This window comes from Jaculus jaculus, chromosome 4 (assembly GCF_020740685.1).
Source record: "Jaculus jaculus isolate mJacJac1 chromosome 4, mJacJac1.mat.Y.cur, whole genome shotgun sequence".
NCBI lineage: Eukaryota > Metazoa > Chordata > Mammalia > Rodentia > Dipodidae > Jaculus > Jaculus jaculus.
Window position 1 is genome coordinate 56,295,164 of NC_059105.1, and position 72,089 is coordinate 56,367,252.

The 72,089-nt window shown below is 41.1% G+C and overlaps 1 protein-coding gene across 1 annotated transcript; it reads left to right on the top strand.

The window, feature by feature from the left end:
- Nucleotides 1-18,064: 18,064 nt before the first annotated feature.
- Nucleotides 18,065-56,363, top strand: Frzb (frizzled related protein). The gene is made up of 6 exons (XM_004660278.2): nucleotides 18,065-18,984; nucleotides 26,612-26,659; nucleotides 44,642-44,707; nucleotides 49,402-49,606; nucleotides 49,984-50,047; nucleotides 54,826-56,363. Exons 1-6 carry the CDS (start codon nucleotides 18,498-18,500, stop codon nucleotides 54,943-54,945), a joined length of 990 nt encoding a protein of 329 aa, XP_004660335.1. The 5' UTR covers nucleotides 18,065-18,497; the 3' UTR covers nucleotides 54,946-56,363.
- Nucleotides 56,364-72,089: the final 15,726 nt, after the last annotated feature.

Here is a 72,089-nt window from a genome sequence, read left to right on the forward strand (position 1 = left end):
TCTCTCCGAAGTTGAGGGAGGTACTTGGAGAGCTCCCAAGTTGCACCTCCACATGCTGAGAGGGTATTATATCCCAACTCCACAGGGACAGAACTTCCCGCACTGGAGACTCTGACACTTGGCCCTGCATATCTCCTCATCTGTTTGTACATCTGAACTCTCCATCATATTTCTTTTACTTCATAAAGCTGTAAATGTGTTTCCCTGAGTTCTGTGGGTCTTCCCAGCAAATGATTGAACCTGAGAGGGTCACAGGAACCCTGATATAAGCAAGCAAGCAGGCACCTTTAGCATATGAGCCGTGTCTCCTGCCCAGCAACCCTGATGTGTAGCCTAGTGAGACAGTAGTTGTGGGTAAACTGGGGCCCCAGCAGTGGGGACTGGCATCTGAAGTCAGGGGAGGAGCAGTCCTGTGGAACTTAACCTCCAGGGTCTGGGCTGACTGCAAGTAGATGGTGCCAGAGTTTAACTGAATTAGAGTATGCCCTATAGCATGGTGTTTGCTGAGAATTAGAGAACTGCTTGGTTTGGGAAAACTTCCATTTATTTGATGGCTGGAATACTGATGTGCATAGTGGAATTAAAGAAAGAAGAAGAAGAAGGACAAGAAGGAGCAGGGGGAGGGGGAGGAGAAGGAAGAGGAGGAGGAGGAGGGGGAGGAGGAAGAAGAAGAAGGAGGAGGAAGAGGAGGAAGAGGAGGAGGAGGAGGAGGAGGAGGAGAATAAGAAGAGCCAGCTGAGCATGGTGGTGCACACCTTTAATCCCAGCATTCAGGAGGCAGAGGTAGGAGGATCCCTGTGAGTTTGAGGCCACCCTGAGACTACATAGTGAATTCCAGGTCAGTCTGGGCTAGAGTGAGACCCTACCTCGAAAAAAAAAATAATAATAAAAGCAGTTTTGGGGGCTGAGAGGGTGGCTCAGTGGCTAAAGGCACTTGATTGTAAAGCCTGCCAATATGGGTTCAATTCCCATGCTACTCACTTAAGTAGGATGTAAAAAGTGGTGCAAGTATCTGGTGTTTGTTTGCAATGGCAAGAGGCCCTGGTGTACCACTCACTCACACACACATACACATACACACACTCAAACACACAGTTGTCCCCCCCCCCCCCGGTGTTTTGAGGTAGGGTCTTGCTCTATCACAGGCTGACCTGGAATTCACTATGTAGGCTCAGACTAACTTCAAACTCACAGAGATCCTCCTACCTCTGCCTCCCAAGTGATGGGATTAAGGACATATAACACCATGCCCAGTCTACATAATTTTTTTTTTTTATTTAGAGTACCATTTTCTTTTCAAATAATCTATGGTAATTAATAACAACATCACAAAGTAAGTGGAGTTATATTTAAGGGGTTATATATAAACTATATGACACTAATGCCACATATTTTAAAAATAGATTTACTGTAAAATGTAATAATCTCCATCACAGAATATTAAAAACATATGGAAATGCAGTGTGGAAAGAAAGTGTTTAGACAACAGGGCAGGCATGGTGTGGGGCAGAAGCTGGCTCCGTAGATTCCTGTCCAGGTGGTACCTGCTGTCTCTGCCTACGTGTCCTCCTTTCTCGTTTAATGTCCCCCTAAGCCTCTTCTCTTGTTTTCTTCTTTTATTTTTGTTTTTCAAGGCAGGGTCTCACTCTAGCCCAGGCTGACTTGGAATTTACTATGTCATCTCAGGGTGGCCTTGAAGCGATCCTCCTACCTCTGCCTCCCGAGTGCTGGGATTCAAGGCGTGCGCCACCACGCCCAGCGCCTTCTCTTGTTTTCTGCTTTCCACTTTCATGTTATCTTTTCTTGGTTTGTGCTCATGGGGATTTTCATAGACTGGACCAGTAAAAGAAAAAAGAGGGACTCTTCTAGTTAGGACTCCTTATATTGGCTGATTTTATCTTCAATGAAACATTCTTGTAAGTACAGACAATGGGAAGGAGCTTTAAGACCACTTGGTCTGTGCCCCCCCCCCCATAATACTGCTCTTAGAATTGATGATACTGAATGATCTGAGGCAGGGGTCTGAAAGTCCAGGATTCAGATCCAGCTCCATTACTGATCAGCATTTGACTATTGGACTGACAACACAGTGTTTTCATGATTATTAAATAGAATTATCGAAAGCACATAATAATGCATCTCAAAAAATATTGTTAGCTCTTCTTAATAAAATGTTGTGATAGAAAATCATCTGGAACTCTATGAAGGATGTTGGCTCCACTAGGTATTACTGGGCATGGTTTTGGCCACTCAAGAGTCAGACATAAGGGCTGGACATGCAGCTCAGTGGTAGAGCACTTGCCCAGCAAACATGAAGCCATGGGTTTGATCACCTGCACTACAAAAACAAAACAAAACAAAAAAGAAACCAGGCAAAACTCTATCACCTCTTCTACAGATTTCCAAGGAACTAAGAGTCACCATCACATAAAGATTGTCTCTTGTCTCTACCAAACCATGTGTTAAGGAATGTCTTTTTTTGTATTCCACAATTTTATCTATGTTTTGTAATACAACCCTCTTATCACTCAGTAATTTTCTTTAATTTTCACATATGCAAAAGTTACTCAAAAGGCATTTGTTTGTATGTGAAAAGTTAACAGAAGCTTCAGGAACACAGAAGGATTTTTTTCAGCATGTGTATGTTTGTGTGGTGTCTGTATAAGCATGTATGCATACTTGTGGGTATGTATGGGGCACATGTGTGTGCAAGTGTGTGTATATGTGTGTGCACATGCATGTGTAGGTCAGAGGGCAACTTTGGATATTATCCTTGGGTTTGCTGTCCACCTGTTCTTTGAGAAAAGGGTCTCGTATTGGCCTAGACTTTGCCAATTAAGTAGGCTGGTATTTTAGGGAACTCTAGGTATTCTTCTGTGTCCACCTACCCAACACTTGGATTACAGAAATGTGCTACCACACTGGCATTTACATGGGTACCAGGGATCAAACTGAGGTCCTCGTGCTTATGAGCAAACACTTGACCTGCTGAGACATATCTCCCCAACCCACATGGAGGCAGATATGTTACAGGTATATCAACATAAAAATTAAATTTTGGCCATGCACAGTGGTGCACAACCTTAATCTCAATATTCAAGAGGCAGAAATAGGAAGATCATTGTCAGTTCAAAGCCAGCCTGAGACTACATAGAATTCCAGGTAAGCCTGGGCTAGAGTGAGACACTACCTCAAAACGACAAAAAAATTAAAATTTTGCATATTTCTGATGTTGAATGAGCCTTGGCAATTTCTGCATGGTGAGCTCTGGTTTCTATGAGATGACACTGATTGATGCCTCAGAGATAGGCCATGAAAACACTTAGAACAATGGCCAGCTAGAAGGGTTAGCCATTACTCTTTCTCTTATTCCTATTATCACTCTTACAATTGTTCTTTGTTCTGTCACCATGTGGTTTCTCCTCTTCTCTTTCCCTTGTCGCTTTTCTTTCTTTTCCATGTAAATTCCTATTTGTTTCTTGCTGTCTACAGACCTTCAGCTCCAGCATCAATTGAAGATGTTTATAAGAGATACAGTTTTGTTTTCTAAGAAAGTGTGTGTCAGCCATTAAGATAAAATGTCTTGTGGTCCTTTCCTCTCTAAACTATTTCAAGCTTCAAGCTTGAGTAGAGAATCTATTGAAGTCAAGTTGCAGATACAGCTTGAATTCACATCTAGATCCATCCCCCATATCCTAGACAATTCATCTTCACTAACTACCTAGTTTACTTACTGACAACATAGTGTGTCTCCTATCTGTGTCCAGGAAGATACACTCCTCGATGGTAAGGCTGCATCTAGGACATTGTGTCCTCACACAGAAACTTGCCTATAGGTTGATGCAATAAGTAACAGATTCTTTTCCTTTCTCCAACATCATATTTGTCTCTGTGAGTCCTTTACTTGTCATATCTTCTTCTAAAATCTACAGGAATATTATTTCTGGCCAACTAATAGAAACAGAATTGCCCTATACTCTAGTGGACTCCAATGAAAATGTAACAAAGTCAGGCATCACTCCAAGAGGAGACAAACTGAGTTGGGTCTATAAGGAACTATACATGTGATGCCATACATCATTACTGTGAACCAAGGCCACTTGCATTTTAGCTTACTCAGCTGAATCAGTTTCTAGTATTGGGGTGATTAAACATACTGTCTTGGGAAAACAATTGCCTTTCTTATGCTTCTGCATAGTTATGTGGGTCTAGTAGTAAATACATGAGACATTTTGTTTGAAAATAATGAATTGAGTGACTGGATCAAGCAAAATTGATCTGGGTATGGTGGTACACACTTCTGGTCCCAGTACTCAGCAAACTGAATGACGGTGGTTGTGAATTTGAGGCCCGGCTAGGCTGCAAAGACCCCGTCTCAAAACAAACACAGTTAGTATATTTAATTCCCAGAAAGAAAAGTAAAAGAGGAAGGAGGAGGAGGAAGAGGAGGAGGGGGAGGAGGCAATCTTTTTAAGGTGGCATGAGAATTTTTTTAATTTTAAATATCTTATTTTTATTTATTTATTTGAGAGAGAGAGAGAAACACAGAGAGAGAATGAGAATGGGTACATCAGGACCTCCAGTGGCTGCAAACTCCAGATGCATGCACCACCTTGTGCATCTGTCTTATGTGGATCCTGGGGAATTGAACCTAGGTCCTTTGGCTTTGCAGGCAAGTGCCTTAATCCATCTCACCAGCCTAAGCATGAGAATTTTTAATTAATTTAATTTTTAATTCACACCCTCACAAGAAGAATGAAGATGTTATAACAGTTACATGGTAACCATTTGAGCCCAATAAAGTAGGGCATTGTGGAAATGCTTCCCCAAGGAGCCAAAACCAGCGATCCAAACACAAAGAAACCAGGAGGACTGTGGGTGCAGGGCCTGTGATGTATATGAGTGTGTGTGTGTGTGTGTGTGTGTGTGTGTGTGTGTGTGTGCCCCTGAGCAGCATCAGGGACTGTATGCACGTTGCTGAGGTATGGTGGAGCAGAGTAGGTGGTGGCTTTCTTTCTTGTGTCTAGATGAGTCTTTATGGCTTTGGATGTATTTATTTTACTCATGTAGGGCATTTTCTATAAAGAACACATTTGTAGAATTCTTAGCACTTGAAGATTTGTCTTCACTATTTGTAAAATCCACAGATTCAACATTCATCTTGTGTTTCCTGATATTGCCTAATAACAGAAATATTCTTGTATTTTTTCTTCCTTGAAGGGAGAAGATGAAAGCTATTTATACACTTCCTAAGTTGTAACTTACTACTACTTGTTTAAGACCAGCGTTACTACAGTATAGTAGTGACAGCCCCGTGTCCTGCCACCTAAACCCTCCCTCAGCAAGCCTTGTCCATTCAGCTATTCATAATGTCTAAGAAGGATGATTTCTCTTAGAACTGGCTGAATAAGAAGTTGTAAGTGCTTATGATGCAGAAATCAAGGAGAGAAGACAGAAGGAAGGAAAGGAGGGGAGAGAGTGGGGGAAAAGAAAATAGGAAAGAAGAGAGTTGTGTTGTTGGATCCCACTAAGGTGTTCACTACAGAAATAGAGCCTGTGAATCCATATCACTGGGAAACCTATTTATGACTTGATTTGAATCTAGATTTGCAGCCCATGAGAACGTGCTCAGGATTAGTTAATTTTCTCAGCAGAATGTTGCAATTACAATAGGCAGGAGTGTCTTGGTGGCAGCAGCTGATAAACCTAAAGGGACATCTGAACTTCAAAGCAGATTCACACAGGGTTTCTTGCCTCAGAATCCTATTGAACTTTATGGCCTTAGTCACAGTGCAGATCAGTTCCTGAATAACATGCTGAATAACACAGAGCACAATGGTGGCCTTATAAAAATATGTAACGTGTCAAAACACATTGGATCCTTGGTTTTTCAGCAGGAGTTCATTCAGCACAACTTCGTTCTATCTTATGTTTATATAGTGTTTAATCATCATAGCATTTTTGTTTATAGATAAATAAAGAGCAGGAAATATGAAGAAAAGTTGATTGGTGTCATGCCATATATGACAAAGACAAAAAATGTAGAGTTGGATGCAAGGCGTGGTGGCGCATGCCATTAATCTCAGCACTAGGGAGGCAGAGGTAGGAGGATTGCTATGAGTTTGAGGCCATCCTGAGACTACATAGTTAATTCCAGGTCAGCCTGAGCTAGAATGAGACTCTACCTCAGAAAACAACAACAACAATAATAACAATAATTTAAAAATTAAAAAAATGGAGAGTTGGAGTCCTTGTAAATAATATGATGTTCTGTTATTATAAGCTCTCTGTTTTTGTTTTTATGACCTGTGTATGACCTGTGTATTTATTAATCTCAATTTTTTCTTTTTATTCAGTTTTCCAAGGTAGGTCTTACTTTAGCTCAGGCTGACCTGGAATTCACTATGTAGTCTCAGGCTGGCTTCAAACTCTGGGCAATCCTCCTACCTCTGCCTTCTGAGTGCTGGGAGTAAAGGTGTGCACCACACATGGACTAATCTCAATTTTTCTATGACTGACTTCTTTCATGAATATTGTAGAGTTCAAACCCATAATTAACATCTTCCAGAATACCACATGTATTTTTATTTGTTTTTGACAGTTTCATATATATATATATATATATATATATATATATATCATGTGTGTGTGTGTTTTGATCATGTATATCACCATTTCCCTCTATTATCCCCTTCTCATTAGGACTAGATCCCTTCTTCTTACCACTTATTAGTGGCTATAGCACTGAAGAGAATGACTCCCTCATCCCCTGTGTCTCTTCAGGGAGGGTGGTGTCTCATGAGCCGTGGAGGAGTGTTGACTGGCTCTATCTTTTAAAATTTTTTTGTTTATTTTTATTTATTTATTTGAAAGTGACAGATATAGAGAGAAAGAGGCAGATGGAGAGAGAGAATGGGCGCACCAGGGACTCCAGCCACTGCAAACACAGTCCGGACTCCTGCGGCCCCTTGTGCATCTGGCTAACATGGGTCTTGGGGAATTGAGCCTTGAACCAGGGTCTTCAGACTTCACAGGCAAGCGCTTAACCACTAAGCCATCTCTCTAGCCCTTGACTGGCTCTATCTTATGCAGGTCTTGTGCAGGTAACCACAGCTGCTGTGAGTTCATGAATGGAAGAGCCATGTCATGTTCAGATGACACAGTTCCACAGAACTCCTCCCCATCTTCCAGCTCTTAGGTTCTTTCTGCACCCTCTTTTCAATGCTCCTCTTTGGAGGGGTGATTTAGATGTCTCATTTAGTGCTGAGCACTCAACAGCCCCTTACTTTCAATGCTATGATTTATTTGGACTCTCCCCCATGGGTCACTGCCAACTGTAAAAAGAAGTTGCCCTGACCAAAGGTGAGAGAGCACTAATTTAGGGCAAAACCATAAATATACAGAGGGCAATTTGATGGACATCAATATGAATTTAGCCAAACAACAGAAGTAGATTCCTTCCTAGGACCTATGACCTTCCTAGCCATAGGCTTTTGACTAGATTTTCAGTATCAGACATGAAATCCCACCTGTGGAGCAGAACTCATACCCAGTCTGAGCGCAGTTGGTTACCCCCACAACAGTCATGCCACTACTGCGCCACAGGGGACATTTTGACTGGCTGATCAGTTGTATAGCTTGCAGGGGCCACACCTGGGCAAGACTATTTGTGGTAGTTAGAATGTATGTCCCTCACAGACTCAGGTGTCTTATTAAAACTGAGTTTGCAGCTTCAGCTTCTGGCAGGCAGACCCCTGCCACAGGCGGGAGTATCACTGGGGTGGATCTGAATTCCAGCCTAAAGATGTGCAGAGAGGTGTTGAGCTCTGTCTGTGCTTGCCTGTGGTACTGGCTGTTTGGTAGTGCCTCTCTTCTTGAATTGATGAAGGGGAGCCAGCTTCTTCCACCACTTGATGGAATTCCCCTGGATCTGTAAATAAATTCCTTCCTCCCATAAACCGTGTCTGGTTTGTATGTTCGTCCCAGCAACATGGAGCTGACCATAATACTGTTGATGACTCTTCTCTCTAAACAGGTTGCTTCTCACTTTCCAGCACTATGAAAGCTAGTCAGAAGAGAGGAAGCTTCCAGGTTCTCTGTTTTTTTTTTTTTCCTTGAGATTTTATTCATAAACAAGCAATATTATCACTACGTTTTATTATCAGGTGTGGTCGCTCATGCCTATAATGCTCTTGATGAGTATTATTAATTTTTTTTTAGCATATGTATTTATTTGTTTATTGGAGAGAAAGAGAGAGAGAGAGAGGGAAGGAGAAAGAGGCAAATAGAGAGAAAGAGAATGGCCACTGCAAACGAACTCCAGGGCTGAAGAGATGGCTTAGCGGTTAAGTGCTTGCCTGTGAAGCCTAAGGGCCCTGGTTCGAGGCTCAATTCCCCAGGACCCATGTTAGCCAGATGCACAAGGGGGCGTCTGGAGTTCCTTTGCAGTGGCTAAAGGCCCTGGCGCGCCCATTCTCTCTCTCTTTTTATCTGCCTTTCTCTCTGTGTCTGTTGCTCTCAAATAAATAAATAAAAAATGAACAAAATTAAAAAAAAAAACACAAAAAACCCCTGAACTCTAGACACATGCACCATCCTGTGCATCTGACTTCACATAGGTCTTGGGGAATCAAAGCTGGATTCTTCAGCTTTTCAGGCAAATGCCTTAGCCACTAACCCCCTCTCCAGCCCTATAAGGCTCTTGAAATTGACACTGGGATCCCGGCTCTTTTTCTCTTTCTTTGCTTCTTGGCCACACTAAGGTAGACAGGTCACCGCTGGTAGGTGCTCTTATAATTGCAAATGACTATGGGCTGAAACCTATGGAATGTCCAGCTTATTTAGTATAATCCTTTCCAGATCCATCCATTTTTCTGCAAATTTCATAACTTCATTTTTCTTTACACTGAGAAGAACTCATTGTATAAATGTGCCACATCTTCATTACCCACTCATCAGTTGAAGGACATCTAGGCTGGTTCCATTTCCCAGCTATTATAAATTGAGCAGCAATAAACATGGTTGAGCACGTACTTCTAAGGAAATGAGATGAGTCCTTAGGATATATGCCTAGGAGTGCTATAGCTGGGTCATACGGTAGATCAATCTTTAGCTGTTTTAGGAACCTCCACACTGATTTTCACAATGGCTGGACCAGATTGCATTCCTACCAGCAGTGTAGAAGGGTTCCTCTTTTTCCACATCCCCGCCAGCATTTATGATCACTTGTTTTCATGATGGTAGCCAATCTGACAGGAGTGACATGGAATCTCAATGTAGTTTTAATCTGCATTTCCCTGATGACTAGTGACGTAGAACATTTTTTTAGATGCTTATATGCCATTCATACTTCTTCCTTTGAGAATGCTCTATTTAGCTCCATAGCCCATTTTTTTGATTGGCTTGTTTGATCCCTTAATATTTAACTTTTGGGGTTCTTTGTATATCCTAGATATTAATCCTCTATCAGATATATAGCTGGCGAAGATTTTTTTCCCATTCTGTAGGTTGCCTCTTTGCTTTTTTCACTGTGTCCTTTGCAGTGCAAAATCTTTGTAATTTCATGAGGTCCCAGTGATTAATCTGTGGCAATTGGGGTTGTATTCAGAAAGTCTTTGCCAAGGCCAATATGTTGAAGGGTTTCCCCTACTTTTTCCTCTAGAAGTTTCAGAGTTTCAGGTCTGATGTTAAGGTCTTTAATGCATTTGGACTTAATTCTTGTGCATGGAGAGAGAGAAGAATCTATTTTCATCCTTCTACAGATATATATCCAGTTTTCCCAACACCATTTGCTGAAGAGGCTGTCTTTTCTCCAATAAGTATTTTTGGCATTTTTATCAAATATCAGGTGGCTATAGCTACCTGGACTTACATCTGGGTCCTCTATTCTGTTCTACTGATCTACATGTCTGTTTTTGTGCCAGTACCACACTGTTTTTGTTACTATGGCTCTGTAGTATAGGTTAAAATCAGGTATGGTGTTACCACCAGCCTTATTTTTGTTGTTCAATATTATTTTAGATATTTGAGGTTTTTTGTGATTCCAAATGAATTTTTGGATTGTTTTTTCTATTTCCATGAAGAATGCCTTAGGAATTTTGATAGGGATTGCATTAAATGTGCTTTTGGTAAGATTGCCATTGTCACAATATTGATTCTTCCAATCCAGAAACAAGGGATGTTTCTCCACTTTCTAGTGTCTTCTGCAATTTCTCACTTGAGTGTTTTAAAGTTCTCATTGTAGATATTCTTTACTTCCTTGGTTAGGTTTATTCCAAGGTACTTTATTTTTTTTTTTGATGCAATTGTGAATGGGAGTGATTCTCTGATTTCATCCTCTGTGTGTTTGTTGTTAGCATATATGAAGGCTACTATTTTCTGTGTATTTATTTTGTATCCTGCTACATGGCTGTAGGTTTTTATCAGCTCTAACAGTTTGCTAGTAGAGTCTTTAGGGTCCTTTATGTATAGAATCATGTCATCTGCAAATAATGATAACTTGATTTCTTCCTTTCTAATTTGTATCCCTTTTATGTGTGCCTCCTGCCTTATTGCTATGGCTAAGACTTCCAAAACTATATTAAATAAAAGTGGGGATAGTGGACACCCTTGTCTTGTTCCTGATTTTAGTGGAAAAGCTTCCAGTTTTTCCCCATTTAGTAATGTTGGCTGTAGGCTTGTCATAAATAGCTTTTATGATATTGAGATATGTTCCTTCGATTTCCAGTCTCTGTAGGACTTTTATCATGAAGGGATGTTGGATTTTGTCAAATGCTTTCTTTGCATCTAATGAGATGATCATGTGATTTTTGTCCTTCAACTCATTTATATAATGTATTACATTTATAGATTTGCATATATTGAACCATGTCTGCATCTCTGGGATAAAGCCTACTTGGTCAGGGTGAATGATCTTTTTGATATATTCTTGTATTCTGTTTGCCAATATTTTGTTGAGAATTTTTGCATCTATGTTCATGAGGGAGATTGGTCTGTAATTTTCTTTTTTTTGTTCTATCTTTGCCTGGTTTTGGTATCAGGGTAATGCTGGCTTCATAGAAGGAGTTTGGTAGAATTCCTTCTATTTCTATTTCCTGGAAAAGCCTAAGAAGCAATGTTGTTAGCTCTTCCTTGAAGGTCTGGTAAAATTCAGCATTGAATCCATCTGGGCCTGGGCTTTTTTAGTTGGGAGATTATTGATAACTGTTCAGATCTCCATGCTTGTTATAGGTCTATTTAAGTGATTAATCTCATCTTGATTTAATTTAGGTAGGTCATATAAATCAAGGAAATCATCCATTTCTTTCAGATTTTCATACTTTGTAGAGTATATGCTTTTATAGTATGTCCCTATGATTGTTTGAATTTCTCTGGAATCTGTTGTGATGTTACCTTTTTCATCTCTGATTTTATTAATTTGTGTCTCTTCTCTCTTTCTTTTGGTCAGATTTGCTAAGGGTTTATCCATCTTGTTTATCCTTTCAAAGAACTAACTCTTTGTTTCATTAATTCTTTGGATTGTTTTTTTGTTTGTTTGTTTCTATTTCATTAATTTATGCCCTAATCTTTATTATTTCTTTCTGTCTACTGATTTTTGGTTTGCCTTGTTCTTCTTTTTCCAAGGCTTTAAGGTGAAGCAATAGGTCGTTTAATTGCGACCTTTCTAATTTCTTAATATAGGCACTTAAGGCTATAAATTTACCTCTTAGAACTGCCTTCAGTGTGTCCCAGAGATTTTGGTATGTTGTGTTCTCATTATCATTTGACTCTATAATTTTTTGATATCCTTCTTGATTTCTTCATTGACCCATTCATCATTTAGTAGTGTAGTTTACTTTCCATTATTTTGCATATGCCCTATAGCCTTTCTTGCTGCTGATTTGTAGTTTAATTCCATTGTGGTCAGATGGAATGCAAGGAATTATTTCAATTTTCCTGAATTTGTTAAGACTTGCTTTGTGTCCTAATATATGGTCTATTTTAGAGAATGTTCCATGTGCTGCTGAAATGAATGTATTTTCTACAGCATTTGGATGAAATGTCCTATATATATCTGTTAGGTCCATTCCTTCTATGACCTCATTTAGTCCAGATGCCTCTCTGTTTATTTTATTATCCTGGGATGACCTGTCAATTGATGAAAGTGGGGTGTTGAAATCCCTCACTACCACTGTGTTTCGTGTTATCTGTGACCTTAGTTCTAATAGTGTTTGTTTGATGAATTTGCGAGCACCCAAGTTAGGTGCATATACGTTTAGGATTGTAATGTCCTCCTGTTGGAGTGTGCCCTTAATCACTATAAAGTGACCTTCCTTATCTTTCTTGACTAATGTTGGACTGAAGTCTACCTTGTCAGATATTAGGATAGCAACCCCTGCTTGTTTTCTAGATCCATTTGCTTGAAACACCATTTTCCAACCTTTCATCCTAAGATAAAATCCATCCTTTGTAGAAAGGTGAGTTTCTTGGAGACAACAAATTGTAGGATCCTGCTTTTTAACCCAGTCTGTAAACCTGTGTCTTTTGTTTGGGGCATTGAGGCCATTGATATTAAGAGATATTATTGAAAGGTGTGTATTTATGTTTGCCATTTTTTTTGTGGTTCTGGTTCTACCTTTGCTCTCTTGTGTTAACTAGTATTTGAGTATTGCTTGTTTTTTCCAGGTTCCTTCTATGTGTGCTTTTCCTTTTCTTCACCATGGAGGATTCTATCAAGTATTTTCTGTAGAGCTGGTTTTGTCTTCAAATACTCCTTTAACATGCTTTTGTCATGGAATGTCCTTATTTCTCCATCTATTTGAGTGGATAGCTTTGCAAGATAACAGTTGTTATCTTTCAGAACTTGGAATACATCACTCCAAGCCCTCTGGCTTTTAAAGTTTGTGTTGAATAATCTGCTGTAATCTTGATGAGATTGCCTTTGTAGGTAACTTGATTTTTCTCTCTAACTGCTTTCAATATTTTTTCTTGTGTTTGTGTGTTTGGTAGTTTGATTATAATATGGTGAGGAGAGGTTCTCTCCAGGTTTTGTCTGGCTGGGGTTCTAAAGGCTTCCTGCATTGGCACCTCTTTCCCAATTTGGGGGAAGTTTTCTTCTATGATTTTATTGAAGATGCCTACTATGCCTTTGGAGTGGAATTCTTCTCCTTCTACTATGCCCTGAATTCTTTTTTTTTTTTCTTTTTTTAAACATACATCATTTATTGTTGGTGTTTTTTTTTTTTAATATTTTTTGGTCATTTTTTATTTACTTATTTGAGAGACACAGAGAGAAAGACAGAGGAAGAGGGAGAGAATGGGCGCGCCAGGGCTTCCAGCCCCTGCAAATGAACTCCAGACGCGTGCACCCCCTTGTGCATCTGGCTAACGTGGGACCTGGGGAACCGAACCTCGAACCGGGCTCCTTAGGCTTCACAGGCAAGCGCTTAACTGCTAAGCCATCTCTCCAGCCCCCTGAATTCTTATATTTGATCTTTTCATAGTGTCCCAAATATCTTGAAATTCCCACTCATACTTTTCTATAAGTTTGTCTTTCTTTTTGTTGGCCTGTATTAGATCTGCCCCCTGGTCTTCTATCTTTGATATTCTGTCCTCTCCTTCATCCATTCTACTGGTGAGATTTTCTACAGAGTTTTTTATTTCATTAACTGTGTGTTCTTCATTGCTAGTAATTCTGACTGGTTTTCCTTTATTATTTCTATTTCCTTATTTATGTCTTGTTTTGCCTTCTTTATTTCATTAAATTGGTGTCCTGCGTCTTCTTTGATTCCTTTGATTTCTTCTTGATTCCTTTGATTTGTTCTTTGACTTCTTTGAACATATTTACAATCATTCTTCTGATACCTTTCTCAGGCATTTCCTCTAACTTGTTCTCACTGGAGGTCATTTCTGATGCATTAATACTTTTAGGTGGATTTATATTGTCTTGATTTTTAGTGTTTCTTGTGTTATAATTATATATTTTTGCATCTTGGATTCAGTTAATGCTTGGATTTTCTAGCTAGCTGGGTATTCTTAGCTGTATCAATTGATTTGATGTTATATATCTTCAGGGTAGGAGCTTAAGGTGTTAGGCATGGCTCTTAAGACTCTCATAGTATCTACAAAGGTGTTCCTAGGGGTTTTGTTTCCCTGCTATGGGAGTATTCAAGTAGGCTGAGTGGAATAAAATGCAGGTAGATTCTAAAATTTAACTAAACACTGTACACATTCAATCAAAAACAGCACCAAGTATTTATGCAAGAGTAGTTATTATAACAACCAGATCCTCTAGCAACAAAGAGGTTAATGTTTCTGGTCTGTTGAGGGATTCAAGTCAGCCTGCGACCAAGTGAGACCCTTCCATGGTGCAATCCCAGTTACCTTTATGGATGATTTTGGTCTCAGTCAAGTTGCTGGCTGGGTCATTGGGCTGCTGTTTTGATTTCTGGAGCTGGGCACTGGTTTTTCCTGTGGGGTAAACCGAGCCTGGCAACTGTGGCCCTGCAGATCTGCACTCCAGCTGCTGGAACCGCTACTGCTGCTGCTGAAGCTGCCACTGCTGGATCTGTCACCACTGCTGGTAAAACTGCTGCTGCTGGGTCTGTCGCTGCTGCTGCTGCTGGATCCATCACTGCTGCTGTAGCTGCTACTGCTGGATCTGCCACTGCTGCCTCTGAAGCTGCTGCTGTTGGAGCCACTGCTGCTGTTGCTTTTGCCGGTGCTGGAGCTGCTGATATTGCTGCTGGACTCTGCTCCTGCTTGGGTCCTGCTGTTTGCTCAAGTTGGCATGGCTGGGTCCCAGGACTGCTGCTCTGTTTGCTGGAGCTGGGCACAGGCGGTGGGGGAGGGGAGGGAGCCAATGCTGCTCTAGTTCTCTCGCTGTTCCATGTGTTCTTCTACCTTGTGATCTGCTCCTCCATTGTTCACTGCTGCTCTCCCTTCACATTTCTTGAGTTGTGGAGAGCTCTGGGGTGAGTGGAAGCTCCCCTCACCTGGCTTGTCCTGTGGCTCGAGCTGAGCCTGGTGGCTCTCTGGTGTGTGGCTGCCACCGCAGTTGCGGTCCTGCCGGGGCCGTTTTTGCCGGCCTGTGTGGGCTCTGGATGCTCCGGATCTCTTCTACTTCTCCACTGCCATTTCAATTTCCTATACACCTCACTTTTTAGTAAAAGTGTGTATTTTGCTGAGTTTCTTTTGGTCTTTTTCCCCCCTAGGCTGCTTTGGCGTGGTACCTACGCCACCATCTTAACTGGAAGTTCTCCAAGGAGAGGGTTTCTTTCACCTGACGGTCATGAGGAAAAGTCTCAGTATAGCAGGGAAAGCATAACTTGCCTGAAGCCAGGTTCACATCTCCACATCACTGGGGAGGAAGTAGTCTGAGGGTGCTAGCTCTGAGCATCCAGTGGGATCGACTGATGCACCCCAAGTTCCACCCCCTAATGACGCTCCTCCTTCAGCAAGCCTCCACCTCCCAAAGGCACCACAATTTTCCCAAATTGCCACCAGCTACTAAGCAAATATTCAAAACTCATGAGGGTATGGGGGACACTTCATGTAAAGAACCACCCAGAATATTGGTATATGAATAATTTACACATGTCACCTTGGGTATTTTCTCAACCAAAACATGCTACTTTAAATGCTATCTTGTTGTTTTAGTTCCACAAAGCGAGAGAATTCTAAAAGACCACTAGTAGTTCTTCTCATCAAACATCACTGCAAAGCTCCAATTCTCCAGCCCCTTGTTCATGGTCTGGGGATAGGCAAAGTGTACTATTTCAGTGGCTATTAAAAAATGTGTACAGCAGGCAGCTTTCTATAGTCCAGGTGCAGCTTTATAGAAAGGTCGATGTCAGTTAAATCTTAGATAAAAGAAACTTAGCTTAGATAAAACCACACAAACACAAGAGAAACAAACTACATACAGCTCATGTTCTCTGGAGTGCTGGGTTTCAGTGTTCTCAAATTTCTCTGAATTTTGGGCTTGTGGAGGCTGCACTCTGTGAAATGCAGCTCACCATTAGTGGATACTACGTGCCACTTCTAATGTGTTTATTTTATGATCATATAGCCTATTTTTCAAAATTAACTATCATTCTCTTCCTGATTTGTGTATATCTTTCAGACATTTACATTTCAATATTTACTACATCACATTGCAATTTTCATCAGACATATTCCCAATGTCTACTTCAAAAGAAATAGAAGCTAGAATTTCTTCTTTCTGGGGATTCAGTGAAGAGGGCATTTGGGAGGGACAAAAGGAAGAGTATTGAGAGGGAACCATGATCATGGCATGCTGTCTATATGTATGGAAGTTGTCAATGAAAAGTTTAAAAGAAAAAACCCTACGCACAAGTTTATACATGCCATTTAGGAAGGCAGAAAGAAAAACAAAATGAAGTAATAAATTGGCATTAAAAGATAATTTGAAAAAGAAATAAAAATGTTCAAGGGAAACAACTAGAAAAATGCACCGAATCTGACAGGGTATTCAAAAAGCCTTCCAAAGGAGTGCAACTTGAGTTTCAAAAAAGTCAAATTTGGATGAGAGAAAAGTTGCACAAGTACAGTTAGACAAAGAGATTGTCGACCACAAAGCCAGAGAACAGACTTTATTTCAGACAGTGCACCTTTTCTTGCTCAGAAAGGCCTGCGTCCAGTAGGAAAACATGCTTAGTGGCGTGCTGTGTTTGTCCTTCAGGTCTTCCTTCTAATTTATCATAAATCCCTGCTCCATTTTCTTTGTGGACTGGGCGCCTGCACCAACATTCTACTAGCAACTATTTTCTAACGTCTTATCCTCTAAATTTTACATGTTTGGTCATTTTTCAGTAAATGCATTTATTTAATTTTTGGGTTGTCTTCTTGAATGACACTAAATAGTAGTAAGCCAGGCAAACTTTATCAACTTGACCGTTGCGTGCCTGCCATCTGTTTGTTTTCTTACTAGAGGGAACCAACTTCCTTCTGAAACATTTACTGAAGTCACAGGCTGCTACTACAATCATGGTAGAGATAAAGATTCCATGAACTCCAAGTTAGCACCCGCATTTCCCCAGGGCTGCTAGTTAAGCCAGGGCTGGGAGTGGACCCCGGAAAGGGAAGCGCAGGGGCCTCACTTTCTCTGCTCATTGCTGACAGCCAGGAAAGGCTGGGTTGCATCCCAGGGGCAGGTCAGCGGGGCAGAGCGAAGGTGACTTCCTGCCCGGGGTGGGTTCTGTTTCCTTCCTCCCGGCGCTCGGCAGCCCTCCAGCCCCGGGCCGAGCGCGCGTCCCCCGCGGGTCGCTGCGCGCGCTGCGCGGAGGTAGCCGGCGCGGGTCCGCGGGCTCCGCTTTCCAGCTCTCTCCTCCCCATTGGACTCTATTTTTTTCTTGTTTCCTTTTCCCAGTTTGTTACTATCACCACCTGCGTCGGGGAGATGGTCTGAACACTCTTTTTCAACTGCTGGTCGAAAATGGCGAAAAGACTTAGATAATAAATGCCACTTTATTTCAATAAAAAAAAAAACTCAGAAAAAAAAGGGCACTGTCCATTCTTAAGCCTTAAAAACCAAAACTCAAAAGTTGTAATTCTACTGAGCAGAGGAGAAAAACAAAAACAAAAAACCATCAACCGTTCCTTGCTTCTGGTGGCCAATTTTGAGTGGAGCACACACTTTTGTTTGTTTATTTATTTATTTAGTTATTTTTAGGAAAGTCAATCCCCTCTCCCCGTTATTCAAAATGTAGATCTCCCCCCCCCCCCACGTGGTCACCATCTCTGGTGACGGTGGAGGGGGCGCCTTCTTTACGCCGACGACTAGGACATTTAAAGTGACTTTCTGAAGCCGGCCTCCCTCGGGTCTGACTTTCGCCGCGCTCCAGTCGGCTGGGGGTGGAGGGAGGACAGGCAGGCAGACAGACAGACAGGGCAGCCGGGGTCGCGGGCCTTGGTGGGCTCTGGGGCGAGCGCTCCGCTCGGCTGGGCGCGCAGCGGGGACCCACCGCCTCCGGGCGGCCGCGCGGGGCGGGGCGGGGCGGCGGCGCTGGGCAGGGGGGGCGGGACTGCGACCTCCTGCACGCTCCTCCCGCCGCCCCGGACCCCGCTCGGGCCCAAGCGACCCCTTCATCCTGCTGGGGCTCCGCTCCCCTCCCGTCTCGCCCCCTCCCCTTGCCTCTGCAGAATCCAGGGCCGCTCCTAACACCTTTCTGTGACCCCCCCCACGCCCCCGCCCCGAGCTCGGAGTCCCTTAGCTGAATCCTCGTTTTGTTTTCCCTGCTCCCTCGCTTCCTCTCCGCTGATTGATGGGCCAAGTCTGCAGCCCGTGCCAGAGCCAGAAGAATAAATAGATGCCGCCTCGCCCGAGCGCTTAGACGCCGCCGTGGAAGAGCAGCCTGAGCGTGGACCCGGCCCGGGGACCTGGATCCAGAGAAGCCGTGAGGTTGCCGGGGAGGAGAATTCCCGGCCACCGCGTCCACCTCCAGTGGGCAGCAGTTCACCGCCTCTCGGCTGCGCCCGGCCCCAGGGTCTGCGGGATCATGGTCTGCGGCCGCCCGAGGGGGTTGCTGCCGCTGCGGCTGCTGCGGGCCGGGCTGCTCGCCCTGGCTGCGCTCTGCCTACTCCAGGTGCCCGGAGCCCGGGCGGCAGCCTGTGAGCCGGTCCGCATCCCCCTATGCAAGTCTTTGCCCTGGAACATGACCAAGATGCCCAACCACCTGCACCACAGCACCCAGGCCAACGCCATCCTGGCCATCGAGCAATTCGAAGGCCTGCTGGGCACCCACTGCAGCCCCGATCTGCTCTTCTTCCTCTGCGCCATGTACGCACCCATCTGCACCATTGACTTCCAGCACGAGCCCATCAAGCCCTGCAAGTCCGTGTGCGAGCGCGCCCGGCAGGGCTGCGAGCCCATCCTCATCAAGTACCGCCACGCGTGGCCCGAGAGCCTGGCCTGCGACGAGCTGCCCGTGTACGACCGGGGCGTGTGCATCTCTCCCGAGGCCATCGTCACGGCGGACGGAACCGGTGAGTCTCGACCCCTGCCCTCCCTCCCCCTTGGAAGTCCTTGTAATTCACCTTTAACCTCTAAATCGATTTTCCTTCTTGGGACTACCCAGTCTTCTTACTAGTTACTCCCCCCTTGACCACCTTTCTTTTTTCGGTTATTAAATCTCACTTCATCGTCCTTCCAGAGTAGCTTCCAATAGGTGATCTTTCTGAAACACCCGGTTCATTGCACTCCCACAGACCTGTACCCAACCCCGACCCTTCACTTTGCACCCTTCACACGTGCACGTAGCCACTTGCTGTACACAAACTCTGTTCCTGCGCCCTTAGCTGGTTTCTTGTCTCATTTCTCCTGCAGTCTCTGCCATCAGGTTTCCAAAGCGGTACCGTTTCCCCTGCTTACTTTACAATTACATGGAGAAATGGGAAAACTGAAGCCCTCGTTTTCTTCTTGTCCTTAAAAGTGCGAAGATAAATTCAGTAACCTTATTCCAACCCACAGCTGCTAGTGGTATGTGTTTGCTCCGAATCCAATTTGAGCAATTACTGTCACCTCCAATTTCCCCCTCCTTCCGTGGGACGGGCTGTAACTTCATTCCACACGGAGCAGCTGTGAAGTTCCGCACCCCTAGTCAGCTTCTGTGTCTGCTTCAGTCCCACGGCCGCCGGCCGGGACCCTTTTCACGTGCTCAGACGCCCTTCTGATCCCAGCCATCCTCTACAAGGGACTTGCCACTGAGCCGTCTCTCCGGCTGACTTCATGCGCTTGGGGCAGGCATCCTGCGCACATCCACCTCACTCATTCCCCAACATAAAACTACTGGATTTCTACATTTAATCACAAATTGTTTTCTCACTGGTGTTTCCTCTAATTATGGCATTCATGCTTTTAAGGGCCCAACTACATCTAGTTCACTATGGTCTATTTAATTTAACACAATATTATCCCTAGCAACTAACCCACATCTCAAATTTTATCCCAGTAATATTTTACAGACAAAGCTTTAAAAAGCAAGCAAGCAAACAAACTGGTGGTATTATTTTGTAATCTCTCTCCATCAACTATCCTTAGATGTGTTGATGTGGTTGCCCCATGTCTGTTCATTTACTGGCCATCAACTTTTCCTTCTTCTGCCTCTCAACTTTCTCAGCCTAGGCTCACATCCTCAGCTTATTTTTTTAATGTTATTTATTTATTTGAGAGAAAGAGTCAAAGAGAGAGAGAGAGAGAGAGAGAGAGAGAGAGAGAGAGGGAAAGAGAGAGAATGGGTTCGCCAGGGCCTCCAGCCACTGCAAATGAACTCCAGGTGTATGCGCTCCCTTGTGCATCTGGCTTACATGCGTCCTGGACAGTCAAACTGGGATCCTTTGGCTTTGCAGGCAAGCGCCTTAAAGGCTAAGCCATCTCTCCAGCCCCCATCCCACCAGCTTATTTTGAATGACTAGTTCTTGGTTATTAGAGAACTGATTCAGAAAAAGTGACTTTCGTTAGCAAAGAGATAGGGAAGGGATAAGTACAATGGCTGAAAAACAAAGCTGAGCAGAGATCTTTGTGATGGTAACCTTGCTTAGTTTATTATTGTTTTTATTTATTATTATATTAATATAACCACTGTTCCTTGATGTGAATCAAGAACTTATAGCCATTTGTATAAAATAATCAGAGAGATTTTTTTTTCTGTTTGGCTCAAAGACAAATTTGCCCTCACTAAAGTCACAGGCTCTGCAAACTCTGGGAGAACTAAATGCTGTTGCTGTCTTGGTTTGCCAAGTGCTTAAAGCCAGTTAAATACTTGCACTCTTCTCTGGCCAAGTGCTAGGAGTGAGGTGGCCATGGTTCCCTCTGAAATGCATCCTTCTCTTGAAGGACAGAACTACTCACGCCTAGAGATGGATCTGGAAGGTGTGAGGGTTGGCAAGGCCTGTGGCACTCACAAGGCCATGGTCAATATGGATGGGAAGCAGCTCCATTAAGTGCCCCCCACATTACCTATCACAATAGATCAAACACAGAACCATGGTCTCACTGAAGTACTCAAACAGAACATGCGTGGAAGCAGTTTGTCCAGCCAGGGTACGCAGTTTCAGAGCTGCTTTAAAATGCTGCACTTGTTTTGCTGACAGCATCTTTGCTCGAAAAAATTAAGTCAAAGTAGGTGGGAGTGATGTGCTCATCCCTTCCTTGTGAACCTGAGACTATAGAGGAAGGAGAGGGATATAAAGGAAGTGGGGCTGGGGAGCAGAGGGGTCCATTCTGGCTTGGAGGGTCTTCTGGTTTCTAGGGCCAGTTTGTTGAAAATTACACATTCCCTATGTTGGGTGAAACTGTCAGACTCCTGGAATTACTTAACAACTGCCATATATGGCCAGTTTTATTTATGATTTAATATACTCGTTAGTCTAGTGGGGTATGATAGTTCACAAAACAGACTATTTTTTCTTTCAGGTATAAAAAGAATCCTTTGTCTTATGACTAGATTCTATCTAGCCAGAAACACACATGAGATCTTCTTGAATAAATGGCACAACTCTCACATTCCTGTCACCAGGAGAATTTTCTTTCTTTCTTTTCTTTAAAAAAAAAACAAAACACTTTTATTTATTTGACAGAAAAAGAAAGCGAGGGAGGGAGAATTGGGTGCACCAGGGTTTCTAACTACTGGAAAAAAAAAAAAAACCCTCCAGAAACATGTGCCACCTTGTGCATCTGACTTATGTGGGTACTGAGGAATTGAACCTGCGTCCTTTGGTTTTGCAGGCAAGTGCCTTAACCACTAAGCCATCTCTCCAGCCCCTAGAAGGATTTTCTAATTCTGCCTTTCATTTATCTGTTTCTTCTTGATATAATGTGACTCCACAAGTAACTTAGGAAATTTTACAAAGCCATGTATTACTGAAAGGCTTCAAATAACATTGTCTCCAAAACACTAAGAGTAAAATGTACTTTTATTTAAAAAAAAACCACATCACAAGTTAACCATTACTGGTAAATTTGTATTACTTTAATATATATTTCATATTTTCTATGGCATAGTATTGCTTTATACACTTTATCTGAGAAGTCAGTTCAGATTAGCCATTTGGCTGGTTCATTGAGACATTCAGTCAAATCTTTAAGACTTCAGAGTGAGTCAGTTCTAGGTTTAGAATGAGGCAGACTAGTTGCTGAATCTGGACTCTGCCCAATAATACCAACTGTTGCTATAGGGAAATTATGTAACCCCTGATTCTTACCTATGCACTGGGGACAAAGTTACATCCCAAGGGCATGGTGAAGATTAGACAGCATGCAAAGTATTGAGGCTCACACCTGACACAGCCCTGAACAAGTTGTTACTGCTACTTTACTGTTATTATTGTGATTATATCAAATTTGATTGACTTTTCCTTTTGAACTGATTTTATTTTATTTTATTTTATTTGGTAAATGCAGACATAGCTCTGAACTTTTTATCAATTAGTTCATCCCTGGGGAACGGGATTTACACTGGCATCCACTTAGAGAGGTGGGTCTTATTTCTTGTGAGCATAGAAAAATTAATATTTCATTTCATACACATGACCTGGTACTCGGGTTCAAGAGAAAATCCCTTTGGGTATAACCCAAAAAACGACTGTCTAACTCATTAGACTGTTCATTAGAAGGAGTTGATCTCAGAAACCAAGTATATAAGTCCAAATTATGATGGGACATTTCACAGCTATTTCTAGAACGTCTATATTTGCCATGCCAAGGGCTTTATAATTGCCCTCAGTTATTGCTGGCTTCCAGGTCGTGCTAATGTCCCCCAGCTCTTGCTCAACACGTTCTGCCTGGCAGAGCCCCACAGCTTCCACATGCAGAAACTGCCGTTTAATCATTTCTCCACTCTTGCAGGAACAGGCAGTCTTTTCTTTAGCCCTGGTCTACAAATATTTGAGGGGCCAAATACCAAGCAGGAAGGATGTGAACAGGAATATGGAATGGAAAGGAGAAATGGAAATTTTTGATTAGAACTGGAGAGAATGCTTGACTCTAAGGCTCCTTTATTACGTACAATACTGAAAGGGATTGTGCGTGGGTGTGGGAGTGCATCTCAGTTTTATGGTATTAATTTTATTAAGATGTAACCTTATTCTCAGTGCTAGTGAAATCTTAGGTAGTTCCCAAATCTCATTTTAATCATTCATTTTTTGTCTCCTCACTTAACTTGGAAATAATTGTTCAATGAACAAAGTGGACGATGTTATCTTTGAACTTTCTCTTTCTGCTAGGAGTCTACAAAGAAACCGAGAGTCACTATGTAGACATATAATTTTGAACAATAAAGCCCTGGTTATACTTTATGAATTTAGGGAAAACTATGGTATCAGAGTCATTTGCTCTTAGTTGGAATTATAGGTTTTTTTTGCCATTAATTTTGTATTTTCAGTGGATCACTTGACATTGACATTGGTTGGAGATTGTGAAGAACAAGTGAAATGTTCATGGGGAGTGATTGGTCAATGGGAAAGCACAATATAAATGCTTAATATCATTGGGGAGAGGACCTGCTGTCTCAGGACAAGGATCATTAGCAGTGACTGAATTACAAGTCAACAATGTGCAATGTGACCTAGGTATTGTCCTAAGTGAGTTAGTTATGCATATGAATTCTCTAATAACTGTGTGGTAAGCTCAGTTACTCCCACTGTGCACAGAAGCACGCTAGGGTGTGCAGAGAATTTTAGTCACTTGTTGAGTTAATGTAGCTGATAAAAACAGGAGGATTGAAATCAGTCTGTTGTATATTCTTTAATTTTTTTGCAAGGATATGCATTTACAGGAGTGTTTGTAGGGGGTACACCAGGGTTGCTTTCACTGAAAACAAATGTCAGGTGCTTGTGCCACTTTTGGTGGCTGACTTTACATAGGTGATGGGAATTGAACCAGGCTGACAGGTTTGCAAGCAAGAAACTTTAACCATTGAGCCATTTCCCCAGCCCCCCTTCCTCTTTTATTTTTTTCGAGGTAGGTCTTACCCTAGTCCAGGCTGACCTGGAATTTACTATGTAGTCTCAGGGTGGCCTGGAACTCACAGTGATCCTCCTACATCTACCTCCCAAGTACTGGGACTAAAGGCTTGCACCACCACGCCCAGCTGCCCTTCCTCTCTTGATAAGAAGCATGATCCTAATTTTGTAGATAATCTCTGTCTTTTGCCCATCAGATTGCAGAAAAAGTATTTTCGCTATACTGATACGTGATTTAAGAGCATAAGAGGGGCCGGGACAATGGGTTCCAGGAGATAAGAAATGACTGCTTGGTTGAGATGGAAGAGGACTTGCATTCCAGCTTTTCCCATCTAAGTTGAGTCCCTCACTCTTAAGATGTGAGTGCACCCTTTTCCCACTCTTATACACTCTTTCTTTTCTAGAATTTTATAAATTGTGAGAGCAACACTACACACCCACCCCCCCGCCGTGACTAGGCTTGGGAGGCATCCTTGATGCTATCCCTTTCTTCATCCCCTGTATTCAGTAAGTGTCAAATGTGGTGACTCTTCCCTCATTCTCTCATACCAGCTTCTGTTTGGACCTCACCATTTTCCCACCTGAATTATGGCAGTAGGTTGATAATTAGTTCCTTTCTGTCCAGCATTCCTCTTCTGTATTATAACAGGTTGATTTTTCTGTAATGCACAGCCATGGCTTAAAATCTTTTGGGTCTGCCTCTGTGCCTCTGGCTTTCTTGAACTCATCTTCCTTCTGCTCTAGCTTTGTCTTGCTCTGATTGCTCAGCTCCCTACTCCAGCCACTCTGGAAGGTTCTCAGGTCATATGAAGAGCACAGTCAGTTTTCAATCCAGTACCCTTGCAATACTGTTATTTGGAAACTCTTCTCACTTTCCTCAACTCCTTTAGGGCTGTTCTAGAAATTTCTGTGACTTTCACTAAAAATCCTGAGACATAAAAGCTACTAATTCCACACCTGTACAATTTTAATTCAGGAAAATTTTGATAGAACAATTTTTTACCTGAAAGTATTTTTGTGGGATAATTTATGATTAGAAAACTCCAACTTTCTTGTGTACAATTCTAGCAGTTGAGCTCTAAGCATTTTGTAAAGGATAGAAATACATCTCTGAGCATATGAATATTAAATAAGGAAACACTGTCCTTGGCTCAACTGTTTCAAAGGAGTTGTCTTTTTCCAAGAGTTTTATTTTTCATTTTTATATAAACGTTGAACACTACAAATCTCCAATGTGGACCAGTATGATTTATTCATCTATAGGGAGATGATTTTTATATAAACCATATGCATTTTATCTTATTATTATTCAAGAATAGAAAAAAATAACAGCACATTGCTCTAAAAGTTGGCTACATTTATCGCGGATGAAGTTTAAATAGGATAAAAGTCATTAAGTTAGTGCTATGTCCACATTGAGTCAAGTGTTTTAGAACTAGTATTTGTTACTCATGTCTTTATTTAGAGATTGTTATCTTTCTTTCAATATCAGCCAGGAGCCAGCTGTTTAGCTCAATGAGAGAGCATGTTCTTAGCATATGAAAGGCTCTGGGTTCAACCTCGAGCACTGCTAATCTCTCCTTTTCCTTCCTTAAAATGTTTTTTCTTTATTTATTTGAGAGTGACAGACAGAGAGAGGAAGAGGCAGAGAGAATGGGTGTGCCAGGGCTTCAAGCCACTGCAAATGGACTCAAGATGCGTGTGCCCCCTCGTGCATCTGGCTAACGTGGGTCCTGGGGAATAGAGCCTTGAACCGGGGTCCTTAGGCTTCATAGGCAAGTGCTTAACCGCTAAGTCATCTCTCCAGCCTAATCTCTCCTTTTTTATTTGTGACATATGAAGAAAAAGGACAGAGGAAGAAGGCTGCTTTTTTTTGGTTAGGATCCATAGAGGCACTGAGCTCAGTTAACATCAAGCGTTAATACAAGTATAAAACTCTTGTATCAATGCATGAGTTGGAGAGTCAGTAGGAATCCCCAGCTAGGCGCAGTGTCTCTCAGTGTGGCATTCTGTGGTGCACCTGGTGTGACTCATTAGAGGATGCTGTTTTAATTAGAATACAGAGGACCTGTATCAATACCATGTTTTGGAATTTCAGCATCAGGAAGGGAATCGGTGGCAGTTCTTAATTACAGCCACATCTGTTAATTGTACTGGCATTAGCACTCTCTAAGCAGTCGGCTTCCTTTCTGTGGAACTACTCAGTCTGCAGTTAACAAAAGGCCCAAGAGTGTTCTCTGTGTGTTTAACACAGACAAAAATGGTTTAACTATGTGCCAGGGTAGTGTGGTCTAACCATTTATTGAGGGGGAGTGCTTGGTTCTTTATGTTATAAAGTCGCAAATATTATGGTCAGCACTGGTGTTTGCATGCGCTTTATTTTTATAGAATGCTCAGCATTTCCACAGCACAGGTTATCTGTTGAATCCTGAACTTTTATGTCCAGGTGATGAGGATTTTTAGAACAGCACTTTTCAGTAACATCAAAGAGTATATCTCATCCTCACTTAGGTGCCAGTAACAATGCCTGTCTCCCAAAACTAGAGAGGATCTACTTCTGGGAGACCAAAGTTGTCAATGAATTAGATTTTATCTAGGAATGCTTGAAATAATAATTGTGATATGATTCTTTCTTTATTCTATTACCTTTTAGATTTTCCTATGGATTCCAGCAATGGGAACTGTAGAGGGGCAAGCAGTGGTGAGTATATCGCTACATTCCTTGTTTTCATTTGTGGTCAACTTAATCTTTGATGTGATCTTTACAGTTAAAATGATATATTTTAGCATATTTGTGCATGTGTGTGCATGCATACATGGTGTGGTACATAATAGGATATGTGTGTAGAGTTTGAAGGGTGAAGACGCATGTGCCTTGTGCACATGCATATGGAGGCCAGAAAACCTTGGATGTCTTCTTTCCCTCACCCACCTGTTACCTTGAGCAGAGCCTCACTCAACCCAAAGCTGCTGCTTTTGCCATTTTCTCAGTCAGCAAGCCCCATATATTCACTGGTCTCCACCTCCCGCAGGACTGGAGGTGTAGACGTGCTTGGCTGTGCCCAGTAGTTTATGTGGGTACTGGGGAATTGAACTCAGTCAGTCTCAGGCCTGCTCAGGGCCTCATACTTGTGCAACAAGCCACTCTTAACTACTGAGCCATTTTCTAAGCCCCTGATGTGATCTTGATATTCAAGTCTTAATTTGTAGAAGTTTGTGTCCTAATGTTTTAAAAGTAAACTTAAAAATTATTTTCTGGGGCTGGAGAGATGACTTAGTGGTTAAGGTACTTGGCTGCAAAGCCAAAATACCCAGGTTCTATTTCCCAGGACCCACGTCAGCCAGATGCACATGGTGGTGCATGTGTTTGGAGGTTGTTTGCAGTGGCTGGGGGCCCTGGCACACCCATTCTCTTTCTTTCTCTATCAAATAAATAAATTAAAGAAATAAAAAAACTTAAAAGTATTTCATTTATATTAATTTTATTTTTAATATTAGCATACATTAAAATTGACCTTTTAGTTTTATAGTTTTCTCTACAAGAATGTTAACAAATGTGTTGTTCCATGTAACTACAGCCAGATATAGAAGGACTCCATCACCCCTCTCCCCAAAGCAACCTTTTTCTGCTTTTATGCTTTGTAATTACAAGTTTCACCTGGTTTTTGTCACTATGATGTCTGTTGGGGATTGTCAGGTAGAAGAAATGTGGGAGTATGCAATGTTGCTAGGGCTATAGCTTTAGTCATAGAATATAGTGTTTTGAAGTTGGGCATTTTTACTTAGAATAATGTCTTTGAAAGTCATCTAAGTTGTTGCATGTACCAATAATCTATGCCATCTGTTGAAGGATGTCTTACTACTTGGGTATATTACGAGTTATTTATATTGTCACTATTTTAAGGATATCTAGGTTGTCCCAATTTTTGGCAATCACTAAGAGAGCTGCTGTTATTATTTGTTAGTTTTCTTCTGTGTGTGAATATAAGACTTCATTTTTCAATGGTAAATATCTAAGGATGGTATTCCTGGCTCATATGGTATCTATTGAACTTCTTATAAAAACTGCAAAACTGTTTCCAAAATGGCTGTTGAGGGCTGAGATGTAGTTCAGTTGGTAGAATCCTTGCCTAGCATGCATGAGGCCCTGCATTCAATCCCCAGCACCACATATAATCAAACGTGGTTTCTCACATCTGTAATCCTAGCATTTAAGATGTGGACACAGGAAGGTTGGAAATTCAAGGTCATCCTCTTCTACCTAGTGACTTGTGGCCAGTCTATGCTTCATAAGAACCCAAAACAAAAAACCAACCAACCAAACAACAAACAAAGGAAAACCGAAGTGACTGTTTACTTTTGCACTAGCAATGTATAGAGGCCCTCATGGACACTAGATATTATCAGACTGTTTTCATTTATTTGAGGGGGGCAGAGAAAGAATGAGAGAGAGAGAGAGGGGGGGGGGAGAGGGAGAGAGGGAGAGAAAGAAAGAAAGAATGGGTGCACCAGGGTGTCTAGCCAATGCAAACAAACTCCAGATACATGTGCCACCTTGTGCATCTGGCTTACATGACTACTGGAGAATCAAACCTGGGTCCTTAGGCTTTGTAGGCAAGCATCTTAACTACTAAGCCATCTCTCCAGCCCTTTTGTTTTGTTGTGATGTATTATATATTTGTCTTGTTTTTGGAGACAGGTTCTTACTATTTGGCTGTGGCTGGTCTGGACTCAATATATAGCCCAGGCTGCTCTTGAAATCTCACAGCCTCCGTCTCACAAGAGTTCAGATTATAAGTGTTCACCACCATACCAGGCTCAGGTGATAAGTTTCACTTAGTTTTTGTTAGGCATGTAGTGCTAGCTCATCATAGTTTTGACTTCTAATCTGAAAACTTTCCAAATTGTCAGTGATATGAATATCTTTTCATGGGCTTGTCAACCACACATGTCCTTTTGGTCTAAGTATCTATTCAATGTTTTTATGTATAATTGCAAGGGTGCTGGTGTGTGTGGGTGTGCATGCATACATATCTTGCATGCATGTGGGAGTCAGAGGACAATCTCACATATGTCCTTCCTCAGACATGCCATCCACCTTTTTTTTTTTTTTTTTTTTAAAGACAGGGCCTCTCATTTGTCTGGAGCTCACCAAGTACGCTAGACTGGCTGGCCAGCCTGCCCCAGGGATCCTCCTGTCTCAAGTCCCAGCATGGGGATTACAAACATACCACCATGCCCATAATTTTCACATAGATTTTGGGTATTGAGCTTGGGTCTGAACTTTGTTGATTGAGCTATCTACATTCTATTCCTTTGCCAGTTTTAGATAGAATTATTATCTAACGTGGGTCCTGGGGAATTGAACCTGGCTCCTTTGGCTTTGCAAGCAAACACCTTAACTGATAAGCCATTCCTCTAGCCTGGTTCTGTAGTTTTTAAATTTATTTTTATTTACTTATTTGAAAGAGTGAAATGGAGAGAGATAGGAGAGAAGAGAGAGAGAATGGGCGTGCCAAGGCCTCCATCTGCTGCAAATGAATTCCAGATGCATACACCACCTTGTGCATCTGGCTTATGTGGGTCTGGGGAATACAAGTTAGCCTTGGAGCTAGAGAGATGGATTAGTGGTTAAACGCTTGCCTGTCAAGCCTAAGGACCCCAGTTCGAGGCTCAATTCCCCAGGACCCACATTGGCCAGATGCACAAGGGGCACACGTGTCTGGAGGTCCTTTGTAGTGGCTAGAGGCCCTGGCGTGCCCATTCTTTATCTATCTGCCTCTTTCTCTCTCTGTCTATCGCTCTCAAATAAATAAATAAATAAATAAATAAATAAATAAATAAAAGAAGTTAGCCATGTCAAGTTAGACACTTATTTTCTTGTCTCCTGTGGATGGTGATTTCAATGCCAGTTTCACTTCCAAAGTCTTTACATTGCCTTTTAGATCCATTTTCTGACAATTGGGATGATGATTTATCTCATAGTTAATTTTCCAAATTCTATAGTATGTACCAATAGGGAGGGGTGAATCCAGCGGATTGCAAACAATGATACAAGATCAATTCTCAAGCTCTTCCTTCTTTGTGATTTCCCCAATACTTTTCATTTCCCTTGGAGTGCCCCATTTTGGCTTTGTTTATCCCACCTTGCAGCTTATTTGTGGTGTTTGCTCCTACATCAGAGACCAGTAAGTGGGGCAGGTGTAGAAAAATACAATGGGGATCACCCATTCTCCTGATGCCATAGATCTGCCAATGGGGAGGACTGTCTCCTCCATCAGAGTTTGTTTCCCTTGATGCAGCTTACACTGTTGTCATTATCCTAGGATGGTTCAAAGGTTTATTACAAAAGAGAACAACGTCAAAGAAACTTCCCCCACTTGAGCCAGAGCTACAAGGTTTCTTCTGTAATGTTCAGCAATGTTCACTTACAGGCTACAGGCTGTGTGGCAAGTAGACTGGTGGGTATCATAGAAAGAAAAACTGATGAAGTAACTATCAGTTTGGGGGACCTGGCTTTCTTCCCCAGTCTTTCTGCTGCTGTTCTTCTTTTCTCATTTGTATTCTTAATGTTCATTGCCCTGAAAATAAGCAAAAATGTTGGGGATGGGCAACTGGACTCCCTAATTCCCTGGTGTTGGACTCACCCCTGCTGCCATGGCTTCCTTGACCAAAATGCCAACTCATCTAACAGCTAAAAGGTTTGCCCTTGTGCCAGCTCTGGAACACTCTTCGTTATTTTTATTGATTTTTTTTCAATATGTTCTATTTTGAAGGTATCCTGTAAGTGGAAGTTGAACATTTCTTTTATTATGTTGTAAAGAAGTTTGAAATACCAGTTTTGTTAGAATAGGACAATTTCTACTGTCTACTTCTATTGACTTTTATCAGATGACAAGTACTTGACCTGAAGTAATGCCCACCAGAGATAGCCCTATCAATGCGAGACACACAGCACTTACCTCAAAGGGTGTAAGAGTTTATCCTGAAGCAAAATATGATTGACGATGGCCCAGGAACACAGATTTAGGTTAGACCCAATGCCATGTTCCAATGTGATAAATATTTCATGAAGTTTTTATAGTTATAGAAGGAAAGAAAGTTACAATCCAAGGCACTTAATTTTTTTTAAATTTATTTGCAAGGAAAGAGAGAGGGAGGAGGGGAGAGAATGGATGCACCAGGGCCTCTAGTTACTGCAAGTGAACTCCAGTTGCATGAGCCACTATGTGCATCTGGTTTTATGAGAGTACTAAGGAACTGAGCCTGGATGGTTAGGCTTTGCAGGCAATCATATTATCCCACCTCTCCAGCTCCCAAGGCACCTTTTTTTAGTTTATTTATTCATTTTTAATGTATAATCTTATTGACAACGCTATACTTATAGACAATAAACCATGATAATTCCCTCCCCTCCCCCGCTTTTCCCTTCACAACTCCACTCTCCCTTCATATTCCCTCTCTCTTTCCGTTAGTCTCTCTTTAATTTTAATGTCATCATCTTTTTCTCCTATTATGAGGAGCTTGTGAAGTCGTGGGTATTGAGGCCAATTTCTGTCTGGACAGTTGCACTGTAAGGAGTCATACCCTTCCCTTGGCTCTTACATTCTTTCTGCTACCTCTTCTGCAATGAATCCTGAGCCTTGGAGGGTGTGATAGAGATGTTTTCATGCTGGACTTCTCAGCACTATATTGCCTTTTATGTCATCCCAGTGGTCACTGCCATCTGAAAAGAAAGCTTCTCTAACTAAAAGTGAGAGTAACATTAATATATGGATATGGATATGAACATTAAGCGTAGTGCTTATTGGGCAGTTTGGTGAGCATAATATATGCATTTAACCAGACAAAAGCAGGCTTTATACCCCTAAGGCTCATGACCTCCCCTGCCATAGGCTTTTGATTAGATTTTCAGTACCAGGCATGTATTCCCTCCTATAGAGTGGGCCTCCAGTCCAATTAGAGAGCAGTTGGTTTCCCCTAGAGCAGACATGGCACTATTGCACCTGTTCAGTCATTTGGCCTGTCTGGCCAAACTTGAGTCTTCCAGTGTCCACTGTTTTCACTGCTGATGACTTCTGTCTCCTGTAGGGCTGCTTGCAGTGCAGCTGTTTCCAACTTTCAGTCGGCTTGTCTGTAGGAAGGAGGTTTTCAGCTCAGCCCCAGCTTGATTTCTCAGTGACCTTGCTGCCCAGGCATGTGAAGTCTTCAGCAATAGGGTCTTACCACCTGTTTCTCATGGGAAATCAAGGGTCTTGGCAATAGCCTATAATATTTTGGAGGCAACAGAGACCTCCCTGGCAAGGCATTTTTAAAATACACTGGTGGAAACATCAGGTAGGCAGGCTACAGCAACGTGGGGAAATCTCTGCTACAGGCTTCAGATGCTATCTGATGACATTCTTAGCCTTTGGGTTGGTGGAAGCTGCTAGTACATCCCCAAAAGGCTTCACCTGATCTCCTGATGTCATAAGGATATTTGGTTGAACACAGAGGTGAGCCATAAATGGCTATTAAGGAAGCTAAAGACAGTCCAGGATAATTTGATTCTGAAGCTGTAGCATTCCATCTCCCCACAATCATGGAAACTTCATGAGTCCATTCAGCCTTTTTGAAGTAGAGGCAGGTGCTATCTGAGGACTTAATGGTTAAGGTGCTTGCCAGCAAAGCCAAAGGACCTAGGATCGATTCCCTAGTACACATGTAAAGCCAAATGCACAAGATGGCACATGTGCCTGTAGTTCATTTCCAGTGGATAGAGGCCCTGGCATGCTCATTCTACCTGCCTCTCTCTTTCTCTCAAAAAATAAATAAACAAAATATTTAAAATCCATAAATGGAGGGCTGGAGAAATGGCTTAGCTGTTAAGGTGTTTGCCTGCAAAGCCAAAGGATCCTGGTTTGATTCTCCAGGATCCACATAAGCAAGATGTACAAGGGGCACATGCATCTGGAGTTCCTTTGCAGGGGCTGGAGGCCGTGGTGGGCCCATTCACTCTCCCTCTTTTTTTAAATTTTTTTATTTTTATTTTTTTTTTCTTTTTCAAGGTAGGGTCTCACTCTAGCCCAGGCTGACCTGGAATTCACTATGGAGTCTCAGGGTGGCCTTGAATTCACGGCGATCCTCCTACCTCTGCCTCCCGAGTGCTGGGATTAAAGGCGTGCGGCACCACGCCCGGCACACTCTCCCTCTTTATCTCCCTCTTTCTCTCAAATAAATAAATAAATAAAATATATTAAAAAACATTAATGGAGGAGGCTAGAGAGATTGCTCAATGGTTAAGGCAGTTGCCTGCAAAGCCTAACAACCCACAAATCTCTGTTGCTCTCTGCTTTAAACAAACAAACAAATAATATTTTAAACAATTAAAATGTTTTTCAGTCTCACAAAAGTAGTCAGAAATCGTGGATCTCTAGCAGAGTGCTACTGTAAAGCTTGTTCCTTCTGTAGTATTTGCTTAAAACAAAGTAGAAAGTTCATTTTTTTAGTAATGCAATTGATGAATCAAAATTTCTGGCCCACTGTGTGTGGGAATTATCAGTTTGGTCAGAAGTTATGGTTAGAATAAAAAGAATTTTAGTGAGTGAGAGATGGCATCAACGACTCTAAGCAATATATAGAAATAGATCAACATGTCAAGTTATCAAGAGTGGGTGCAGTGTTGCTGGGGTCGGTGTTTACTGTGCCTTTATAAGAAATAGTTTCCTGTTCACTGGGATAATGAGGTTGTGGAAAGCAAACAGGGAAAATCAGAGTTCATTCTTATTGTGGAAAATCTCTGACATATTCACCTGTTCCACAACAAAAATATAATTTGTTCATGCTCAAAACTTTATACTTTGGAGAAACACAGCTGAGGTGCATCATGATAAAACAGGAAATGAGGAAGACATGAAACATTATAACCCACATAATGACCTCTTTCCTAAGTGTCGAGCTGTTTGTGGAATTTGGAAAAGAAATTCTTTCACTCCAATTAGTTTATTCTTTGCCTCAAAGCTTAACAATTTTCTTGTTCTTTTTCTTTCTGGAGATAATAACTCTGAACAGCTTCCAATTTATGCTTTATTGTTGTAAATCTGTTATAAAAGGAATAGATGATTTCTATTTGCATGACATGAAATATGGAAAAAAAATTTGGTTCCCGTCCACTGAGTCAGTTTGTCAAATTAACACAGAAAACTGAGGGTGGTATTCAAATTTTTCAATGAAAAGGCATGCCTTTTAAAATTAAAATAACTCCAAAAACAAATCTCTCAGTTTTGTGCCAACCTACTAGCATTTACAATTACACAGCTGTTTCAGAGAGGAGATACTGTCCATAAATTCTGATGTCATAGAAGATATACATGACCAAATTATTCTCTGGTTCTGTTTCCCAACCTGAAAATCAGTTTGCATTGACTTCTGAGTTCCTTTCTGCAAGTGTTTATTGACAATAGAGGCTGAATTGACAGGGGGTGACTTTTTTTTAAGCTTTATTGGAAAAAGTTAGGATTAATACATAGTGTTTTTATAATGGCACTCTGGCTTCTAAGTATAGTGTTCTCCCCTCATTGTATTGCAACATTTGATACATCTGACCAATTCTCTTTTTAAAGTATTCTTCTTCATGAACTACTACACAAGTTGGTCCAATTCTTCTTGTCTCCCAGGGGTGTATAAGTATACTTCCCTAGGCTCCTGCACTTTTCCTCTTTTCCTTTCCTTCATGAAGATTTCTTGCCTTTGGAATTCATCCATATGCAAAGGTTTATCACTCAGTAACTGGAATTCTCCTTATCTACTAGGTCAAATACCACATTTCCCTTCAGTGAACACTTCCACCTAGCTCTTCCACTCATATTTCAAAGCTAATATAGTTAATAACTGAAATAATATTTTTTTAAATTTTTTTGTTCATTTTTTATTTATTTATTTGAGAGCAACAGACACAGAGAGAAAGACAGATAGAGGGAGAGAGAGAATGGGTGCACCAGGGCTTCCAGCCTCTGCAAACGAACTCCAGACGCGTGCACCCCCTTGTGCATCTGGCTAACGTGGGACCTGGGGAACCGAGCCTCCAACCGGGGTCCATAGGCTTCATAGGCGAGCGCTTAATTGCTAAGCCATCTCTCCAGCCCTGAAATAATATTTTAATTAGAAATCTCCTCCTTGAAACTTGTGATTTAGTATGTGGGACCATCACCTTCCTAGGTCCCCAGCACCGCAGTGTTATGGTTGAAGCCCATTCTCCCACTATTTGTCAAAAATATTATGGATGCTTACTTACTTGTACCAGACATGCTGTGCACAGCATGAAGAGCTAAAGGGGCAGACAGGCCCATACTTCCCTTTTCCTCCACCTCCTGCCTGTGCTTGGCATTGCTTGAACATAACATTCTAAAGCTGGGAACCGTATTTTTAGTCTCTTTCACTATAAAGTACATCACAAACACTTAAGGTGGAATAAGACAAAATTGTCAGAGTTGCATTGATTCCTTTTATTTTTTGAGAGAAATCCAACAGACTGGCCTTGTTTTTTAAATATTTTTATTATTATTTATTTATTTGAGAGCAAGAAGGACACAGGGGGACAAAGAAAGAGATACACAGAGAGAGAGAGAGAGAGAGAGAGAGAGAGAGAGAGAGAGAGAGAGAGAGAGAGAGAGAGAGAGAGAGAGAGAGAGAGAGAGAGAGAGAGAGAAAGAGAGAGAAAGAGAATGGGCACACCAGGACCTTCTGCCACTGCAAACAAAACTCCAAATACATGTGCCACCTTGTGCATCTGGCTTATGTGGGCCCTGGGGAATTGAACTGAGGTCCTTTGGCTTTGCAGGCAAATGCCTTAATGGCTAAGACATCTCTCCAGCCCTGGGCCTTGCTTTTAATGAGAGAGAATGAATTGGTGTGCCAGGGCCTCCAGCCACTTAAACTCCAGATGTGTGTGCTACCTTGTGCATGTGTCACCTTGTGTGTCTGGTTTATGTAAAATTTGGGGAGTCAAACATTGGTCCTTAGGCTTCACAGGCAAGTACTGTAACTGCTAAGCTATCTTTCCAGTCCTGCATTGACTCTGTTTTTAAAATATATTTCAGATATTTTGAATAACTCCTAGATCCAGAAACCTGTTTTTTTTTTCAGAAATCTTAAAAAAATATTTTATTTATTTATTTGAGAGGGAGAGACAGAGGGGGTTGGGGGAGATGCAGATAGAAAGAGTGGACATGTCAGGGCCTCCAGCCACTGCACATGAACTCCAGACACATGTACCACCTTGTGCATCTGGCTTACCTGGGTACTGGGGAATCAAACCTGGGTCCTCAGGTTTCACTGGTAAGTGCCTTCACCACTAACCCATCTCTCCAGCCACAGAAACCTTTTTAAAAATATATTTTTACTTAGTTGAGGGAGAGAAATAGAGAGAAGAGAGAGAATGAGAATGGTCATGACAGGGCTTCTTGCTGCAGCAAATGAACTTGTACAGTGCTTTATATGAGTACTGGGGAATCAAACCTGGGCTGCCAGGTTTTGCAAGCAAGTGCCTTTAACCATTGAGCATCTCCCCAGCCCCAGAAACCTTGTGGAAAGTAATTTATTTAAAATTTTTCTGGGGCTGGAGAGATGGCTTAGCAGTTAAGGCACTTGTCTGCAATGCCAAAGGACCAAGGTTCGATTCCCCAGAACCCATGTAAACCAGATGCACAAAGTGGCACATGTGCCTAGAGTTTGTTTGCAGAGGCTATAGACTCTGGTATTCCCATTGTCTCTCTCACCTGCTTCTTTCTCCCTCTCAAATAAATAAATTAAAAATTTCCAAAAATATAACCCTAAAGAAATAAATTGAATTTCCTTTTCTTATTAATACACTGTTACCTCTCTCAATCTTAAGCAATTCCCTTTTTACAGAGTGAAAGTTTATTATGAATTGAGTCCTTTATTACAGAGTTTGAGGTTTATTTTTATAGCTAAGTTGAGTAAATGTTACTTTGCTGTTTAATGCCTTATTATATTACCTAGGTTCACCAGTCAACTGTACCGCATTTTCCATATATTACCCTAACTCCAAATAAAACTCAATATGATATTTTTTTGCCCTATGCATATGACTAGGAAATAAATATTATTTTAAATATGTAATGAATGGCAGCTAGTCATGACATGCTTCATTTTATGGAAAAAATGAAAGGAATATCTTATGAATTTCATGTTGATGGTAATTTATTAAGATTAACTTATGGTAAATTGCACACATCACAATTATGTGCCTCATTGACTTTAAAAAAAAATTTATTTGAGAACAACAGACACAGAGAGAAAGGCAGATAGATAGACTGGGCCTCCAGCCGCTGCAAATGAACTTCAGATACATGTGCCCCCTTGTGCATCTGGCTAACGTGGGTCCTGGGGAATTGAGCCTCAAACCAGGGTCCTTAGGCTTCATAGGCAAGCGCTTAACTGCTAAACCATCTCTCCAGCTCCTCATTGACTTTTCACAGATGTCAGTATCATGCAAGCCATCACCCAGATCAGAATACAGAACATGTCTGTCACCCTTAGAGATTTCCTTGTGTCCATGCTAGGCAAACACAGTTAATAGTTTTTATTTTATCATATTAATTATATGCTTTACTGCACAAACATCTCACAGTGCTATACATTAACATTGTTAGATCTTCACTTTTTGTAAGTGGAATCAATCATAGTGTGTCTTTTGTCACTGGCTCCTTTGGCTTAACATAATGATTGTGAGATTTATCCACTTCTCTCTGCTTCATTTCATTATTTTTATTACATTATAATGCACTCTTTGATGAGCATAATGCCAATAGGAGTTTTAAATTCTAGTCTTTTAAATATTATTACCAGTTTAATATATTAATTTTTTAGAAATTGTTTTTCTTACCCATTGTCCCCCATTTTATCACTGAGATAAAAATGCAGAATTCTGGTGAGTTCTTTGTTTCTTTTTTTTTTTTTTTTTATGTCCTAAGAAACACAGGACTCTGGGTTTTCCACCACATGTCCTTGTGATATTTGTAATTTTTGGATGTGAGAATGTGGTTGGTCTCAGGGTTGGAATCTCAGGATGCTTTTTCATCTTTGTCTCTGGAAGGATGGAGGAGCTAATCTGGGATGCAAAATGATGTGAAGACTACCCTCCCCATATGGGTTCTCTGAACAGGACCCACAGTGGCATCAGTCCTGTTGCTGTTCTGATTCCCTGGTGAAGTGGCAGATGAAGCATCTAATATACTGCCTTCTTCACTTTACTCACCCGCCTGCCTGTCCACTGTGGCCATGTACTTCTAGGGTAGTCCAGGCTTGGCCATGTAGTAGTGGGACTAGCATTATAATTATAGTTCATTTCAAACATCTCACTCTCATGTCTGCTTCTTTTCTTCCAGGTGGATTTGCTCTGGAATGGTCACTGCTGACTTAGCCCATTGAGATTTCCTATCCATCAATGTCTACTTGCTATCTATACAACCTTTAGTCTCCTTGTTTATATTAAATTCCATTGTTCATAGCAATAATCACTGCTTTGACAATACTTTCAATTCCTTTCCTTTTCTAATCAAGGTAAATTCTCAACTCTAATAGTTGGAGACAATCATTCAACTGGGATGACTGATATACTTTAAGAAATTTCCTGGACAAGTAGTTTGTCTCTCAAATTCATCTACTAAAGTTGCCATTTCCCCTCACAGTTTCATGCTGTGCCTCCTCACACACTCACATCCTGCCTTTCTGAGCCCCTCAGTGAAAGCATCACTCCATCCATCAATGACAGAGCAAAAGCTGTTGGAAGAAACCCTCTCATCCTTCCACCCACAAATTTATCATCCTGTCACCATGGCCACCCCTCTCTCCCTTTCCTTCATGTGTAGTGGATGAGCTGTCCTGGTTTTCAAAGCCTTTTTCTTCCTTTTGCTCAGAGTTCTGTCTTCTCCTTGCCAATTAAATTCATGGACCCTTTTATTTCTTTACTAACTTGAGCTTTGAGGGTCATTGGCACAGAGGATTGCCCCCTTAGAACTCCTTGTTTTTTTTAGCTTTTGTGACTCCATGTCCTCCTGAATTTCCTCCCACTTCTCTGCAAACTCCTTTTCAGTCTCTTTCATGTGTTCTTTCTTCTCTGTTTTATAGACATAGTAAGATGTAGTTCTTGCTTGGATGGCCGTAACTCATCTTTCAAGGTTCATGATTAAACATCATTTCCTCAGAAGACAATGAAGGCCTGAGCAATTTAGATGGTCACATTACACATTGCATACCACGTTGCGTTCTCTTTTCCTAGTGTGTATTGTGCATAGCTGCAACTTGTCTCATATGTAATTATTTGTTCAATGTCTGCATCCTCTGTATTCCCTGCATCACCCATCATGCATCTCCCATGCCTCATACAGAGCCTAGAGTGTGAGACAAGCCAAATAAATACCTGTGGAGTGAATGTACTAACATGTCAGTGACTGGCATATTAAGGTAATGTTTAGGGAAGCTTATATAGCTCAGGGCTGTATAGTTAGACAACGCCATCATTGCTACAGCAGAAAGACAAACATGGTATTGTGGATGCTAACAGATGTTAAAAATTCTCATGGACACTTTTCCTAAGCAGATGAAAATATATCAAAGTTAAGAATATAGATCTTCAAAATCACATATATTTATTTTGCATATTTTTAAATTTGTTGTGGCTTTCTCCTAACTACCTTAAGGTAGAGAAACAAAGGACAAATGGGTTTCAGGAGTCAAATTCCAGGATATAAAATACACAGTATATTTGGCACAAATTAAAATAATTTGAACTTTAATCTGAGTAGGAAGGGCCATTTTTGAGAGAGTTACAATGGAAACAATATGGATGGAGACTATGCTTTTTTTCCCCCCTATGTTTTGGCAATAAATCGTAATCCCAGAAATAAAATATTTTCCTAGGGAAAAATCAGAAAAATATCCACTCAAAGATAGTAGTAGTCTTCCAAAGTAATGGAATATCAAAGGTTATGGACTGTTGGAATCTAGCGAAGTTAATCACAGTGGTACAGCTGTGAGTGAGACTTAAAAGAATGCCATTTGAAGCAAAGGTCAGGGCTGCTTACAAAGTTGTCTCATTAGTAAGCTTGACCTCAACCAAGTTTGCATTAAACAGTGAAAATCCAGTGAGTAACAAAGCTCATGATTGTATCAGGCCCTTAGAATTATTTAGATCTTTAAAAATAATAAAAAGTATGATTGAATGTACAACAGACTGGTCGTTTTTATGCAAGGGAGAGAGAGAAAGAGAGAGAGAGAGAGAGAGAGAGAGAGAGAGAGAGAGAGAGAGGGAGAGAGAGAGAGAGAATTGGTGTGCCAGTGCCTTCAGCCACTGTAATCGAACTCCAGTCACATGTGCCACCTTGTGTGCATGTGTGACCTTGTGCGCTTGTGTCATGTTGTGTGTCTGGCTTACATGGAATCTGAAGAGTCAAACATGGGTCCTTAGGGTTTGCAGGCAAGTGCCTTAACCAACAAGTCATCTTGCCAGCCCAGATGTGTTTTTTAATAAGTAAGCCTAGTATTATGCTCAGACCTGGATATAGAAGGACATGGTCATTTCCCTCTTTGGCTTGTCTATCAGAAGCTCTCTGTGGAGACTCAAGGCTGACAATGCTCAGATGTTGTGGTGTTAAGGGGGACATCTCCTAGTTGCAGATGCAGAGTTTTCTTTTTTCTTCATTGCTGAGAATCTAATTTATGCATGTTAGCTCTACCACTGTGCTACATCCCCAGCACTTCCAGACCAAGTTGTATGGAGTACTTGTAATGTTAACTTTTTTTTCAGATTTGTACTAGGGTGAGAAATTCATTTTCTATCACTATAATAACAGTCTTCAGGTTCATTGCAGAAAAATAGGAGATCAGGAATTCTAACAGATTGGTTTAAAGAACTGAGTTAGAAGAATGAGTGAACATGAAGAACAGCCCAAGACAGCATCCTTGTCATGGCCTGTGCCACTCATGGAGTGCAGGTCTGCTTTCTATCCTACAAACCACCATCATCACCTTCACCAGACCTCAGTAGTCCATCAACTTCAGTGGTCCATGACTTTGGAAAACTATGTCATTGAGTGGATATTTTTCTAGAAAAATACCTTATGTCTGAGCTTAGAGTTTATTGCCAAAACATGCGCTGATGTGGAAGGGGAGGTTATATAAAGTGAGAGAGAATGGGCATATCAGGGTCTCTAGCCGCTGTAAACAAACTCCAGAAGCAGGTACTACCTTGTACATCTGGCTTATATGGGTACTTGGGAATCAAACCTGGGTCCTTAGGCTTGCAGGCATGCACCTAAGCCATCACTCTAGCCTTGAACTTTTCATTTTAAAACTACACATATTGGAAGATTTTTGTCACATGGTATATTTTATCAAAGTTAACTCCTTTATCTTTTTATCCTGGGATTAAGAATCAGGAAGACTCTAACACCTCTCTAGGATTTTATTCTCAAATGTTATAAGAAAATCAATATCCAATAGTTTTTTTTTTCAAAGTTCAGTAAAGGTGGGATTTCATTTTGCCACTGTAGAAACCAACACTTAGATTCTTTGTGCCACCCTGCAAATGGTAGATAAGGCTGTAGCAATTAAATTAGTAATAATAGAAATACTGTTGACTTAATCAAAAGTCATAATATAAGGAAGCCAACTGTTGGTAATAAAGGATAAACTGTTGTAGTCTGGCTTAGTGTGGCAGGTGCAAAACATTGTAATAGCTAATTCATATCGTTCTTCTCTCCATGGTTCTCTGTAATTTTCTAGGTGTATGTGTGTAAATAGGACTTAGAAGAGAGAAAATAATTTAGGTTTACTAATCTAAGGTATGCTTTTCATAAATAGCCTCCATGTGAATATGTTTTTATTGAATAACCAGAACTAATGGATTCTCTTCTAATTTTGAGCCACAACTGCTTTTCACTCTTGCTAATCTGTTAAGCTCTTGGTTAGTTGAACTAGACAGGCATTTGCTTGTAAGAAGAGTTAGAGACTTAGGTAAGCAAGTGTCCCTTTTATGTAGTATTCTTCTGCTGCTCCCTCAGAGATCAGTAAGAGCAAACTTTGGTCTCCAAATTAAATTGCCCAGTCCATTAAGCTCAGCTATATACATGTAATTATATACATAGTTATATAACTACCTTCTTCCAATCTTACAAAATCACTTTAGTGTAATTTTTCAAAAATCCCTTTATTAGGATAATTTTTTTTGAGGTAAGATCTCACTCTAGTCCAGGCTAACCTAGAATTTACTATGTAGTCTCAGGGTGGCCTCAAACTCATGGGGCTCCACCTACCTCTGCCTCCCGAGTGCTGGGATTAAAGGCATGCACCACCATGCCTGGTGCTTATTAGGATAAAATTTAAAGCCAAGGCTATAGCATTCATTTCTTCAGAAATAATGTCATGTGTAGACCATCTGTAAAAATGTGTGACATGTTAGTCCACAATAAAGCAGTTACATAAGAAGCCAAGAACCAGATAACTTTCCATTTTTTTAAAAATGGGAATACAAACATGCTGCTAATAGGAAAGCTTGTTTTGGAGAAGCCACCTTTAAAAGAGGAGCAAACACTGATACTATTCATTGTTCATTGGGCCTAGATCACAGAACATGGCTTACATTACCTGCAGGATAAGGGAAGGACAGTGCTCAGAGCAGTACTTCCAGCTCCTGCTTCCAGCAAGATGAGAGCAAGTCCTGCTCTGACCATGCCTAGGAGAGATGATGCTTATTCTAGAAATGAAGGCTGGCAGGGGCTCCAGCTGCCTCAGGTTTGATGCTGCTGTTTATTTACAGGCCTGACTGCAATAAATTGTATTGTCATTATAAAACATGACAACAGTGGTCAACAACAGATTTTCCTTTTTATTGGTACCCATGCTAGCATAAAATATATTTTATTTATGTTTTTCTCTTCTTTTCTTCTTCTGCTCCTCCTCTTTCTCCTCCTCCTCCTTCTTGTTTTTTAGACAGGGACTCACTCAGGTAGCCCAGGCTAACCTGGAACTCACTCTGTAGTCATAGGCAGACCTCAACTCAGAGCTATCTTCCTACTTCAGCCTCCTGAACACTTAGAATTTTTTTTGGTGTGGTGTGGTGTGTGCATGAGGCTGGCAGTGGCTTGCCTGTGGCAGCTGGAAGGAAATGCTGAGTGTCCCACTTCCTCACTCTTCTGCCCATTCTCCCTTGAGCTGGGCTCTCTTACTTATCCTGGAGATCTTTGTTTTTTGGTCTTTGCTTCTTCCCACAGGAGTGGGGTTAAGGACTTGCGAGGTCACAGCCACCTGTGTCTATGGGCACTGGAGAGCGAAGTAGAGCAGTCTCTCAGGCCTCCTCTTGCCCCCACGCTTGCACTGGAAGTGCTCCTAAATTCTGAACCACCTCGGTAGCCTCCAGACACTTCTCTACCAGCTTCCCTTCTCTAGTTCATGTGTTCTGTGTCAAGAGAATGGAAACTCATACCATGGAATTGTCTCAACGGGGCTTTCTTAAGGGGGTTAATTTGAAGAAACCTTTATACATAATCAAATATCTTCTCAGGAAATCATATTTTTTTCTGTTTTTGGACTGACTTTGGTTAGCTTTGCTATGTTTATAATGGAGTGTGTGTATGCGCACATGCATGCATGTGTGTGTGTGTGTGTGTTGCTAGGAATTAAACTCATGGCCTCGTACATGCTACTCAGCCACTGTACTGCTGAGGTACATTCCCAGGCCCAGGTTCTTAAGTAAATAACCTTGGCAGTGTAGCTCTTCTATGAAAGGTTTAGTGTATCCAAGTAGAATGATCTATAGATGAAACATTTTGAAGTAATTAGAGCTTTTATGACATACATCTGTCCTACATAAAATATGTGTTCAGATATTATTAAAGCAGAGAATTTTCATTTTCAAATGATGCATGTAATAACTTCCCCTTAAGAGTATAAAACATCATTATGTATAAAGGTAGCTGTTCTGCCTGTGGAAGGGGCTCACTGTCCTTCAGAACACTGTTAAGTTCATGGGATTGTGGCAAAGTCTGTTTATCTCCCTGGTTGCTTTCAGTCCCAAGATCTAACATGTGGGAGCATGCCGTGTAACCTGTAAAAAGTGTGTTCCGAGCTGGAGAGATGGCTTGGTGGTCAAGGTGCTTGCCTGCAAAGCCTAAGGACCCAAGTTCAATTCTCCAGGACCCATGTAAACCTGGTGCACAAGGTGGTGCATGCATCTGGAGTTCATTTGCAGCAGCTGGAGGCTCTGGTGCACCCATTCTCTCCCCCCCCCCCTTTCTGTCTCAAATAAATAAATAAAAGTACTTTTTAAAAAAGTCTGTTCATTTTCCTGGTTGCATTAAACCCAGGATCTAACATGTGGACACATGCTACATAACCTGTAAAAAGCAGACTGACAGATGCTCTTTCACAGAAGTACACCAGCTACATGGGGTCATGGTTACCTTATTCATATTGGTTAACTTATGCATTCGGTGGTTGGTTACAGAGTGGGAACTCGAGGACCTACTGACACTGATTAAGAGGCTATGTAGATAGAAGAAATAGGAAATTAGTTCCAGGAGAAGGAATTCAGACACAGAATTGTAAAGAGCATTCTTACTCCTGAATTCATATGTAGTCTTCTTAAAACAATGAAATTTGCTTATAATTAAAATATGTTTTCCAGAACGCTGCAAATGTAAACCTATCAGAGCTACACAGAAGACCTATTTCCGGAACAATTACAACTATGGTAAGGATAACTTTATGGTCCACTCATAAACTTCTGCTAGGAAAGGTGTGTGTGTGTGACATGGTCTTGCCTGCATGTAAATGAGGCTTAAAAATAAAGAAGGACAGCTATTAAGAGCATAGTCCCCTACTTCAGCCAATTAAAGTGTCTCACAGTGACAAAGTTCTTGACAAGTGATTGATTGTGAGTTCCTTGGGCTGCACTTTTGGCACCTTAGAACCATTATATTGAAAATTATTTATTTATGTATGAGAGAGAGAGAGAGAGAGAGAGAGAGAGAGAGAGAGAGAGAGAGAGAGAGAAAGAGAGAACGAGTGAGAGCATGTCAGGGCTTTTTCCTACTGCAAAACAAACTCCAGACAAATGTGCCTCTTGGTACACCTGGCAGAACCATCACCTTGATCCACAATTTCAAAGCAGATGGGCTCTTCTCCTGGAAGCTGAGGAGCAAACTTGTTTTTCTCAATCTACCCAGTGAATCTTTATTTCATCTGACCTTTCACAAGAAGCTAGGAATTTTACATTTGTGATATTATGTTGGTACTCAGTTTTGGATAGTAGTTTTTTGCATTAGGGGTGCTCAGCCTATTCATGAGGTTGATACAGGGCATGTTGTGTCTGTGCAGAAGACTACTGATGCTGAATTAATGAGTAAACATACAATTAGGGTTTTAAAGTAAACTATGAATATGAGAATTTTATTGTGTTCATGTGCTCTGCTTTAGATGACATAGGAAGTATAGAGATTTATTTCTACTTCTAGAGTTTGGGGAATTGGAAGGAGAAAAATCAATAAGGCTGTGAAAATAGTATCTTTGGAAATCATTTTTTTTTAAATTACTTATTTATTTATTTGAGAGCGACAGACACAGAGAGAAAGACAGATAGAGGGAGAGAGAGAGAATGGGCGCGCCAGGGCTTCCAGCCTCTGCAAACGAACTCCAGACGCGTGCGCCCTCTTGTGCATCTGCCTAACGTGGGTCCTGGGGAATCGAGCCTTGAACTAGGGTCCTTAGGCTTCACAGGCAAGCGCTTAACCGCTAAGCCATCTCTCCAGCCCTGGAAATCATTTTTAATAAAAAGCATAAAACATAAAATTCTCAGTGTAAGCTAATCTCCTTAAGATAAATTCAACTACTTTCCTTAGTTTTTCTTCAGTGGAACCAGCTTTTATCTTTTTATTTACTACCTGTCATTTTTTTTTTTAAAAAACAATTCTTTCTTTTTTTTTTTAAATTTTTTTTATTATTTATTTATTTGAGAGCGACAGACATAGAGAGAAAGACAGATAGAGGGACAGAGAGAGGATGGGCACGCCAGGGCTTCCAGCCTCTGCAAACGAACTCCAGACGCATGCGCCCCCTTGTGCATCTGGCTAACGTGGGACCTGGGGAACCGAGCCTCGAACCGGGGTCCTTAGGCTTCACAGGCAAGCGCTTAACCGCTAAGCCATCTCTCCAGCCCTACCTGTCATTTTTAAACACACACACACACACACACACACACACACATATATATATATTTGAGACCATCCTGAACTTGCTGTGAAGCCCAGGCTAGTATTGAACTTGGAATTCTCCTTCTTCAGTGTCAGAGTGCTGGGATTATAGATGTGGACTATCACAGCAGACTTTCTGTTCATCTCAAGAGGAATCTAGCTTTTTCTTCATTAATATGAAACAGACTTTGTAGGGTTCAAAGGCTAGTTTATCTAGGAGTTAAGATGCTTGGCTGCTTATCCAAGGAACCCGTTCCTTGTGCAAATTGAGGTAATGAACATCAGAGAACAGGGAAATCCATGTTTTTAGTAGGAGATTGGACTTTTAAGATTAAAAAATGCTCTATGAGCTTTTAAGTGTAGTTATAATAAAGCACAACTTTATATAGGGACATATCATTTCCATTTTAATGCTCTTTCCTTATTAGTAATGTTTTACTGCTCTGCATTAAGAGTTGAAACACTGGTGGATATGTCACTGGAAAGAGAAAAATCTTAGAGAAGGCAGCCAAGTTATCATCAGGAAATGAAATGCAATGCGAACCACAACTCATAGAAGAGACGGTGGTGCACATCTGCAAGAAGCTGTGGAGTTTGAGACCAGCTTCAGGTACATAGCAAGTTGGAGGCCAGCCTAGACATAATGAGACCCTGTCTAAACAGAAAAGGAAAGAAAAGATATTTTTATAGCCAAATAATAACCAGGATATTAATAACTTAACGGTTGTCATTTGTGTGGGACTTACACATTTTTTAGGGGAAAGCAGGGAAAGCAGGCACTCTAATTAAGTAGAAGAAAAATTATTGAAGAAGAAATATATTTTTATTTTCAAAATCAGTTGTATTTGCTTCACATGTTTATACATGTCCATTGAGAAAACCTAGTAGGCATTAGAATAATTGGTAATTCACGCAAAACCTCTTACTCATTCAGATCAATTCAGTTAAAAATTCTTGAGTTTTAACAACATTATCTGAATAATAAAGTAGGTCTTGTAGAGAGATATTTATTTTGGAATGGGTACGTGTGCTAAAAATTTCTAATGAAAATAGTAGACACACTGGGTAAATAAATCATTAGCTTGAGAACATTTGCATAGCTCACTAATCTCTAATGGTTGACGGATACCAAGAAGCACATTCATTTAAGCCAGAACGCACACAAAGTCTGCTAGCTGGGCTTAGGAACTTATCATCTGAAAAGACAATTTTATCTCTTGTTCAAGTACAGAATTGAGAGGCTGAGACTGGAAAGGGCCTCAGTCCACTCGCATATCAAACCAGGCAAGGCCAGCTAGGCAGTTAGGCTTTATAGTCCTCAAATTTGCAACAAGTCCTCTGAGGATTATCTGTGGAGCAAAAATAAAACTATCCTAAAAATTCATAATTAATCAGTGCCTTAATTTCTGTCACATATGTTGTATTGGCAAAATATTAAGTGACTTTGAAAAAGTTGGAACACCGATGGCTTATCAGCAGGCCATCATGGATTACTTTTGTCAATTCTTTAGAGTCCTAAACCCTAACGACATAGCAGGGTCCTCCAGGGAAAGGACTTTGCTGATTCATATCGTAGAAGCTTTCACGATGTAGATTCTCCTAGATACATTGTGTTTTTCCTGCATAACATCAATGAAGATTGAGTGAGGACAGTGGGCTTCCTGAGCAAATGTTACTGATTCCCTAATACTTGACATCTTCTTTCTTGCTTTGTTTGTTTGTTTTTGTTTTTTGAATTTTTTTGGAATTCACTTTGTAGTCTCAGAGTGGCCTCGAACTCACAGCAGTCCTCCTACCTCTGCCTCCCGAGTGCTGGGATTAAAGGCATGTGCCACCACGCCCAGCTATATTGCTTGTTTCTTAAACTTTTTTTTTAATTTAAAAAAAATAAAGCTCACTCACCAGAAATAGGAATCTAAAGAATTTGGCTTTTTCAAAAGAGAGATACAGAAAAATAGCAGAAATGTGCTTTCTAGATTTTAAGTGTTGTTTGACTTTTCAATTGAAGGTAATGTGTCTTCTTATTGAAACATGAGGCTAACCCTTGTGAGGCAGATCTGGTGTCAGTATCTGCAATGTCAGACAGAGCCTGATGTCATTGGCACGTTGAAGCACACTCTGTAACAGGAGGGCAAGGAAGGTGAGAATATGTGACCACAATAGAGGTGGAGGAAATGGGATCTAATTGTGGCAACTTTTTTATTCAAGAAGAAATTCGAGTGCCTGGGGAAATAGCTCAATAGTGAAAGGTACTTGTTTGCAAAATTTGCTGGCCCAGGTTCAGTTTCCCAGCCAGATACACAAAGTGACACATGCACCTGGAGTTTGTTCTCCATAAACAAAATAAATAAAATAAATATTTTTAAAAGAAGAAATTTTAGTATGCCTAAAAGAGAGTATAAAAGATAGTATGTACTGAAACAGGAGAAGAATTAATATCTGAACAGTGAGCTGAAATGAGAAAGATGACAAGATTGCAGAACAAGATTTTGGACCACTATTGAACAGGAAAGTGTTAAAACACTGAAGAGATTCCCCACTTGAGAAAATCAATCCACTAGAACAGTGCAGATGGAGAAATAAACCTATATGTGAGTACAGGCCTTTACATATGGTGACAGTAATGTACTTTAAATTCCTACCGTCAGGGCTGGAGAGATGGCTTAGCAGTTAAGGCATTTGCCTGCAAAGCCTAAAGACCAAGGTTCAATTCTCCAGGTCCCACATAAGCCAGATGCACATGGTGGTGCATGCATCTGAAGTTCGTTTGCAATGGTTGGAGACCCAGGCATGCCCATTCTCACTCTCTCTCTCTCTCTCTCTTTCCCTCCCTCTCTCTATCTCAAATAAATAAATAAAATAGATTAATAAAAAAATTTTAAAAACTACTGACAGCAAATGCATAGTTTTGGAGAAAAATTGTATCTCATTTCTCAATCAACCCTTGTTTATCTAATAGATTTCTAAAAATGAAGCACATGCACACACATGAATATAAAAACATAAGTGTATATACACAAACAAGCTGACATTAAGAAGGCAGATGTGATGCTTAGTCACTCACTCTAGGTTGACTCTTCCTGTGTATACACTGAGCAAGAAGTCCAGAGGAACGGACTACGAAGAAGTCTACTTGCCTTTTGTGAGCAGTGCCTGTTGTGTGTCACATTATACATCAGCTTTTCTTCCATCCCAGTCATCCGGGCTAAAGTTAAAGAGGTGAGGACTAAGTGCCATGATGTGACTGCAGTCGTGGAGGTGAAGGAAATCCTAAAGGCATCTCTGGTGAACATTCCGAGGGACACCGTCAACCTTTACGCCAGCTCTGGCTGTCTCTGCCCCCCACTTAATGTTAATGAGGAGTATATCATCATGGGCTATGAAGATGAAGAGCGCTCCAGGTAACTAGCCCTGGAAGGCTTCAGGGTTATTTCTTTGCTGTTCTACCCAGCACATTTCTCTTCAGAGATCTTAATTAGCTGTTCTTACCTTGGGCTCTGTTTTTTTTTTTTTTTCTTAGAGACTGGATAAACTTTAATTGGATTCCTCAGTTTCATATATTGGGTAGAAAAAGATGTGAATACAGTTTATAGGTATGAATTGTTCTAGACAGAGGGATCATCACTTCATTTGTTTCTGAAAGGGGTCCATGACTCCTAAATAGTTCAAAATTACTTTTCTAGAAAAGCCATATTTAATCTTTCTTGGTATCAATACATTGTATTTTTCAAAAAGGTGCCTTATTTTTCAAAAGTGGTCATTCGTTTTTAAAATGCAGGTTACTCCTGGTAGAAGGCTCTATAGCTGAGAAATGGAAGGATCGCCTTGGTAAAAAAGTTAAGGTAAGATGATATTTTGTGTTCAAAGAAATGTAGTGCAAAGAAAACCATCTATCATATAAATGAATAATTGCCCTCAACTAGATGAGGATATTAGATTCTAGTATGTATACATATGTATATATTGAATACTCTAAGAGTTAGATTGTCCTTAATGTCTATTTTATTTAAAGAGTGAAGTTGGGCATGGTGGCATACACCTTTAGTCCCAGCACTTGGGAGGCAGAAGTAGGAGAATTGCTGTGAGTTCAAGGCTACCCTGAGACTATTCCAGGCCAGAGCTGGGCTAGAACAAGACCCTACTTCAAAACAACAACAACAACAACAAAAAGAATGATTTCCATGCATGTATATCAAAGTTCCAACTATAGGTGTCCTAACTTTTCACAAGTCAACCTGTAGTTATCCAGCCCAGGGAGGGTGGCTTCACATTATTATTAGCGTGTCAGCCTCTAGATAGCTTAGTTCTTTGCTGTTTTTATGTCACTGTTTTCATCTCCTTGTTTATACGGATGTTAAGAAGAAATTTCCAAGCACTCTATCCAGCAACTTTCCTTAGAACTTTTGTTCAGGACCGGTGTCATGTGAACCCCTGATGCAAGAGATGAGTAGGAAATAGTTTTTTTTTACCTAAGCATATTGTTTCTTAACAACTGCAATTCTGTCAGAAGGGGAAAATATATGGTAGAAAGGTGGGGGAGACTTTCTTGGCAGTTAAAGGTACTTGCTTGCAAAGCCTGCTGGCCTGTTTTCAATTTCCCAGCCACCCATGCAAAGCCAGACAGGCCTTTGCAGAGACAAGAGACCTATAGTGCCAATATACACACACATGTGAGAATGAATGAAAAAAAGAAAAACAAAGGAAAATTCCAGTTGTCCAGTGTACACCCAAGGTATAGCCCCAGTCATCTGGGTATCTTGGTAGAAGAGAGCTGGTCAAACCAGGTTATTAGAAGAGCAATATGGCTTTATTTTTAGTCCAGTGACTCAGAGTCTAGTATTGCTTTATAAACACAAACCAAGTAGTAAATTACTTTATTAAAGACATTTCAATTTCTTATTATTACACTAAACAAATCTTTTTTGAAGAAAAATACGTATGGGGAAACATGCATAGAAGGCTGAAGAATGTTGGAGGCTATGTGTTGGGAATCAGGGTGGGGGTTGGGAACCGTACCAAACGTAATACATCCTCGTCTTCTCTGAGTTTGAAGGCTTGGGAAACATTTACAGGGTAAGCTAAACAGCCCTGGGCAGTTGATCTTACACATCTGGCACTCAACACAGCAGACACATTTGAGGTTTAAGTGACCTAGAAAAAAAACGTAGAGGGCATCGTTGTGTAGAGAGGAACTCTCACCAGTGAGTTCTCTTTTGCCCCAGTATGTTTGTCAAAAGTGAGATGTGTTTCAAGCACAGATTGTGGGCACTCCCTACCTGCATCTCTCTTCTAGCAGCGTTGTGTTGAGTCATTAATGCAGAAGTGGCTCTTCAGGATATTGGAATCTCCTCCTGTCTTTGTAAATTTGGTTTTCTGCTTGCTATTGCCAAACAGGAATTTGTCCTAAATTTCTGTACCAGTTGGAAGAGCTTTCGACAGCTCTGCTGCGGAGAGGGTAACAAGCCTGGCTGGCTAGGCTGTCAACAGGGCACCTCGCTTATTTGTTCTGTTTTGTAGCACGGATTTATTTCTCATTACTTTCTATAGGGAATTCATAAAGCTTTTAAGACCTTTTCTTAGTATGAATTTAAACATTCTAATGTGAAGACATTGACCAAAAATTTGAACAATCATCTTTTTAAATTAAATTTAATTTTTTTGGGGGGGGGGGCACATGGCCCTAGTTGGCCTGGTACTTGCTATGTAGCACCAGCTAGCCTTGAACTTGCTACAATCCTCCTATAGCTTTGACCAGTTTTTAACTCATATGTACATATTCAGGGAAGTTTTGCTGGTTTAGTGACCACACTTTAAGTAGCAAGAAGCTAATGTCAGATGGCTAAAGGTCAAATTCTAACTTCTTGAAATGCAAAGTTCCTTGAATTTAATAGACCCCATGTCATCAATGCTATGTTGGCAGTCATGAGAGAGTCTAATTATATGGTTCTTTTGAAAGCTGAAGAAAATGTACATAGGGCCTAGCACAGTATAAATTAGCTACTACTATTTTTCTGTTATTTAAAGTACATCATTTTAGTAGACTTTACCTCACAATTTTGTTGTTTCCTTATATAAAAACAGTCTGATTTGTACTCCTCAAAGGAGTCCAAATAACTTGATGTGAACAATTGGCTATAACAGAGACTTGGGTAAATAATCATTTGCATAGAAAAGGTCCCTTAAAAATGCTTTGTCTACCTGCTTAGAGAAAAATCAACTGAAAAAAAAACCAACGTGGAATTATATGAAAAATTCACATATTCTACAAAATTCCTTTTACTTTCTCAAGTTAACTAGAAAAATAAAATAGGATCCCAATAATTCTGGCCAAAAGAGTTTTATTCTACCCAAAACTTTTAGCCCTGAGTATGTACATATGAATTAAAAACTGGCCCTATTCCAGACCTTACATGAATCCATGTTTTTAATCCCTAGGTTGTTTCTATGTTGAAGTTTGACAAGTGTGGTTAATGTTTGTATTTACTACCCATACTCTAAATATAACTTCCATTAAGTTTCTTATGTCACATATAAATATTAGTATATGTATCTTATTAAAAACACATTGCAGGGGCTGGGGAAATAGCTCAGCAGTTAAAGGCAATTGTTTGCAAAGTCTGCCAGCATGGGCCTGATCTGCAGAACCCATGTAAAGGCCAGATGTGCAAAGTGGTACATGACTCGAATTCATTTACAACAGCAAGAGGCTTTGGTGTTCCCATTCTCTATCTTTCTCTCCTTCTTTCTGTGTTAAACAACAATAACAAAAGTATCATAGATTTCTTTACAAAAAATTACAATGAATGAGTTGTAAAATTTGGGACAAGAGCTTGTTTTTTGTTGTGGATATCTCTCTCTTTTTAAAGAATCCTTGGTTTATTTGAGAGAGGGAGAGAGAAATGAAAAGGAGGAGAGGGAGAGAGAGAAAGAGAATGGGTGCACTATGATCTTCAGCTACTGCAAATGAACTTCAGACACATGAGCCACCTTGTGCATCTGGCTTATGTGGGTCCTGGGTAATCAAACCTGGGTTCTTTAGCTTTGCAGGCAGGCACCTTAACCGCTAAGTCATTTCTCCAGCCCTGTTGTAGATTGTTCTTAAAAATATTTTAGGGGGGTTGGAGAGATGGCTTAGCAGTTAAAGCACTTGCCTAAAGAAGGCAAAGGACCCAGGTTCAATTCTCCAGGACCCATGTAAGCCAGATGCACATGGTACTTGCATCTGGAGTTTGTTTGCAATGGCTAGATGCCCTGATGTGCCTATCCCCACTTCCTGTTTCTTTCTGTCTTTCCCTCTGCCTCTTTCTTGTCTCAAATAAATAAATGAAACTTTTGAAAAATAAAATATTTTAGGGATGGAAAGACTATAAGAACCACAGGTTGAGATGTCATGCCTAGAGACAGTGCCTTCCCCCAGCAACTGACTACTGCTCCCACAACCCTTAACCCGTAACCCCATGGGGAATATGAGCAACCCACTGAGGAGGGCCCCCAGAAGAATGGGGCAGGGAGGAGGGAAAAGATGGTCCCAACATGTGATGTATCCATACGAAGTATGTCCTTAATAAGATAAAAGTATTTCAAGTGGTCTGAGGAGAGTGCTGCACAAGCATGAGGGCCCAGCTGCCCAAGTTTGAGTTCCAGCACCCACGTACACACTGGGCATGGGCTGCACACCTCTGAAGCCCAAGTACTTGGGGGTGGTAGCAGAGAATCAGCAGGGATCACTGACCAAGAAAATTGTGAAAAACATAGCTCTGGGTTGAGAGAGACTCCATCTCAAGCACACAGGAAAATGAGTGAGAAAAGGATAGCTGCCATTCTCCTTGGGGTGTAGACATCTGCGCACTCACGCGCACATCACCTCACAGCCCATATCTCACATGTTCTATACGCACGTCTCCCTCTAAGACACTATCCCTCCTTTGTTTTCACTGTTTAACCCACACAAGTTTTAAAAGTTTATGTTGCTATGTGTCTTAAAAGAAGAGGACGAGGGCTGGAGAGATGGCTTAGCGGTTAAGCGCTTGCCTGTGAAGCCTAAGGACCCCGGTTCGAGGCTCGGTTCCCCAGGTCCCACGTTAGCCAGATGCACAAGGGGGCGCACGCGTCTGGAGTTCGTTTGCAGAGGCTGGAAGCCCTGGCGCGCCCATTCTCTCTCTCTCCCTCTACCTGTCTTTCTCTCTGTGTCTGTCGCTCTCAAAGAAATAAATAAAAAATTAAAAAAAAAAAAAGAAGAGGACGAAAAAGTCACCAGATATAAATATTTCATTTGAATGTAAATTCAGGAGATATGATGCATGCATCTTTATTCACAGACATGGAAACTTTAATATGAAGGTGTGATATGAACAGAGGCTCCTCTCTCTCTCTTTCTCTTTCTCTCTTTCTCTCTCTCTCTCTCTCTCTCTCTCTCTCTCTCTCTGTGTGTGTGTGTGTGTGTTTTAAATCAGAGCATTATGGTCACAGAGCAACATTTTTATTGTTCTCCTGGATCAGGGATTTTATACTTTTGGAAAAGTAGCAAAATACTCCAGAGATCTGACTTTTTAGTCATATCCAGTTTTTGGACTGGACCCTCATGATGTGTGCACATGGTTTTTCTCTTTTAAATTTGCAGCGCTGGGATTTGAAGCTCCGTCACCTCGGACTGAGTAAAGCTGATTCCAGCATCAGTGACACCACCCAGAGTCAGAAGTCTGGCAGGAACTCAAATCCCCGGCAAGCAGCGCGTAACTAAGTCCCACAATGCAGAAGGCAGCGTCAGAGTGACCTCCTGCTAAGACCTGCATTGCTGGACTAGCAAAGGAAAATTGCACTATTGCACGTCACATTCTATTGTTTACTACAGATATTGTGTGGTAACTGGCATTACTGCTATTTTCTCCTTTGTTTTCTGTTTTTCTCCCCTTACTTTTTAAAGGCTTGGAGTCCGATTCTTAAATGTATTATGTCTTCTATGTTACTAATCATAGGAAAACTGTCCTTGCCATAATAATAATAATAATAATAAATTAAACGTGTTGAAACTAGGGTCTCCTTGCTGGAGTCCACAGATAGTAAATTCATGTTCTTCACCCTAATGCAATATTGGATCTAAGAAGAGATGTCTGGAAACATATAGAGAACTAGATATACCAGAAAACAGGCTGCTGATCTACTTGCAGTTCTTGATTTTGTATGCCTTCTGGGCATTCTCCTCGTGCTCAGAAAGCTCTAAATGTTTATAAAGGTAAAATGGCAGTTTGAAATCAAATACTGCACAGGCAGAGTAATCAAGCCCCAGGAAGCATTTATGAGGAAATGATACACAGCATGAATTATTTTCAAGATTGGCAGGAAGCAAAATAAATAGTGTTAGGAGCTAAGGAAGGGACATTTTGCCCCATTGAGAGGCACATTGGAAACCAGGAGCCCTTCGGGCTTTTAACAGTAGCATTCTTCCATTGACCATGTGTTTGATTAGTTTATGAATCTATTAATTGACATTAGGGAAGTGACTTATAACCAGACCTGTTGTTATCACCACAGTTCTGCTTCCTTCTAAAACCCATTGGTGTATCTCTTCCTCTGTCTCTCTCCCCTTTCATGATAAATTGGATTTCCCGTGTTGACCAGGAGAAGAAAGTATGTGTGCATGTTACTTTAAAAAGCTATGCAGCTCTATAAAATGCATAGTTTGTAGAGAGCAGTGAAATGTTCAAATTTCTTTTTTATTTTTGGGTTTTGGGGTGTGTGTGTGCGCACGCGCGTGTGTGTGTGTGTGTGTGTGTGTGTGTGTGTGTGTGTGTTTGTATTTGTGTATGTGTAGGTTTCTGTGCTCACATATACAAGTTGAACTAAATTGAGATATCTCATTGGCCTAAACATTATCATTTGGATTTGTGCTCAAAATGTCTAATAAAAGGAATTATGGTTGTCATGAGAGACACTGTTTTGACTTTTGAAACAAAAAACATCCTCATTACCGAGCTGCAGCGAGCTTCCAAGGGACCATGGGAAACAAATGCTATCTTTTCTTCTTTCTGCCGGCAGGGTTCCTTAGAGCCTATGTCAATCACTTGAAAGTCTCATTTCTTGAGATTTACATGTGTGATACTAGCAGAACCAAATTTCTAAGCTCTGGTGTGCTGAAAATAAAAACACGTATGATGCAAACTGTGCTGTGTTTCCTTCTGTGAGAACAAATGCAAGGATGAAATTCCTTCCTGAATAGGAGCTTCCTGTTGGCAAATAATAACTCATCTAAGTGCTCTCTTTTAGAAGCAGAAAGCATTCCCACCTTTTGATTAACCTCAACACTAACCATTTCTCCATTCTTAGAAATGAGTTCCCACCTTGGCCAGTAGAAAGGTGGTGTAGGTTTTTGGGCATAGGTTATGGTTGCTTTCATGCATTTTGCCATTGGACTTTCAGACAATATTCACTGACTGCAACAGGAGCATTTCTTCCTAGATGCAGCTGTCATCTCTTTAAGGTGAACTACTGGGTAGTGAAGACCTCTGCCACTGAGGCCACAGAATCTCTCATCATGGTACTCATGCCTTGACTTAGCATCCCAGACTGTGGGCTGCTGCTTCCCCATCTTCTTTTCCCAGAACTTTTCATATGAACCCTACAAGAAGGGAAGACTTGACTACAGGAGAACCGAAGGAGGTTGTATCCTCAATATCTAAAATGCCGTCAACTTTCTTGAGCAGAGTAAGAACAATTCTAAATGATGAAAAACTGTTTCTTATGGTGCTTGGTACGGAACTTAGACTCTGTGAATGCTAGGCAGTCATCAACCTCTGAGCTACATGCTTAGTGATGAAATATTTTAATGTGCAAGGAAAACATGGGTATTTCTCACCCCTGCAGGGCTTGTTTTTTTTAATTTGAGGTGGAGAAATGTGATTGAATAATACCATAATTATTTCCAGTGTAGGAATTTGACATAATGTATATGTACTTCATATATAGTTGAATTTATAAACAAAAGGACAAATTCTCAGGTTTAACATTTTTTGACTACCTCCCATTTTAATATTTATACTGGTGATGTTTGGTCTTGTTACTTCATATGAGACTTCTGTCACTTATTTAAAAAGGGCTGGAGAGATGTCTTAGCAGTTAGGGCACTTGCCTGCAAAGCCAAAGGACTCAGGCTCAATTCCCCAGGATCCACGTATGCCAGATGCACAAGGGTGTGCATGTATCTGTAGTGCAGTATGCCGTGGGACACCCATTCTCTCTCTCTTCCTCAACCCTCCCCCAGCCTGTGTATTTCTGTCTGTCTCTCAAATAAATAAAATAAAATAAACATAAGCAAATAATGTCTGTGAATAAAGTGCTTGTGGTTTCTCACTCTGACAGTTACAGTATCTTCATTATTAAGCATAACCTCTTGGAGTATGACATGACTTTATCATGATAGACATGTTTCTTTTTTAAAAAGACAAATAGTTAATTAATTTATTTGAGAGAGAGAGAGAGAGAGAGAGAGAGAGAGAGAGAGAGAACATGAATATGGACATAGCAGAGCTTCCTGCCTTTGCAAACAAATTCTAGACACATGAACCTCTTTGTGTGTCTGGCCTTATGTGGATACTACAGAATCGAACCCAGACTGTCAGGCTTTGCAAGCAAGCACCTTTAACCACTGAGCCATCTCTCCAGACCACAGTTATGTTTCTAACCAGCCTGCAAAACCATTTCTGCGCTGTGGTTGCCGTAGCATTATTATTATTGTCTCGTCATTGCCTCTTGACAGGACTTCCTTGCAGGTACTAACTTTAAAAACCACTAAAAATGCATACTTATTAGTAACATTGAGGTCCAAAAAGTCAATTTAAACTTTCTTTGGAAAATTTTGTCGAACTTAAGTATTTCAGTTTTCTTAAACAATAGAAAATGTCAGCTAAATGCTGAATAAACAAGTAAAGGAAAATTAGCAGCAAACTTGGATTCTCTTTTCCACAGATACATGCATATTTTACTGTGTCACATACAGTAAAGTCTGACTCAGAGCCATATGCTGCATAGAGCATTTGGGGGTGGGGTGGGGCAAGCCTGTATCTCCACATCTGTTACCTATTAAGAAGTCAAACACAAAAGTTACAATCACTGTGAGTAAATAGCTCTACTTACTGCCTTCTGCAAGAAATTATTTGCTATTACATTTCAACAGTAAAATGTCCTTCAGGAAAGTATTTCAAGATTGATATTTATTTAGCTCTATGAATTTTCACATTCTAGTATGTACAAGCTCCACGGAAGATGGCAAATATGAAGCAGAAGTTTTTAATGTTGTGTTACTGACATGCAGCCTATGGTATTGAAAAATAGGCTTCCCAGCTGTTCAGTCATTCATGAGAACAATGGAGTTATACCTTTGATGGTGATCTTTTGGGGTTCTATCTAATATGGCTAGCACACTATACAAAACACTTGTCATGTGTTTCTTATGCCTTGAAAGTTTATAAAGTAGACACAATGGTTCCACCTCAAAGATTAAGAAATGGAGGATTCAGAGGCTGAGACTCCTATCAGTGGCAGAGTTGAGCTTCACTCCCTCTTAATCTTGTTCCCCAACTTAAGTTTTCCATCACTGCAATCATTATAAAGAGATAGATACATGCTAACATTAGAAATAAAGCATAGTTCATGGCACGTGGCAGCTGTTTATAATTATTTCTGAGACTCAGAAATAATTAGTAGTTCCAACTTTTAATGTAGTTCCAACTTTTAATCCAAAATACTATCACTTTATCTCTTCAGCTGTTTCCCGCCCCACCATGATTTAAATGGAGTTATTATAATGTGGTACTATGTGATCAGGATTAAGCAAAGAGATTCTTTTGGAATTGATAGTTTAAAAATAGGTGATTAAGCTGGGCATGGTGGCACCTGCCTTTAATCCCAGCAGAGGTAGGAGGGTCTCTGTGAGTCCGAGGCCAGCCTGGAGCTACACAGTGAGTTCCAGGTCAGCCTGGGCTAGAGGGAGACCCTACCTTGAAAAAACCAAAACCAAAACCAACCAACTCACCAAATAAACAAACAGAAGATTGGTTGTTAGTAGAAAACAATGCAATTTTATGTCTTTGAATTTGAGAAAATTATGAAGCTAATAGTTTTTATCAAAGCCTGGAGAAAGGCTGAAATTTAAAGTTGATGCCTACTAGAAATAAACCTAGAATGATGTCCTTCCACTGATTATCTATCATTTTAACTAAATTACCTTGATCATCCTACCACCAGAGTCCTTCATAATCTAAGAATATTCTATGTGAAGCCGGGTGTGGTGGTGCACACCTTTAATCCCAGCACTCGGGAGGCAGAGGTAGGAGGATTGCCTTGAGTTCGAGGCCACCCTGAGACTCCATAGTGAATTCTAGGTCAGCCTGGGCTATCCTACCTCAAAAATCATATATATTCTATGTGAGCTAATTCTCCTTGCTTTTCATTCACAAAATACTTTTATTGTGACCGATTCAACACACTATTTTCCTTTGGATAAAGTGCAAATTTCATTCATTATCATTCATTATGTTTCTACTTGTTTGGTGTTGAGAACTTGAATTGTTGGCTCATGAGGAAGTAAGTAAACGATATGATACACTCAGTCAAATTTTTTCAAAGAGAAAAGATTGAGGACTGCTGAGAGGGTTAGAGGAACAATGAAGGAGAAAGCAGAAGAGAACTTCCCACTAACTACAAAGCCTGAGGAGCTAATAACCACTCACTTTCTAGTGGCACTAGAGCCGTGTGTCTAGAGACCACACCAGCCTACACAGGAGCATCATGAGATGGGAAGGGTTGTCATCACTGTGGGCTTAGGTTCTGAGCATTAGCAAGGGTGAGTCAGCGGTAATGCATGAAGCACAGGGTCACTGCAAGATGTTAGTTTATGAAACAGGAAACAAAACACTTATACTGAATGGTATAGAAAAATCATAAGTCAAGCTGTTTGGGTTCACTGTAATGTATTTCTATATTATTTTGGGATGCTAGGGCAATCATGGCTTCATGGAGATCCCTGTGAATTGGTTACTTTCTGTGAAAGAATAAGGACTAAGGATTGATTTGGGCTGTTTCAGAGATGCCTGTCCTTAGGACTTGGCTCTGCTGACCTTGGGCCCACTGTGAGACAGAACATCATGGCGGTAGGAGCACATGGAACAGTAAGCTGTTCCTTTCATGGTGGCCAGAAAGCAGAGAGAGGGAGAGGGATGAGGACCAGATACAACCATCAAAGACACATCACCACTGACCCACCTACTTCCTCTGGCTAGGCCTCACTTCCTAAAGTTTCCAGAGATCCCAAGATAGTGCCACAAGGTAGTGGCATCAGACAAATGAGATTTCATATTCAAACCATAACTGAAGAGCAGAATTTGAGGTGAAGAATTACTACTCTGGGAGAACTCAGCAAAAGAAGAGATCAACATGCAGAAGTCTGTGTCAAAGAAAACAGCAAACTTGTCAGAAAGTGTAAGAGCCACAGGGTGTATAGGCATGCTATGGGGCACTGTTCTTCCAGTGTCAGTCAACTGGCATGTTCATGACCCCACAGTGGCTACTGAAACCCCCACAAGACCAGTGTGGTTCTGAGTCCATCACCATTTTGACATGGAAGACAAAAAAAAAGGTGACAACAAACAGAGGAAGGAGTACCTTGAAAAAGAAGGGTTTTCAAGAGGTGGGAAATTAGGGAGAGGGGACACTATTAAGTTCTTGTATGTTCATATATTAAAGTTCTCAATTATAAAAAAAAAAACTTGCACTATGGCTTGTAATTCAGGTGATCTATCAAAGCTTTAAAGAGCATCATGAAGATGGGAAGACATTATAATAGACTGCATTGCCTTGTCTGTGACTATTTATCTCTCCCCCATCCTGGGCATTTGTACCTCTTTTGCTTTCTACTTTTATTGCTCTGTTGATTAAGTCAAATAAATGGCTATAAGTATGTTAAGAACTCAAGATGATAGTAAAAAGCACCTGATATTCTTTTTTAAAACACAAATGTTTTCATTTTCTCTCTTTCTCTCTCTCTCTCTGTGTGTGTGTGTGTGTGTGTGTCATAGCTTGTATGTGGAGGACAGAGGACAACCTTGGGTGACAGACTTTGTTGTCTATCTTGTTTGAGGCAGAATTTCTTGTTCTTCCCCAGCGTATGCACCAGGCTATCTGGCCTATCAGCTGCTGGGGATTCTCCTGTCTTCAGCACCTGTCTCACCATAGGTGTGTTGGGATCACAGATGCTCAGCTATCTATCATGTTCAGCTCTAATGAGTTCTACAGATTCCAGCTCAGGTCATCATCTTCATTCATCAAGTTCTTTTATCCACTGTGTCTTCTATCTCCCAACCAGCCAAACTGATCTTCTTTAAGTTCTTTTTATATCAACATTAAGCTCATTTTAATTTCTTTTAGAACCCCAGATGAGGATATCCATGCCTAAACTGCTATTGCTTATACAATTCCTGGAACTACAACTGCCAGAAGTCCTTAGGGACAGATAGCACTTTGAGACATTTCATCATAAAGATCTTTTCTCCAGTCCTTGAAAGGGGCTTTGAAGTTGGGATCCTGTTTTGCAACTGACTGGCTGTGTGGTGGTTTGATTCAGGTGTCCCCCATAAACTTAGGTGTTCTGAATGCTAGGTTCCCAGCTGATGGAGATTTGGGAATTAACGCCTCCTGGAGGGAGTGTATTGTTGGGGGCGGGCTTATGGGCTTTATAGCCAGTTTCCCCATGCCAGTGTTTGGCACACCCTCCTGTTGCTGTGGTCCACCTTCTGTTGGCCAGGGGGTGATGTCCACCCTCTGCTCATGCCATCGTTTTCCCCTGCCACCGTGGAACTTCCCCTCGAGCCTGTAAGCCAAAATAAATCTCTTTTTCCCAGAAGCTGCTCTTGGTTGGGTGATTTCTAACAGCAATGCGAACTGGACTGCAACAGGCTGTTTAGCTTTTTTTGTGCATTGAGAGGTCAGGAGAGAATGGCTGAGATGGAGGAAGCTAAGCAGAACCTGGAGCAGGCAGATGCTGAGTAAGTATCAGGTTCATTCTTCCCAGGAGGTACATAGCTCCTGACCAGCGCTCTACTGAATGCTTACTCAGCCGGGAAGAAAAGGAGGCTTCAAAGAAATCTTCCCTCCTGGCCTGCTCTCTCTCTCCTCCATCTTTAGACACCAGACTCAAAATATTCCTCTTAACTCATTTCAGGAGGATGGAAATTCTTTTCCTTTCTCCCAGCAAGGCGGCTTTGCTTACTTAGAGAGAAGCATGAGCAGGCAATTGGATGAATAATTATTTCATTCTTAAAAGAGCAAGACAAGTGAACCCATTTTCTCATTGTGATTTATAAGGTTTTGGCTTTCCATAAAGGTTATTGTTCATACTATGGGTCAGCTAGGAGAGACTGTTTGGAAAGATGTGTTCTCAATAAGAGCTGAATTTTTGTCAGAAGAGCTTCTTGATGTTTTTCATTTCCTAGGGAGTTGCAGAAGTACTAAAATTATATTGAGACAAAGTGTTTATGTTCCAAAAAGCAAAGGCAATGCATTCCAGGCTACACACTGAGGCTTCTCAAAACACAGGCAGCTTTTACTGAAACTGGGAAATAAGGCTCACTCCTAAGGGGCTTGGACTAGTCTATATTAGAAAAACAGATGATCACCAACGAGCCAGTTGAAAAAGAAGCCACCTAGTCCAGAGGTTGGCAAATGTTTCTGTGAAGGGTCCCACAGTAAATATTTAAGCTGTGTCACAACTGCTCAGCTCTGCCACTGAGGCTCAAAAATAGACACTGACAATAAGAGCATGAATGACAGCACTATGTCCCAGTACAATTTCATTTTCAAAACCAGGCAGGGGACAGGGTTTAGTGGGCAAACTGTGGGCTGCCTACTTTTGGAGCCCAATCACATGCTTACTTTTTGCACTATTTTATCATTCATTGGACCAGTGGCATGGGTGAAAACTGTGGCATGAAGAGTTTGCTACTAAATATGTTTGGTGGTCTTAAGGAGGACTTGGCTTTAAGTCATAGCATTAAAGATTCATTCTTTTGGGTCGAGCATTGTTCACTTTGTGAATCTGCTTTAAATGAGTGTCTTTTGGAATCTATCAAGTCACTATTTCCTTCTTATCTGTTGTCCTATTAAGTGACTGGAGCTGAGAAAGAAGCCCTAGATGTTTCAGGAGACTGTACCCTGTGTGGAGTAGAGAATGGAATTGAAAGGGGAGGAGACAAGGAAAGGTTTAATCCTCCATCCTCTTCAATTACCACAACAACTATTGGCCAGCCCAATGGGCTGTGAGTGTGTGTATGGTGCTGGGTATAGAACCCAGGACCCTCTACATTCTATGCAAATTCTGTACCACCGAGCCATACCTCAGACGGAATTTAGGAACAAAGGCCTATAGGACTCATGTCCAAAATACCACATATGCTAATGGATGATAGAATCTACAAAAGAGACAAGAACAAAGGGTATTTCTGTTGTTTAGAAAACTCCCGTTTCATTCTTGTCTACCACTCCCATTCATGCTAGTCTGATATGCTGCAGTAGGGATCTGACACTCATCATCACTTATTTTTAAGCTGCCATGGGCATGTCAGAGGTAATGAAAAATGGTAATCATTCTGCCAGTTGTCATGTTGGTTTGTTGGTTTGCTTTTGCAATGCTGGGGATTGAGCTCAGGCCCTACACTGATCGTTGGTAGTTGTCAGTTTTTAAAAATTACTTTTACTCTTTCTTTAAAATTTTCACTTAAGTTACAAAAGCTTAAAAAGAAAAAAAAAAAAAAGGAATGTAGCACTAGACCTCTTTTGTGTGTTTAACCCATTCACGGGGGTGGGGCAGGGAGACTTGATTTACAATTGCTTTTCTTACTTGATGGATCCCACATGCCCCATAATTTAAACATCTTAATGTGCTCTCACTGGAGTGCTCTTTTATTTGAATGTAAATCGATCCTGAACTGGCTCCCAATCAGAAGTCTGTGTCGGATATACTGAAGCTTAGAGTTGAGTATTGGCATACTGAGGTTCATTCCGCTAGGGGTAGAACAGAGGTTTAGTCACTACCATTATTAACCTAGCTCAGGTTAATTTAACCATAAAATACACACTTACAGCTGAATGTTTAGCCTGTCACAAATAAATGAACAGCAGAAATCCTGAGCCACTCAACAAATGGCATGCAGCTTGTTCATACAAGTACAAAGGAACTTGAGTTTGTTCCTGAATTTCTGCAGCTTTGTACTATTTTATCTTAAGAACCTTAAGACATTTTCAGTGAAAGGAAAACAAAAAGATTTTTGTAGCATTCTGAAACTACTAACTCTTATCTAGCCTAAGTTAAAAACAAATGCAAATCATGTAGCATGTGGTTTATCTGTCCTATTGAAAAGGAGTATAATGGAGGATAATTAATTATTACCATTTTCATATAATTCTAAAGGTTGGTAATTGTTGCTGTTACCAATTTACATTGTAGGTTTTAGCACCAGAAAATGTCAAATTACATGAAATATTTGCTAAATTTATGGAAGTTTAAAAAGATTATTATTTTTTTTTTGAGATAGTATCTCCCTGCGTAACCCAGGCTGTCCTTGAACTCACAGTCCTCCTGCTTCATTCAGCTTTCTGAGTATTGGGAGGAAATTATCTTTTATAATTTTATTTTTTAAAAACTCATTTACTTAGGGGCTGAAAAGATGGCTCAGCAGTTAGAGGCACTTGTTTACAAAGCTGACAGCCTGGGTTTGGTTCCCCAGCACCCACATAAACTCAGATTCACAAGGTGGTGCATGCATCTGAGTTTGTTTGCAGTGGCAAGAGGACCTGACACACATATTTGTATTCATTCATTTATATTCTCTCTCTTTCTCATAAATAAATAAAAATATTTTTAAAAATTATTTTGTATGTATGTGTGCACAGGCATGCTTGAGCCATGGCATATTTGTAAAGGTCAGAGGGCAGCTTGCAAGTTGGTCCTTGCCTTCCACTTCATTTCACTTTTGCTGCTGTTGTTGTAGTTTTGTGAGGCTCTCACTAGCCCAGGCTGATCTGGAACTCATGGCGATCCTCCTACCCCAGCTTTCTAAGTGCTGGGATTAAAGGTGTGAGCCACCATGCCTGGCTTTTCCAACTCATGTTTGAGGCAGTGTCTCTCTTTGTTGTTTAATGCTCCATTCACTGGGTTCTAGGAAACTCTCCTGTCTCTGCTTCCATCTCTTTGCAGGCAAATTGGAGTCACAGAAGACTGTCACAACTTCTGACCTTTATGTGGAGGACCTGAACTCAGGTCCTCACAGGTTTGCAACAAGTGCTTTATCCAGAGTCATCTCTCCAGCCTGAAAGTTATTTTTTAAGCACTCTTCCAAAACTTTACTCTTAACTAAATTTGGACATATTTCAGATTTTGATTGAATAGCATCTTACTAAGTCTCATTTTTATTCCCCTTCAAGTTCAAGAAGGAGCAGTTTGGCTCCAAATAAGCCTTGGTACAGGTACTAGCTGTCCTATGAGAGGGGTGGCAAATTTAAGATCACAACCCACAGAATGGGAAATGTCTTACAGTGACAGTAAAGGCTGACCTACAAAACCTGAATCAACCAGGCAACGAGTGGGTGCACATTTCCACAGAGGACAAGCCCGGTGGGGGACAGGCAAAGTTTCCATAGAGGACACTGTCCCCTGGGCCCAAAGCTAGCATAGCCAGAAGCAGTGTTGTAACAGAGATTCCCTGAAATAGAAGACAGTGATTTTGACCCAGGCTCAAGCCCCTTGAGTAATGCTTTTTGTCTCAAAAATCAGATATTGGGCTGCAATATTCCTGAGGCTTGGAGACCAGGGAGAGGAAGATACGGAGGGAGAAAGAGAGAAAGAGAGGGGGAACATGAGAGCATCATTGCACCAGGAATTAATTATATCACTCTATAGGCTTCTTCTTATCATGGGATAAAGAAAAATCTTAACAGTACCAACAATGTTCAGAAATCTAAGTTCAAAGTCTCTGAGACTCAAGGCAAAGTATTAAATGTGAACCCCTGTAAAATTTTAAAAAAGATTAACATATTTCTAATATGCAATGACAGAGTAAGCAGTCCCATTCCAAAAGGGACCAATGGGTACATAGTAAGGAAAGATTTAACTAAAGAATGAAACTCAACAGGGCAAACACCAAATCCTTAGTTCCAGATCTGGCATCTGGGACTCTTGGGTGGCATCATCTGGACTCCAAAGGTCTTGTCTTGGTCCCCACCCCCCACCAGTTCTGTTGCTTGCAGCGCATGTTACCTCCCTCATGGCCTGGCTCTGTTCTGTGCATACAGCTTTCCTCAGTAGACATCTCATGGTCATGACATCTCTAACATTTTGGAATTTCCACTGTAACCTTCAACTTCATGCAACTTCACAGGGCTTTCTTACAGGGAATTTGACTTTGCTGCACCTTGCCTGGCTCAGTGGCTTTCCAGAATCCTTCCTGACCCTCTCAATACTGGACCAAGCATGCCTGTGGAAATCAGCACTGCCTGGGTGATGCTACCAAGTTCTACCAGCTCAACATGTAGCCTTCGTCCCTTGGACCACAGCTGCAGTAGCATCTGTGTACCTGGAGGTTGAACCTGGAAAAGCACATCCCTGGGTGGCTATTTTGGTGCAGGGGAGTCATGTGGTGGCATTCTCAGTTTAGACTCTTTCCTTTCAAATAAGTTTGCATCTGTATAAGCCAGAGCTTTCAATGTGTGGGGGTTTTACCTTTGGGTCACCTTTCTTATTGGCTCAGTGCAAAGTACTTAGTGGCATGAACCTCATTAATAATTGCATCCACTTGCTGGCATCCTCTCTGTCTACCCTGTCCACAGCTTAGATGGTGTTCTTGCCAAGCTATACAGTTTTATCTCCCCTCTCTGAATTCTCTTGATAAATCTTACAGTAAATAATAACCATGCAGTTGCCTGAATGTTGTGTTAATAACATGCTAATAAATACAGTGTTGAAATTTTCTGCACTAAACTTAGCTTATTACTTTTGAATTCAGCCTCATGTAATTATCAGAACATGGGCAAAAGCCAGCTAAATTTCTCGCCAAAATGTAATATAAATGGTCTGTAGTCCATTCCTAAAAGCCTGGTCCCCTCTGAAACCCTGTAGCTATAGTCTTTGCTGTCTGCTTGTGTGGATTCTGGCCTTCCACACTCCCACCACAGTTGCCCACTCAGCTCTGATTATAGCATTCTAAGGCTTCTCTCGCTCACAATTTACACTTTTCCAAATTCCTCTTACAAGCCTGTTCCAAAAGCCTATGAACCACATTGTCAAGGTTTTCACAGTAACATCCCATTTTTCTGTTCCCATCTTCTATAGCAGGTACTTTTTTCATTGTTGACAGGTAGCAACTTAAGAGAGAAAGGATTTATTTTGGCCCATCTTTGAGGGAATGTGGCCCGTCACCGCAGAGAAGACATGGGGGCTAGAGAGTGTAAGCCAACTTCTCAACGTGTATCCACAGTCAGGAAGTAGAGAGAGATGAATTCTGGCATCCTATTTGCTTCCTCTTGTTTGTTTTTTATATTTGTGGCATGAATTAAATGCCCATGAGGTGGATCTACCTATGTTTAGGATGGGTCATCCTTCTTTTGTTAAACTTCTCTGGAATTGTCCTCCCAGAATTTCCAGAGCTATGTCTCATAGGTGATTCTAAATTCATCCAAGTTAACAATGAAGACTAATCATCAGACTCACATTCCTGTAAGTAAACCCAAGAAACTCACTGGTCATCAAGCTAGATTTGACAGGCATTGTTTATTTGATCTTTGTGGGAAACATCATGCAGCACCTAGAAGAGCTGCAGACGGTACACATAAAGTCATGCGGAGAGAAATAGGAGGTGCAGGGACAGGCATATAAGGCCACAGTAGCCACATTAGGGAGTTTCTTTTCTTCTTTGCACTGACCGTTAGAGTTATTGCAGCAATAGAATGATATGATCCACTTTATATTTTTACAAGCTTTCCCAGACTACAGGGAGAACTGCTGTGGGGTGAGAGCATGATAAGAGAAAGGAGGCTGCTGTGGCATTCCAGGGGAGAGGTGAGGGTGGTTGTGGAAGGAGCCACTCAGATTTAACACAGATGTTAGACCATGATCACAGGGCTAGCTGGTGGATTGAATGTAGGCTGTTTGGAAGAGAAGAGCTAAGGATGCTTTGGGTAATCTGACTTGAGCCAACGAGTTCAAGTCTGCATAGTACCATGTGAAGTGAAGAGGCCAAGGGAAGGGCAAAATCCCCAATCTGCCTTTTTAGTTTCTTTCAAGTATAACTAAAGATTTCTGATTTTGTTTTGTTAAGTTTAAGAGATATAGGGAGTAGATGCATGTCTATGCATGCTCTTAATGTGCCTGATCTTGTCAGGCACTTGGAAGAAAACTACATAGAAACTCAAGGAGTTTGAATCATGTATTTCTAAAATATATATGAGTTCTACTTATGTTCTCATTTCTGGTCTCTCATTCCATAATTTGAGTCAGGACAAATCCTTTAAACTGGAGCAAGTAACAGGCTAAATTGAAGAGGTATTTACAGTGTAACTGTTAGATTCTCAAAAGATGTCTTGAGTTGGAAAAAATGGGGCTTGTACTACACACAGGAAAGGCACATCTAAGAGGGCAAGTATTAATATTATACTGGGTCTGACTTGATATGTACATGGGTCAGGGACATCGTTTTGAAGGTGATATACAGCAGCGTTATTCATTCAGAAATGAGTGGGCAAGAATGACATAGGTATGTGAAATATGTATACACAGCTATCTCAATAAATCAAATTTTAACTTTGTTATCTAAGTTTACATTTCTTAGTGGCCTGAAGAAACAATTATACAATTACTACTGAGTCATTCCAATCAATGAAGGGATTGACTTGTAAAGCACATATAAAATGTAGCCAACCTTGTACCTCTCTATGTTAACATGATTTTTGAAATGTTCAGTTGGGGGATATTTTCCCAGAGTTAAAAAAAATTTTGCAAACAAGGAAGTAAGAAAAGACACATTATCTTATCTGACTTTCTATTTCTTTCAAGTCTAACTGAAAGTTGCAAAAGTCACATGTAAGCACTATCTTGGTAGGGGTAGAGGATCCTGACACATCCATACTTGTGTGTAGTGTCTACAGTGTTAGAGATAATTCTGGAGGGCTGGTAAATGAAGGGGGAGTAATTCGTTGTGCTGAAATATAGATCAATATATACAATTAGAGCCAAGTGTGGTGGCACACACCTTTAATCCCAGCACTTGGGAGGCAGAGGTAGGAGGATCAATGTGAGTTCAAGGCCAGCCTGAGACCACATAGTGAATTCCAGATCAGCCTGGGCTAGAGCAAGATCCTACCTCAAAAAAAAAATATATATATATATATATATAATATATATGTGTGTGTGTGTGTGTGTGTGTGTGTGTATGTATGTATGTATATTAAGTAGTTGCAAATGCAATAAAAGTTTTTTAAAGCAATGTTTTCATGAGGTTTTTAGAGAATATGTTGGTATTGAAAAAAACTTTAGGATATAGAAGGAAACTGTGAGACAGCAAAGCAAGAGTCTCCTGGAGGAAGCCAGCAGTAATTGTGCTGCAGGGAGTATGCTGGGCACAGCCTGGCATTCACCACCATTCCTATGTCTGCCAGTGGATATTGTAGGAATTAGTTTGCATGTTATTTTAGAATTCTTTTATTTTGTACATTGTCTTTTTACAAAATTAATTATTTTTATTTATTTATTTGACAGCGAGAGAGAATGGGCACATCAGGGCCTCTGGTTGCTGCAAATGAACTTCAGATGCATCCACCACTTTGAGCATCTGACTTACATGGGTCTTGGGGAATTGAACCTGGGTTCTTTGGCTTTGTAGGCAAGTGCCTTAACTGCTAAGCCAGCTCTCCAGCCCTAAAAAAAAATTTATGTGTTAATGTGTGTGTGTGTGTGAGCATGCGCATACATGCGCACATGTTTTCCTCTGCAAAAACCTTATGCTATCTTGTGTCTAGCTTTACATGGGTGCTGAGGAATTGAACCGGAGTCTGTAGGCTTTGCTGGCAAACACCTTTAATCACTGAGCCATTTCCATAGCTCCAAGATTCCCTGTTTTTAATGAGAGTTAGTCTTCTATGGGCTTTTTCTATCTCATCTTTGTGGGGTGTCTGTTCTCCCACCCCTGGCCCACACATACAATTCCTGAAATATTTACTTTGTAGCCTAGTAGTAGTATCTAATTTAAAGTTTAATCCAGGAGAAGAAAAAGAAAAGAGTGAGACACATAAGGAAAACATGATAAGAGGCAATTATAGCTGTCTGGCCAGTACCAGAACTTCAGGAGTGAAAATACTTTGGAGCTGCTTAGTATCCATGTTCAACTCTGAAGAAGCTCAAAGTAATGACAAGGAAACATTTCACAGAAAGATAAGAAAAGAAACGAAGCTAAGCCTATAACAGGATCAAAAAAATGACTCAGAGGCCTGGGGATGTTGCTTAGTTGGTGGAGTGCTTGCCCAGCATGCAGGAAGCCCTAGGCTCCATCCCCAGCACTAAGTAAAACTGGGCGTGGCTTGCCTGTATCCACAGTTCTGGAGGAGGAGGCAAGAGGAGGTAGAAGAATGGATCACAAGTTCAAGATTATCCTGGGTTACAGACCTTGTCTCAAAAAAAGACTCAGGAGCTGGAGAGAGAGATAGCTCAGTGGATAAGAGTGCTTTCCACATAAACACAATGGCCTGAGACCTCCAGAGTTCTAAACTCCAGAATACACATTCACAGCCCGATGTGGCCATGCATGACTGTAACTCCAACTGTCTAAAGGGAGCAAAGATCAGGGAATTGCTCAGACTCTGAAAACCAGCAGGCTCCAGTATCCGGAACAGACTCCAGGTCAAAATCAGAACTGGAAGAGCAATGGAGTGGGACACTGACATTCTGCCCTGACCCTGCAAGCAAGTGTCCCCGGCTGCAAGTAAACACATGGAGCACTGCAAGGGCACAAAGACATGTACACACACACACACACACACACACACACACACACACACACACCACATTGCACAAGCACCTCCCTCCAAAAAAAAAAAAAAGATGCAGGAGGTATCAATGAATTGGAAAGAAAAGTAGTATATTTTTCAAATTCTTCCTGTTTGCAAAATCTTAAATATGTAAACTAGTTTTTTTTTCTTTTGATTTTTGTAGGTAGGGTCTCACTCTAGCCCAGGCTGAGCTAGAATGTAGTCACAGTCTGGCCTCAAACTCACAACTCAGTATCCCAAGTGCTGGGATTAAAGGTATGTGCCACCACATCTGGTAAATACGTAAAGTAATAGACAGCCTCCTGATGTCCTCTCTCTATGTTATCCAAAGACAAACTTAGTCAATTAAAAGTAAGTGTTGGCACCTAGGAAGTTAGCAATGGCAAACCCAGATGCTGAAAAGTGACTCCCAGTACCAGTTCTGGCTGCACAAGTCAGAAGTGTGACAGTGGCTTTGTAGCCAATCTTATGGCTGACCATGGGCTGAGGAGACTTCTCAGTGAGCACAGAGCTTGTTTTTCAAGCAGGAGGGTGGGAGTTTGGATCCACAGCACCCATGTAAATGCAGCTTGGTAGCTGGCCTGTCACCCCAATGTTTCATAGGCAGAGGTAGGGGGATCCTTGGGACAAGCTGTCTAGCGGATTAGTCAAATCATGGGGCTCTGGATTCAAGTGAGAGATGCTGCCTCAGTAAATAAAAGTGGAAAGCAATTGAGGAAGACACCTGTTGTCAACATCTGGCCTCCTCACACTTGCAAACACATGTGTGCATAGCACACTCCTACACACGTGAGCCCACATGCATGC

What these genes read in the sequence shown, in the direction of transcription:
- Frzb (XM_004660278.2), top strand. Translation starts at nt 18,498, where the DNA reads ATGGTCTGCGGCCGCCCGAGGGGGTTGCTGCCGCTGCGGCTGCTGCGG. An exon ending in CTGTAGAGGGGCAAGCAGTG is followed by an intron (nt 26,660 to 44,641) that starts GTGAGTATATCG and finishes TATGTTTTCCAG; the next exon opens with AACGCTGCAAATGTAAACCT. An exon ending in GAAGATGAAGAGCGCTCCAG is followed by an intron (nt 49,607 to 49,983) that starts GTAACTAGCCCT and finishes TTTAAAATGCAG; the next exon opens with GTTACTCCTGGTAGAAGGCT.